At 38.9% G+C, this 57,673-nt stretch overlaps 1 protein-coding gene across 1 annotated transcript; it reads left to right on the top strand.

Annotated features, from left to right (window-relative positions):
- Positions 1 to 13,881: 13,881 nt before the first annotated feature.
- Positions 13,882 to 56,772, top strand: LOC124172690. The gene is made up of 4 exons (XM_046552152.1): positions 13,882 to 14,086; positions 14,189 to 14,271; positions 40,748 to 44,857; positions 55,210 to 56,772. The coding sequence occupies exons 3-4, from the start codon at positions 40,910 to 40,912 to the stop codon at positions 56,674 to 56,676; spliced, it is 5,415 nt and encodes a 1,804-aa protein (XP_046408108.1). The 5' UTR covers positions 13,882 to 14,086; positions 14,189 to 14,271; positions 40,748 to 40,909; the 3' UTR covers positions 56,677 to 56,772.
- The last annotated feature ends 901 nt before the right edge of the window (positions 56,773 to 57,673 follow it).

A 57,673-nucleotide genomic window follows, 5' to 3' on the forward strand; every position in this document is an offset into this window, starting at 1 on the left:
TAATAGAATATCTGCCTCAAAAAACCGCTATCGTCAAAAATGGAAGGAATATTTTTTTATAATCAGTATCTTTTACTCTCATACCGTGTTCTTAAACTCTATAAATTGTCGAAGTCTATCTAATAGAATATCTGCCTCAAAAAACCGCTATCGTCAAAAATGGAAGAAATTTTTTTTAATATTCAGTATATTTTACTTTCATACCGTGTTCTGAAAATCTAAACATTTTCGAAGTCTATCTAACAGAATATCAGCCTCAAAAACCACGCTATCACCAAAAATTGAAGATATTTTAATAAATATTTAGTATCTTTTACTTTCATACCGTGTACTTAAAATCTAAAAATTGTCGAAGTCTATCTAACAGAATATCAGCCTGAAAACCACGCTATCGTCAAAAATGGAGGATTCTTTTTAAATATTTAGTATCTTTCACTTTCATACCGTGTACTAAAAATCTAAACATTTTCGAAGTCTATCTAACAGAATATCAGCCTCAAAAACCACGCTATCGCCAAAAATTGAAGATATTTTAATAAATATTTAGTATCTTTTACTTTCATACCGTGTACTTAAAATCTAAAAATTGTCGAAGTCTATCTAACAGAAAAACAGCCTCAAAACCACACTTTCGTCACAAATGGAAGGAATTTTAATAAATATTTAGTATCTTTTACTTTCATACCGTGTACTAAAAATCAAAAAATATCAAAGTCTATCTAACAGAATATCAGCCTCACAACCACGCCATCGTCAAAAATGGAAGGATTTTTTAAAAATATTCAGTATCTTTTACTTTCAAAACGTGTAATGAAAATCTAAAAACTGTCGAAGTATGTGCAAGAGAATATCAGGCTCAAAACTCCGCTATCGTCAAAAATTGAAGAAATTTTTAAAATATTCAGTATCTTTTACTTTCATACCGTGTACTAAAAATCTAAAAACTGTCGAAGTATATCCAATAGAATATCAGCCTCAAAACACCGCTATCGTCAAAAATGGAAGGATTTTTTTAAAATATACAGTATATTTTACTTTCCTACTATGTACTAAAAATCTAAAAACTGTCGAAGTATATCTAATAGAAAATCAGTCACAAAACACCGCTATCGTCAAAAATGGAAGGATTTTTTTTTAATATTCAGTGTCTTTTACTCTCATACCGTGTTCTTAAACTCTATAAATTGTCGAAGTCTATCTAATAGAATATCTGCCTCAAAAAACCGCTATCGTCAAAAATGGAAGGAATATTTTTTTATAATCAGTATCTTTTACTCTCATACCGTGTTCTTAAAATTTAAACTTTGTCGAAGTTTATCTAATAGAAAATCAGCCACAAAACACCGCTATCGTCAAAAATGGAACGATTTTTTTAAATATTCAGTATCTTATACTTTCATACCGTGTACTAAAAATCTAAATATTTTCGAAGTCTATCTAACAGAATAGCAGCCTCAAAACACCGCTATCGTCAAAAATGGAGGAATTTATTTTAATATTCAGTATCTTTTCCTTTCATACCAGGTACTAAAAATCTAAAAACTGTCAAAGTCTATCTAACAGAACATCAGCCTCAAAACCCCGCTATCGTCAAAGATGGAGGAATTTATTTTAATATTCAGTATCCTTTACTTTCATACCGTGTACTAATAATCTAAACATTTTCGAAGTCTATCTAACAGAATATCAGCCTCAAAACCACGCTGTCGTCAAAAATGGAAGGAATTTTTTAAAATATTCAGTATCTTTTACTTTCATACCGTGTACTAAAAATCTAATCATTTTCGAAGTCTATCTAGCAGAAGAACAGCCTCAAAATAACGCTTTCGTCAAAAATGGAGGATTTTTTTTATATATTCTATATCTTTTACTTTCATACCGTGTACTAAAAATCTAATCATTTTCGAAGTCTATCTAACAGAATATCAGCCTCTAAACCCCGTTATCGTCAAAAATGGAAGGAATTTTTTTTAATATTCAATATTTATTACTTTCATACCGTGTACTAATAATTTAAAAACAGTCGAAGCCTATCTAAAAGAATATCTGCTTCAAAACCCCGCTATCGTCAAAAATGGAAGGATTTTTTTTTAAATATTCAATATCTTTTACTTTCAAAACGTGTACTAAAAATCTAAAAACTGTCGAAGTCTATCTAATTGAATATAAGTCCATAACACAGCTATCGTCAAAAATGGAAGGAATTTTTTTAAATATTCAGTATGTTTTACTTTCATACCGTGTACTAAAAATCTACACATTTTCGTAGTCTATCTAACAGAATATCGGCCGCAGAACCACGCTATCGTCAAAAATGAAACGATTTTTTTTAAATATTCAGTATCTTTTTCTTTCATACCGTGTACTAAAAATCAAAAAATTGTCGAAGTCTATCTAACAGAATATCAGCCTCAAAACCACGCTATCGTCAAAAACTGAAGGATTTTTTTTTAAATATTCAAAATCTTTTACTCTTAAAACGTTTACAAAAAATCTAAAATCTGTCGAAGTCTTTCTCACAGGATATCAGCCTCAAAACACCGCTATCGTCAAAAATGGATGGATTTTTTTAAATATTCAGTACCTTTTACTCTCATACCGTGTTCTTAAAATTTAAACTTTGTCGAAGTTTATCAAATGAATATCAGCCTCAAAACACCGCATCGTCAAAAATGGAGGATTCTTTATAAATATTTAGTATCTTTCACTTTCATACCGTGTACTAAAAATCTAAACATTTTCGAAGTCTATCTAACAGAATATCAGCCTCAAAAAACCGCTATCGTCAAAAATGGAAGGATTTTTTTAAATATTCGGTATCTTTTACTTTAAAAACGTATACTAAAAATCTAAAAACTTCGAAGTCTATCTAACAGGATATCAGCCTCAAAACACCGCTATCGTCAAAAATGGAAGGATTTTTTTTAATATTCAGTATCTTTTACTCTCATACCGTGTTCTTAAAATTTTGAACTTTGTCGAAGTTTATCTAACAGAATATCAGCCTCAAAACACCGCTATCGTCAAAAATGGAAGGATTTTTTTTAAATATTCAGTACCTTTTACTCTCATACCGTGTTCTTAACATTTTAATTTTGTCGAAGTTTATCTAATAGAATATCTGCCTCAAAACACAGCTATTGTCATAAATGGAAGGAATTTTTTTTAAATATACAGTACCTTTTACTCTCATACCGTGTTCTTAAAAATTAAACTTTGTCGAAGTTTATCTAACAGAATATCAGCCTCAAAACACCGCTATCGTCAAAAATGGAAGGATTTTTTTTTATATTCAGTATCTTTTACTCTCATACCGTGTTCTTAACATTTTAATTTTGTCGAACTTTATCTAATAGAATATCTGCCTCAAAACACAGCTATCGTCAAAAATGGAAGGAATTTTTTTTTTATATTCAGTATCTTTTACTCTCATACCGTGTTCTTAAAATTTAAACTTTGTCGAATTTTATCTAATAGATTATCAGCCTCAAAACACCGCTATCGTCAAAAATGGAAGGAATTTGTTTTAATATTCAGTATCTTATACTTTCATAACGTGTACTAAAAATCTAAAAATTGTCGAAGTCTTTCTAACAGAATATCAGCCTCAAAACCCCGCTATCGCTAAAAATGGAAGGAATTTTTTTTAATACTCAGTATCTTTTACTCTCATACCGTGTTCTTAAAATCTAAAAATTGTCGAAGTCTATCTAACAGAATATCAGCCCATAACCCAGCTATCGTCAAAAATGGAAAGAATTTTTTTAAATATTCAGTATCTTTTACTCTCATACCGTGTTCTTAAAATTTAAACTTTGTCGAAGTTTATCTAACAGAATTACAACCTCAAATCCCTGCTGTCCTCAAAAATGGAGGGATGTTTTTTTTAATGTTCAGTATTTTTTATTCTCATACCGTGTTCTTAAAATTTGAACTTTGTCGAAGTTTATCTAACAGAATATCAGCCTCAAATCCCCGCTATCGTCAAAAATGGAGGAATTTTTTAAAAATCCTTAAGCTGCGGGAGATCATGATTTCAGCTTGCAGCCTGAGCGAGAGAGAACCAAGGAATATCTTTCCCTGTGCCGGTTACCAAGACTGTAATATATCTTGGACTCACGCTCACCTGCAATCTTTCATGGGATCAGCATGTGCTTGAAGTATGTAATAAAGGGAATAACGCTCCTTATTTATTGAAACTACAAAAGAAAAATCTCCCTATTTCCACGAGAATTATGCTTGTCACATGTGTTATTTTTCCCATTGTTGATTACTCTATACTAGTCTATAATGACTTACCTAGTGTATTTGAAATGTGTCTGCAACGGTTAATTAACTCCTATGGTAGATTTATTTTTGATTTACGTAGAGATGAATATTTGTCCAAATTCTACACTGATCTGAATTGGTTACCTCTTCACAGCCGAAGGGATTATATCCTGGGATCTTTTCTGTTCTCCTAATTCCAAAAACAGACTCCTGCATACTTGTTCGAATTATTCATCCCCCGCAAAAAATTTACTGGAATTTCTACCCGTCGTGTTTCTGACCTTCAAATTCCCCAAGCCCGCACCAGTATATATTTCAAATCTTTTCATCCAACTGCGTCTAGATTCTGGAACTCTCTTCCGCCGAATATAAAAACGTCACAATCACTTCAGTCGTTTGAAAGAAGGCTGTACTCCTATTTGAAGTCTGGGGCTCAATTCAGTCTCCTCAACTCATTAGAGTTATCATCTAAAAGTTGTGATGTTATCAAAACTATCTACATAAATGTGTATATTTATGTGTGTGTTCTTTACTGTCTAAGTTAAAACTTATATTTTTGTGTTATTAGTATTGAGTATTTTACATTTTTTGCATAAATATCTACTACTTGTTAACCTAAAAATAATCTCCATAAGGCCTTATTTTTGTCAAAATGCCTTTTATTAAGATGTAGAACATTTCCTGTATTTTCCATTTTTTGTTCTCATAGGTTTTACCTAGAGCATAATAAAAATATTTTATACTATTCCTTTTAGCCTGGCTTTAGAGTGTCTCTCAAGAAGTGAAATCCATGGCAACCCTTCTTTCATTCTTACCAACGGATGAGCCTGCATTAAGGCACTTGCCATAGACATATCAACAGAGTGAAGAGGAAAGTAAAACAAGACGAAATGGGCAGTGTGATAGGAAATGCTTGCAGCCCCCTGCCGTGAAGGTTCGCTGGAGAGAGTCAAGCCGTATTAGCGATCCCTACAGTAAGGGAAACTTCACTTAGGCCCTACCCTGGTAGCAATAAAACTTTTTGGGAAACTTTTGTAGGTCGTCGAGCAATGTAGCCCGGTCAAAATAGAGATTGACCCTTGCATAAATTGACAACAAGCTGAATATTTGCATGAACCTCAACGATACCACTCTAATGAAATCCTGAAAAGTCCCCATCGGTCCCGTGTGTGCAAAACATTTTATTCAAGGTCAAAGGTCACAAAAATGAGTTTTTTGCATTTTTTGGCCAAACAATTACTTTTATGATAAAAATTGCTCAGATCAAAATCGTAGATCAAAAAATTATCTACAAAACTGTCATTTTCTTTTTTTTCCCTAAGATTTACCGTTTCTGAGAAAAAGCCATTCGAATGTAGGCTGGAACTGTATTCTCCGCAATATGCATGACTATATTGTTGCGCTCTCCGCGTCACATGCGAGTCACCCGTCCAATATTGTTCGGACTTGAGGTTTATGCAAATTTTCAGCTTGTTGGCAATTTATGGAAGGGTAACCCTATTTTTTGGGCTAATTTGACCGGGCTAAATGGTCAAACGTTTTAAAAACTTTTCCCCTCAATCAGCGTCCAAAACGAGTAAAAACGTTCTCGTAGTATAACGGTTAATATCCATTATTTTTTCCTTTTGCTTCTTCCTTGTCTTCACCTCTATTTTTTAATGATTATTAGTATGTTGGAGTTTAGGTCAAAATGATGCAAAACCTTTATGCCGACGTATGTATTTTTTACTCACACAACGTGCATAAAAAAATAATCGACCTATTACCCTTTTTCTGCAGTAAATATGCCATGCTAGTCTGTGGAAAACATTTTGAGAGGACAACAACACTGAGAGTCAGAAAGATATAAAAACAACTGTAATCCCCTTCAGATAACTCTCTCGATTTTCTGCTTGGTGGGGCCATTAAACTTGTTTTCTCAATCGGGTGGTTCTTAGAATCGGTGGTTTATGAATACTTGTGTTGTGTAGGTAATTGAACGATCTGAGGCCGTTTAATAGTTGAAAGAAAATAAATTCCCCAAGGCCGCACTCTTTGTTGTTCAAAAAAGGTGGGGTGTTTGCGAAGTTAGAAGGATGACAGTGAGGTGATGCACAACAATTTAAACTGATACACAACAAAATAAACAATTGCGCAAGCTCACTCACTCACCTAGCAGATTTGTCAATGGGAATGAATTCCGCGCGGGTCTCAATCACACATCCTCTCAGGTTTACGAAGCTCCCGCTTACGCCAGTGACCCACAAACACCAATGAAATGGACTTTTTCTTTGGCTGCTCATTTCTCAAAATTTGCTTCGAAATTCATTGAAAACCAGCATAACGGCTCACGAGCGAAAGTAACCACTCGATTTTTGCGAGAATTCCGACTTGACAAAACCTTAAATTTTCTCAATTATTTTGGAAAGAAAAAAACGGCACAGTCTCATGGCATAATGTTTGATGATTAACGAACTATGGCTGTATACATATTTGGTTTATCCAGAAAATCATCGGAAGCCGTTGAAAATGAGCAAAAATAATAAAAGTATATACTTATAAATACTTATAAATCAGATTTACGAATGAACGATATATATGAATGAATATAAAGCATATACTTATAAATACTTTTATTAATTTTGCTTATTTTCAACGGCTTCCGATGATTTTCTGGACAAACCAAATATTTATATAGTCATAGTTCGTTACCCAGACGGCACAGACCCCTCCGTATCTAATTCGTATGCAGATAGTATCCATTGACTACCGCTCCGTCGCTTTTTGTCAATGGATACTATCTGCATATGAATTAGATACGGAGGATTCTGTGCCGTCTGGGTAATCATCGAACATTATGCCATGAGACTGCCATTTTTTTTTTTCCAAAATGATTGTGAAAATTTAAGGTTTTGTCAAGTTTTTTTATTTCCGCCTACTGTGCGACGCGAGACGGTTTCCTGGGGAAGGCCTATGCAGGATAAGTGTTGCCGCTAGTTGACGCTAGTTGACGCGGGGGATTATCCGGAGGCCATATTCGTTGGCGGCACCCTTCAGACGGTGTCAATGGTCATCCGGAATCGTAGTTCAACCGGTTCGTTTGTCGTTGTCGTAAGAAGCAAAGGTAACCAGGCGAATCGAAGTTCTCAGGAATTTCAGATGTAAATTAAGCGAAGACTAGATAACCCCTGCGAAAATTTCGCACTTTTATGTACATACATTTCGTACTATTTTAATTTTTCGTTGTCAGTTCCCGTTGATAATAATTCTTGAATACTTTCAACGCGATCTATTTATTTATGTTAAACGTTATTCATACTTTTTACTTTTTATTTTTAATATTTTGCCTGCTTACGATTTTAGAAGCTTAAAGAAGTTCCCGTGGAAATACCCCGTTAAGGCGGTCAAAGGCTCCGCTCCGCGGTGTCAAAAAACGACCGTTTTCGCAGAAGAATCCTGGGGGTCAGGGATCGGAGAGTGAAGAAGGTATAAGAGTCTCAGCTGGTGTCTTTCTGGTAGGTCTTTTTGTATGAGTCCCAGGAAAACAACTCACTTTTTCGAGGTCTGAACGCTTTTAATAGAAGCATGGTCTTCGATCATATCCAAAGAAAACGAAATGAACTTCAATGAAACTTACACTTACCTCGGCTGAAAATCCTCCACTGTTTTCACCATAGACCATTTGAGAACCGGTGTCTTGAAGCAAAACATAAAAGCGGTGAATGCTGAGCGTTAAAACCCATACAGTTCCAATAACCTTACCGCGTCGCGGCTAATCCAACTCCCTACGCGCGGAGACGAACCCTGCCGCGCGATCGAAAAATCAATGTATATTTCCGGCGTCGCAAACTTATTTCAAAGATAACTGCATAAACACCTCAAGAAATCTTCAAAGAATGTTCTCATATAAGTTACTCCGCGTGACTTTGCCGAAAACCCATTTGAAACTCTTCCTAAATGTTAAACTTTGTCGAAAAACAGTATCCGCCATTTTGTAACTGCATGGTAAGAATTTATCGATGATATTCTTTAAGACTACGGAAAATTAAAGAAAAATCACCATGGCAACAGATTATGTGCTTTTTATTCCACAAGAACCCACCTATAACTTCACCATCTATACTATAGCCTTGGAAGGCTTTCAGAGAAAATTGAAGACGGGCGTTTTTTTTTTAAATTTGTTCACGTTTCAGCCTCAGTATCTCAGTAACGGGTGGGGTCTATGTCAAATGAAGTGCATACTAGTGATGGGTCGATCATGAACGATTCGATCAAAAAGATTGAATCACTAGGTGAATCAAATGACTCATGATTCATTTCGTTAAACAAGTCGATCGTCAATCACTCCGACTTCCGGTTTCATATCAATCATCTCGGTTTCCGGTTTGTTTCAAAATTTGGAACGATAGATGCTTGATCTCTTAATTCCTCAGGGCAGAAACAGTTGTGAGAAAATTAAATACTATGTTATAAAGAACTGAATACTTGTGTAATCTTTTTCTTAAATTTTTTCCAGCAGTTATCAGTATTAATGACACCAATACACGTAAAAGGAAAATATTAAGATGACTCCTGTAGGAGAATGTTAAGAAGTAGAAGTTAAAGCTGGTTACATTTTATTGTGCCGTTCATAAAATTATCCTGCAGATCAGATTCATGCATAGTGTGTGGTGTATTCTGTGTTATATTTTGAGATATGTAGTTTGAAAATATTTTATCAGTGTTAAGAAACTGTGGCAGTTTTGCCTTCCCAAATATTTTCATGACACTACTTCCTTCATTTTTGCAATCTAATTTACTCATCTAGGAATTCACAATCAAAATAGTATATGAAATGATAATATGGATAGCAATCAGCGTTATCAATGCTCTTCGCAGATGAGGCGGTATTTATTCGATTATTCTAAGTGATTGATTACATGCATTGATTGAGTCTTTTCGATCATGATTCCTTTTGAGTCTTTTCGATCTTGATTCATTTGAGTCTTTTCGATCATAATGATTGAATCAATTGATTGAATCACTTATGTGACTCGAGTCAAAATGATCGAATCACTAAAATGATCGACTTTGCCCATCACTAGTGCATACCCATACATTTCAATCATTTTTGAGTATACCTGCGGAGTTACAAGTTTATAACTCAAAATAAGCCATTTTGTAATGTAGTCCTGCTTTTTCCGATTTCCGCCCACTGTGCGACGTCAGGGGCGCAGCTAGGAATTAAGGCTTGGGTGGGTTTAGGTGCAACTAATACCGGGGTGTGTGTGGGTATGGAATACCCACCAGGATATACGGTAGGTACGAGATTAATAAATTGCGGAAGTTTAAAGATAAAAGGTTCAAAATGGTGAGTTTTACGGCTTTCTGAGGGATATTTTATTCATCCTTACACTATTGTATCAGTAATATCAATCCAATAAAATAAAATGGATTAAACTTAAAAATTTCTCTGAGCTCTGGGGGGGTTTATCCCCCAAAACTCCCCCCTCGCTGCGCCACTGTGCGACGTCACACGGGGTTTTCCCAGCATTCGTACTTACCCGTCGCGTTTTCGCGCGCTTGAAAATTTTCATTTTTCATTTAATCGCGAAATATAGATATCGTCATTTAAAAATCTAGAAGCGTGAAATGCGTACTCCAGGAGTAATAATCTTTCGATTCAGGCAATAAAAAAATAATAGGAAACCACCCTATTGACTTGTCAGTGCCAAGAAGACGTCGTTCAATGACCATCTTTCGCCGAGGTCTCTCTTCTACTAACTACGCCTATCACAGGGGTCTCTCCCGACTTCTTTAGAACTGCAGCTACTATACGTACTTGGATTTCTTTATTTCTTCGGGTAGCTTCTTATACAGAAGAAAAGTTGGGATGTTTTCAGAGTCTGTTCCACCTTCGCTTGGAGTCGTTTGATTTGGTATCACGGCTTATAAAAATATTGGGGGGGCCATACCAGGGGTCTTTGTCCGAGAATATGGTAGTTTCCTTCATCAAAGAAAACGAAAGGCATTGATTGCGATTCGTTACCCACCATTAGTGTATTCATAATACACAAATTATTTGGTTTTAGAAATATCGGTTTAGACGAATGGCAAGGGTCCATTTTTAACCGCATTTGAAAAAGGCCAGATTGGCGCCCATGCGATTCCACTCCACATGACGTCACAGAGACCTAGTTTCTACACGAGAGGATAGGAGTTATACATTGTCTGAGGTTACCAATGCATGCATGAGGCGCAGAGCTCAGGGAAACATGTCTTAATAATCACCCATTAAAACTGGCTAAGGTCAGAAAGTTTTCTTCGTTTGATAAGGTATTAATAAACCTTTTTTAAGCCAAGCGCTACCTGCTAGCAGGGTACTCAGCTACCCGCTAGCAGCCTGCGTCGTATCAGCGCTAAGCCTCGCCTCGAGGTCACCTCACAGGGCGGCAGCGGGAACCAGAAATACGTCACACGGAGAGATTTCCCGGCATTCATACTTACACGTCGCGTTTTCGCGCGCTTGAAAATTTTCACTTTTCACTTAATCGCGAAAAATAGATATCGTCATTTAAAAATCTAAAAGCGTGAAATACGTACTCCAGGAGTAATAATCTTTCGATTAAGGCAATGAAAAAATAATAGGAAACCACCCTATTTTTATAAATAGTATAATGAGTATAATATAATAATAATAAATAGTATAAATATAAAGGTTTATTTTTAAAGTTTCTTTTAGCATTTTTAGAGACTTAAGATCAACATTAGAACCCTGGAAACTCGATTCTTGATAACTCGACACTCCGGGAAAAATCGAAGAGCCCGGCACACCTTTCCTCCTCCCCTGATAAAAATAAACTCCCCCATGGTGGGTAAAGGAAGGGTAGTAGCCATCATGGTGGGTAGTTACCCTTGCACAACACACGCCCTCCACTCCAAGGAGGGTAAGGGAAGGGTAGAAAAAACCTTCGTCTTCCCTTCCTTGGAACTCCTTCCCTTACCATCCCTCAAACCTTCCTCTACACGCCGTTAAGGGTAAGGGAAGGGTAGGACAATCTTTCGTCTACCCTTCGTTGGAACTCCTTCCCTTACCATCCGTCTACGCTTCCTCTACCCACCATTAAGGGTAAGAGAAGGGTAGAAAAATCCTTTGTCTACCCTTCCTTGGAACTCCTTCCCTTACCATCCGTCTACCCTTCCTCTACCCACCATTAAGGTTAAGAGAAGGGTAGAAAAATCCTTCGTCTACCCTTCCTTGGAACTCCTTCCCTTACCATCCCTCTACCCTTCCTCTACACGCCGTTAAGGGTAAGGGAAGGGTAGGACTATCCTTCGTGTACCCTTCCTTGGAACTCCTTCCCTTACCATCCGTCTACGCTTCCTCTACCCACCATTAACGGTAAGAGAAGCGTAGAAAAATCCTTCGTCTACCCTTCCTTGGAACTCCTTCCCTTACCATTCGTCTACGCTTCCTCAACACGCCGTTAAGGGTAAGGGAAGGGTAGGACTATCCTTCGTGTACCCTTCCTTGGAACTCCTTCCCTTACCATCCGTCTACCCATCCTCTACACGCCGTTAAGGGTAAGGGAAGGGTAGGACTATCCTTCGTCTATCCTTCATTGGAACTCCTTCCCTTACCATTCGCCTTTCCGAGGGTAAACCTCCCCACAATTAGAATTTATTTTTATCAGGATCCCCCCGAATAACGAATGTTTGAGGGGGCTCGGGCCCCCTCAGGCCTCATGAAGTCGGCGCTACTGTTTGGTATACTTTTTTTAAAATAATTACTTGTTATAAATTTAATTTTTGTTTTTTTTGTTCTAGTTGTTGTAACTTTCAAAATGGTTGAATTTGTGTGAAATGGTGTTATCTGTGGAAATAAATAAATGAATACAGAATCGGCAGTACGCTAGGAAATGATGGGAGGCCTTCATTGAGGGCTGACCGCTTTAGCGATCCCTTTAGCGATAAGGGAATGTGCACTTAAGCTCTTCTCGGATAGCAATAAAAATATTGGGAAACTGCCGTAGGTAGTTCAACAATGGGAAAACGTCTTTCGCCCATTCACGTCTGTTTCAGCTATATCATCCATGATATCATTTCATAGTATTCAAGTTACTTAAATTGTATTTCATGTGACTTTACCCACATAGAAATGAAAGCTTGCTGGAGGCACTATTAGCAAGCGTCAGTGGCGCAGCGAGGGGGAGGGGGGTTTGGGGGATAAAACCCCCCTCAGAGCTCAGAGAAATTTTTATTCCATTTTACTTATCTGGATCAGTATTACTATCAGAATAAAGATAGGATTTATCACATATCCCTCAGAAAGCTGTAAAACTCATCATTTTGAACTATTATTCTTCAAAATTTTCTGGAGGAGGGCCCCCGCTACTCCTGCTTACCCTGGTAGTTATGCAATACCCTCACACTCGTAAGTAATAGTTGCGCCTAAAACCCCCCCTAGCCTAATCTCTACCTGCGCCCCTGCCAAGCATGCCATCTTGACAGTGGCGCCGACTCCATTGGGCCTGAGGGGGCCCAAGCCCCCCCAAAAATTCGTTACAGATGCGAGGAAAAAATGTGTAAGGCTTGTCGATTTTCCCCGGAGTGTCCAGATATCGAGATTCGAGTGATCAGGGTTCTAATGTTGATCATATGACTCTTCTAAAATGCTTAAAAACTTAAAATTCACTAATTATAAAATTTACCGGAGCAAGGTCCCCAGTTTGGGCCCCCCCAATATTTTTTGTAAGTCGGCACCCCTGCATCTTGAAAATCCCTGTATATACCCTAGTAGCACAATTTGTGTTCAGAGTATGCTCAAGGCATTTTCAGCACATATGTAAGATGTGTTCAACATAATTTGAGCACATGCTGAGCATATAAAAATGTCTGGCAAGGCATATGCTCAACATATGTTCAACACAAGTTTTCAACATATGCTCAGCATGTTTTCCTCACATGCTCAACATATGTTTTTAACATTATGCTCAGCATATTACCCACTTATGCTCAACATATGTTTTTAACATATGCTCAGCATGGTATCCAATTATGCCCAACATATGTTTTTAACATATGCCCTTCATTCTCCCAAAATATGCTCAGCATACCCTAGTGAAAATATCTACAGGATTTTTTTCCAATAGTAATTTGACAATGGGAAACGTTTGTTCCTATAAGAAATTTTTACGTTCCTACAGGAAAATTTTATTTTCCCATAGGAACCTAAAATTTTCCTATAGGAACAATCATTTTCCACTGTCAAATTACTAAAGGAAAAAGAAATCCTATGGAGATTTTCACTAGGGTGAGGAATTGCATCCATTTCAAACAGCCAATATATATTGGCTGTTTGAAATCTATAATTATGCTAGAATGCATATCATTATTCAACTATGCATATTTAATGTGCTACGCAAAAATTGAGAAAACTGCATGAAATTTAATTTATAAGATAAAAATAATCATTCTAATGATAAAAATGTTTAGTCCACGGGGTTTCCCCCTTTCTCCAGTTTACAAAATAATATTACGAAAACGCACATATTTTCCACACTTCGGTTAATTGTAAAGTATCGTAAATAAAAAAGTGAAACACGCGAAGGGATTCAGAAATAAAAACCAATTGGATGAAAAGGATTCTGTGCTCCGAGACATGGAAATATTATTTGTATGTTATACGAACAGTAGCATTTCTAGCCCCTGGATGCTATGCAATGAAAGTGACCAAAAAAACGCCGCTGTCTGGCGCGAATTCCTGGCAGTTCAGTCGATCATCATGCACATGTGTAAACAAATGTAAACACGTCGCGGTCGGTTCTCGGAAGCAGTTGACTACTTCATCTTTCTGATTGTGAGTTAATCAATTTTGATGTAAGGCTAATTTACATATTTCAATTTGTCAATTAGAGTTATTTCTGACATTTCTTCTTTGCTGTCCATTGCTAAATTGAAGAGAAATGCACCTCTCCAGCCATGCTGTCCGAAACGTGACAAGGATTCCAATGAACTTGTGATAAGCAGTGCTCGAAGCTTTGGGTAAGAATTCTTACAGCACCCTTTGCTATTATTAGTTCCCTAAAGCTTTAAAAAGCCTATGTCCCGCTATTTCCAGGTGGTACATGGTGAGATTTATGAAATGTATTATTTCGCCTCCTGCCTCTGCATTGAAGTGCTTATTGACTGTTTTTGTCTATCTCGTTAAGATTGTTGAAAAGTAGGTCATTATGAATGATACTGCTAAGATAACACTATTTCCCGTAGTAATAAATTCGGGGGCGTGGCTTTCACGTTGATTATGGATGTGAACCGACCTTTTATCCCATGTTCTTCATTCTGCATTCAATACCCTCGTCTCCGGCCTGCTCCAGGCGATGATAATTGGATTTTGGATGAGTTACTTTGTAAGAAGTTATTTGTAGTAAGGATTAAACTTATATTTCGTTATCTGAAACGGTTTAATATTCATTGTTTAGTTGTTCATAGTTCAGTTTTCTTGAAGCTATCATAGTTGGAGATCTCGTTGGCTTGCATAAGTAAAAGTTTTTCCTATGTCAGTTTTTGGCATGTGTGTGTGTATTTTTCATTTAAACAGTGTCGGATAAATGTTTGCATACCACCTGTTAACTGTCAAGCACACGGGATTGACGTTACATGGGTGACGTCAATCATGGCCACGACTTCTTTTGGAAATCCCCGACATTGGGGGAATCCCTCGTTGTTTGCTAATTATATGTTTCGTGAAAAATCCATCACTTTTTCTCTCGTTTGTAGTGTACTGGCTTTTATATTGTTTTATCTGCAAACATTGAATTGCTTATTTACTATCAACCCAATATATTAATGACCTTCCTCAAACCTGTCAAATTCTGTGTGGAATATACTTATAGATGGACGTAAATCCATGCAGTTCTGACTTGTCAATTTGGATCACGAGGAGATTATTACTTTGCATAAGTGGCAGAGCATATCATCCGTAATTAGGACGTATGTTTCTTTTACTTCATGAGGACAACCATTGATATAGCCTAATATCCGAGTATGGCGGTAGCTCGGGTAGGTAGCAGTTCATACGAATGTCTGGATCGAAGGGGATCATGTCTTCTTTGGCGTTACGAAGTTTTCTATGGAAGTAAGGAATACTTTCATTTGTAGTTGTCTTGTAAGTGTTTGTTTATCCTGTCGTAGATGTTCGCTGATAATTACCCTCGGTACGTATTTCGTGCCTGTTTTGTTTGCGATCGAAATTTTGTTTACCGGGAAAGAGGAAGTTTTTAAAACTTCTAATTCGGTGCCAGTTTTTTATTTTTGCGTAGTCTTCTTCAAAATCTCACGCCGTCTTTCCAACTAACTTACCCATAAAGTCTTGAATCATCTGAGGATAGTCGTTTCAGTATGAAATGTGCTATACTATGAAAAATAGGTTTTTTGATATAAATATTTTCGCTGCCCTCATTTTAATGTTTTATTGTTGGCTTATGTGATTATTTTGGTTAAAAAATTACCTGCCAAGTGCATTCCGGAGTTTGTGGCATTTTTTTATCAATTTTAATTAATTGGTGCATCAATGAATATAGCCATCCCAAGAGTGACTGACAAAATTTAAATAAATAATGAAATATTTTCCATTAGGGGTGTCGATATAGTGTATACCGAACATCAATGTGTTTTTGGACCAGAAAATGTAGCCCTTTTAATTGAAACACATTCTATTTGCACCCTGTATCACTAATTTCCGACCAGAATTCACAATTTTAGGCTGAAGTTTCCACTGTAATTTTAGATTTCATATCGGAAAAAAACTTTTTTCTCATAATGTAATGTTCTTTGCTTTCTTTCATCATCCATTAATAAGTGCTATGAGAGTCAACTTAAAAAATGACCAAATATAGCACTTCACAGACTTGTGTAGAATTTAAGGGCCGTATTCTTAGTCGACCCTGTAGGGTCAACCGACCCTGGATACGTCATCAGCCCCTACATAAACCGATCTCGCCCTACATACACCAAATCAAGCCCTACATATGGACGTTTTTGGAACTAAACGGGCCCTACTTGATGTAGGGTGCCCGAACCAACCCTATACCCTACAAAAACATGGCGGCCAACTATCGTCTGCTGATCACTTCGATTAAAGAATCTACGTTACAATGGATATTAAGGGAGACGACCTCACACAAGCCATTTTAAAATGTACAGTAACACAGCAGAAATGTCATAATACTACCACTTTATAACCACCAAGTTAAATAAATTATAAAATCGACTGAACTAATAAGAACAATATAGCGGTATACATCACCTTATTTCTACGAATATATAATAATATTTTTCACGTTTGGCACTCAGTATACTTTTGGGAAACCAATACTTCGTTTACGTATACACATAGAAAACGTATTTTCATGCCACTATTTGCCACATAATAAACTTAACTACGGAAGGTGAAAACGAATGACGAACCTTGATGATGCAACGTAAGTTCCCACGTCAATGCTCATATTTGCTCCGTACTTATTACTGTCTTGTACAGACCGCTTTTGAAATAATTTAAAGACAATTAGGTTCTACTTTTGGCTCGATATGAGAGTATTTGTAGCGATAATTTAAGGTACCGACTCGACCTGGCGGACGACACCTATTGTTTATTTACCTTGAGCCGTTACCCTAACAATACGCCCGAGAATTATCGGACGTCTTTTCTTAGTTTCATAGTTAGTTCCCAACACGCCACCAGAGTGGAAAATTGGTGCTGCGCCATCGTCTACGTCATTTCAGAGAACTTGACGACGGAACTACCCCCCACCACTTATGTAGGGTCGACTGAGAAACGCATGTAGGGGTCTTTTGCAATGTAGGGACGGATATGTAGGGTCGACTAAGAATACGGCCCTAAGTTTTTCCCAGTCTATAATCTGTAGTGTTGTATATCTATTTTATTTATATATATATTCTAGGTATCTCTAGTAACTTGCCTCTTGGCAACTGTTTTGTTTGTGTTGCTAATTACCTGATTGTTATGCCAAGAAGGCTGATGCGTGTGCAATAGTAAATATCCATATATACAGATGGAATTAATATAAATAATGAGCTGCATCCAGATTAATAACTCAGATTCTTGATTTACCACATGTAGGAATAGTTATCGGGTTTCCTGCTGGGTATTTATTTTGGGTGCACGGTTCAAACATTTCAGCAGCATAAAGCCTGATAAGATCTAAGGTTTCCACTGCATTTCTCCGTATGAGTCATGGCTTTTGGGTGTTCCTCCGCGTTGAGTTGGCCATAGGTGACCACAGTTTACCCAGCCATCCTGCTGACATCTTCAGGTCAGAAGTAGAAATGCTTAAATTTGGCCGTCTTACATAGGTACTTAGGGGTTTGGAGGTTGGCTCTGATTGGTTGGAATTCAGGTGGGCTCTGAATGGTCATTGATTTTGAAGACCCTTTTCCATGTCTTGGCTAATGTGTAGCCATCTTCTCTGCTGCTGTTCTCAGGATGCTTAGTTATCTCTATCTCTTTGAGGGCCATTCCATGAAAATAGGTAATTTTTGGAATTAAAAATATGTTGTTATATTACACTTATTATGTCATGATTGTCTTCTTATAAGGCTATATTATGAGTATTTACTAAGAATTTCAGTCTATATATGTATAAATATGTAGGTTACCTAGGTTCAAAGTCATCTCTTTATCAGCTGTTCAAAAATTACCATTTTTATTGGTTGTGTTGCCGCAACAATGCTTGAGTAAATGCTATTTTTCCAGCCTTTATATCAACTCACCAACCTGTCTGTTTGTCTGGTACAAATCTTGTAACTCAAATTTGACTCACTTCCTGTGAAGCAAAAACGATGAAATTTTGCACACTTCTTCATTTCCAATGACAATACATGAAAATATAACTTTTTCTCTCCAACCCCCCTTTAACCACCCCCCAGTCAACCTATAGCCCCCCAAAACATGTTTTTGATCTAAGAAGTTCCAAATGGTCGATTTTCGTGTTTTGCGACCACAGTAAAAGTTATCCACCATAAAATTTCCCATCTTTTGACAATTTAAAAGCATAGGGGTGGCATTTTGAAACATAGGGGGCTTACCATTCACTGAAAATTTAATAAATATAGTGACTTTTTTAATACATCACTTTTGGTTTTTCGGGGTCACTGAGTTTTTTTGCTTTGTGTCATATATAAACGTTGCTCATCCCCTGTAATCTAAATATAAGGCTGGTTTTTAAAAAAAAATTTTTTATAAGAGCTTATTATTTGTCTCGGTAGTTATAATAACAAAATATAGTACCGTATAAGAGTTTCACTAAGTTATATTAATTTTGCAATAATAATGGTAAAACACAGTGTTTAAAAATACATTGTATCTTTGTGCCGTACGTAATATAAAATAGATAAATTTCTTTTCTCGCCAATTTTCTTGACAGACAGCTTCTCAAAACACGATTTTCTAAACAGGTTTTGTGTCAAACTAAATGATGATAATGATGTTAAAAAATAATTGAATTTAAACATACCCTAATGTTCAATTTCACAAAATAATGTGCAATACACATAAAAATGAATTCACTATGTCATATCATTACTAAATGTTTTGTTATACATATCGTAACTAAATGTAATATTTAACTCTAGAACAGAAAATTAAGCCATATTTACATTTAGGCCAGAAAATTCTAGGTCTATGGTAATTGAAACTTAAAATTATACTCCGGGCCCTCAAGGTTGGGGAGTTTGGCAGCGGTTAATAGAAGGGCCAGGTATTACGTTTACGTCAAAAAATCCAAGAAGCCATATCGCTTCTAGGATTAGTTTAGGATAGTAACGGCTTTCACCACCCAGGACTTTCGGCTTATCGAAATCCGCAGTGTGGCCAGGTTCCGACCACATGTGCTCCAAGATTATTACTTCTTCTCTGTGGCCCGCTTATGTTCCCTTATCCTGGTTTTGATAGTTCGTATGGCCTGTCGTAATTAACATTTTCCACAGGAGCTTTGCAGTTGATACACTCCCTCATATAGTAAGTGCGAGATCTTCCTCAAATTTCCACAGGGAAGGATGATGCCTTGGTAGCTTAACACTGTGCGTGCCATGGAAGTAAAACAGTAGATTCCGTTTAATGGGTCCACCGGTTGCTTGGGGCAGCCGCTTAATTGGGGCAGATCTTGAAGAACAGAATCCAATAGAGGAATATCCCAGAGTATTCTCTGCTTAATTGGGACAGCATGCCGCTTTATTGGGCCATGAGTCGGCGACATACTCTATACTGGCGACCAAATTAATTTTTTTTGTTTTCCGAATACTATTTTTTTAGATTTTCCTCCTTTGATTTACTCTTATTTTTCACAAATGCTCCTATTCTTGCCCTATTTTGAAAGCTCTTATTGTTATACTATCCGCAAGAGGATAGGACTTTTCTCTATTGGGACTAAGTGAAAGACATTCATTCAGCGTCGCCCGAGGTTGTGAAAAATATTTCAAACTAAATTGTTATAATTCTTAAAAATGATAATGAATTAACTAAACTCGCTGATTTATAAATCAAATTAATAGTTTGATGAACTTTGGTTGCGTTATAAACATTCTTTAGTCTTCTTTCTTCATTTCAACATTTGTTTATGCCCATATACAGTATCAGGGGCGGATCCAGGATTTTTTTCTGGGAGGGGCACAAGCAAGGCCGTATCCAGGATTTTGTTCTGGGTGGGGCACAAGGATACCTCGTAATACAAAACGAACGCAATGATAATGGGACCGTATTAAAAATCATGCATATTTTTGAGGGTCTGGGGGGGGGCACGTGCCCCCGTACCCCCCCCCTGGATCCGCCTATGTACAGTATAGTTTATCTAATTGGGGCAGATCTTGAAGAACAGAATCCAATCGAGGAATATACCAGAGTATTCTCTGCTTAATTGGGACAGCATGCCGCTTTATTGGGCCATGAGTCGGCGACATACTCTATACTGGCGACCAAATTAATTTTTTTTGTTTTCCGAATACTATTTTTTTAGATTTTCCTCCTTTGATTTACTCTTATTTTTCACAAATGCTCCTATTCTTGCCCTATTTTGAAAGCTCTTGTTGTTATACTATCCATAAGAGGATAGGACTTTTCTTTTTTTGGACTTAGTGAAAGACATTCATTCAGCGTCGCCCGAGGTTGTGAAAAATATTTTAAACCAAATTGTTATAATTCTTAAAAATGATAATGAATTAACTAAACTCGCTGATTTTTAAATCAAATTAATAGTTTGATGAACTTTGGTTGCGTTATAAACATTCTTTAGTCTTCTTTCTTCATTTCAACGTTTGTTTATGCCCATACACAGTATAGTTTATCTAATTGGGGCAGCCGCTTAATTGAAGCAAACTGCTCAAGTCCCGATATGTCCCAATTAACCGGAATCTATTGTATTACGTCCTGTTAATCTTTCCGAAGATTGCCATGGACGTAATATTATGTCTTTCTATGAAATTGGCTTTGTATGCGTGAAGCTGTAATATTTCGCCCGTGGTACTTTTCCAGTTTACTGCTTCATGGTTCTGTTTTTTCAAAAGTCAACTGTTCGATGGAAAAAAGAGTTCACTTTATGTTCGATGGAAAAAAGAGTCTTGGGGACGAAAAGTCCTCTGAGCTACCGGCACCCTTATCTTAGCCCATTTTGTGTGAAAATTCTTCAGAGGAAAGAACCGTTCGTTGAGGTTGCAGTGACCCTTTTTGTCATCCAGGATTTATAATGCCTTGCTTGGAACAATGCTTTTTTATGATTTCCATGCTTTAAATAGTTCAAATTGAGCGTAACAAAAAATTATTATGCATTTCATGGCGGTACATCATAAGTTGTATCATTTTTTATTTTTCAAAAACATTAGGGTTTTCATTGTTAAATTATATATTTAAAAATTAGCAATAAATGTTATTCAACTCATTTATAAAGAAGAGAAAAGTCCATTTTTACTGAAATACACATCGACATAAATATATTTTTGATGCTAATGTTTCAAAAAATGTAAAAATTTAGTCAAAATGGCTGAATTTTTCAGTAGGGCTTTGAAAATAGCAGCCAGCACTCAAAGTGTTAACTGACTAAAGCAACAGACTTAAAATCGGGGGATCCGGGTAGTTTCACAATCAGGGGTAAAGAACACGAACGAGCTTTCAGAAAAGGGGACGACCGATCGATGGTGGCAAAACATCTCTTGGAAACAGATCATCATTGTAACTTTGACTTAGAAATACTCCACACGGAAATAAAAGGGAAAAAATTAGACTCCCTGGAAATCTTAGGAATCCAAAAGTTAAAACAGAGGAACATTCCATTGATGACGAAAATCTTTTTCATTACCCCTCGCCATTACTGGCGATACAATACCAAAAACACAGACACATACAGAATGCAGATCTCCCATGAAATGCCAAAAGTCATTCCCAGCCACCACCCCTTTTTTCTTGACACATCTAAGTTTGGACCCTAGATTCCCAACCGTCACAGTTGACCCCGAAAAAATACGTTACTATATCCAAAGGTTTTTAAAAAATTTTTGTACAAACCCTTTCCACACTACACCCCCACTTTCACACCGCAGAAGAACAGTAGAAGAAGGACACGAGGTCAACTACCCAGGAGGAGAAGATCATCTGTGCGACGACTCCATCCGGACAATCACAACCCGAAAGAAGACAGTGAATGAGTGCGGGGTACCCTCACCCATCCTAGAACCTTTCTTTCCTTCCCCGTCACCCTGCTTGAGTTCGAGACCCTAAAAACGACCCTTCACTCCCCCCATAGCCTTCAATATCCTCACTTCTCGTCGCCCAAACCCCATTCTCCATCTTACTCCCCCCCCTTCAAGCACCAAGATATATAAGGAAAATCTTTAAGACTTTTGTCACACTTGAAAATGTCGTTGTAACGACGAAACGCGTAGTGTAAAATAAATCTACAAGTGGAAATATTGCAATGTGTCATTTCAACAATGGATCCGGGTTCGAATCCCGGACAAGGCAAATGATTTTTTTTTTCTCTATGGAAATTTTGCACAATAATAATTTCATTTATTTTCGTGGCCCAGATTCAACTAGCAAAATAAAGGGAAATTACTACACCTCCTGCGGGCATCCTAAATGTTAATTACTGGTTTTTTATTGTTCTGCCGCATTATTGATGAGAGTTTATTATAACTAGTGGAATATGGACATGGAAAAATCCCAAATAGGTTATTTTTAATATAGAATAAAATAAAATAACTTAAAAAATAAGTCACATACGGGTGTATGCCGCGTGTCGTGATGGAGATTGCCCCGACGTTTCGCGACCGACTGCTGGTCACTTTTTCAAGGGAATAATGTTAGGATTGGGTTTTTGCTGCATTTTTATTATTTGACATTAAAGCCATTTTTAAACCACACGCCCAAGTACGACACCTCCTCGGAAATGCCAAGGATAGGACGCCACTTCAAATTGAAGGAGTATACGAAATCCCCTGCCGATCGTGTGAGAAGAAATACATCGGGGAAACCAGACGAACAGTCAAAACTCGGATAGAAGAACACAAGCGGGCCATTCGACTGGGTTACCCTTCAAAGTCAGCCGTAGCGTAGCACGAAGCCACCGGACATGCGATCGACTTTGAAAAATCAAGAGTCATCGCGAGGGTGAAACATTTTAAAGCCCAACTCATCTGCGAGGCCATAGAAACAAAGAAGAACAAGAACAACTACAATAGAGATACCGGATTAAGAATCAGCAATACTTGGAACCCAGTCACCCGCAACATTTCGTTATCTTCCCCCTCCAGTCCTAACTCCCCACACCCTCCGCCCACCCCTCCCACCTGAAATATAAAAAGGCAGCAAAAACCTTATCCTAACATTACTGCCTTGAAAAAGTGACCATCAGTCGGTCGCGAAACGTCGGGGCTATCTCCATCACGACACGCGGCATACACCCGTATGAGACTTATTTTTAATGATCATGAGCCGCGAAAGCTTCAATCAATAAAATAACTTTGTTTTATTCCACACTTCATTTGAAATAGCATGACCTGGGTTTCAGCATCTAATGCTTGCATTAGATGCTGAAACCCAGGTCAGGCGCAGAAACCCAGGCCAATAATGCGGCAGAACAATATGATAGCATTAGATGCTGAAACCCAGGTCATGCTATTTCAAATAAAGTGTGGAATAAAACAAAGTTATTTTATCTTCTTCTATAATGAAGCAATTCCACAAAGTAGTGCCTGAGACAGTGTCTTATATTTTTTTTTAACTCCACAGCAATAGAGATCAGGTGCTCACCGAGGAATTACGGCTAGGGGGGGTTTAAGAAGCAACTAATACCAGGGGGTATGGAATACAGTGGGTGTGGGTGCCCTTCCCTCGAAAATTTTTAAGGCAAATGGTTCAAAATGATGAGTTTTATGACTTCCTGAGGGAAGTTTAATTAATCCCTACACTATTCTGTAAGTAATATTTATGCAATTATATAAAATAGATTAACCATTTCCCTACTAAAGACATAAATATATATGTGGACATGTCTTGATCCGGGAGACGAAAGTCATATATTTACGTCTAAGATTTTCCTGACCAAGGGAACAAAAGCCGTATATATATGTTTCCTACCTCTCCCCCTTTTATGACGATCGCAAATGTACGATGTCTTTGTTTCGGAACCCAACACTGCAGGGTTTCGGATTTAGCCTCGGAATCCGGGAGCAGGTACCCTGACCCCTCGTCTTTTATTACCCCTCTTAGCAGTAAGGGTCATGCAACAGGGTGGTTTCCTATTATTTTTTTATTGCCTAAATTGAAAGGTTATTACTCCTGGAGTACGAATTTCACACTTTTAGATTTTTAAATAACGATATCTATTTTTCCCGATGAAATGAAAAGTGAAAAATTATTAGCGTGCGAAAATGCGATGGCTGTGTATGAATGCCGGGAAAACGCCCATGTGACATCGTTCTGGTTACCGCTGCCGCCTTGTGAGGTGACCTTGGGGCGAGGCTTGAGCGCTGATACGACGCAGGCTGCTGCAGGTAGCTGAGTACCCTGCCAGCAGGTAGCCCTTGGATTAAATAGGGATTATTAACACCCTATAAAACGAAGGCAACCTTCCGATCTTAGGCAATTTTAATAGGTGATTATTAAGGAATGTTTCCCTGAGCTCTGTGCCTCATGCATGCATTGGTAATCTCAGTCGATGTAAAACTCTTATCTACTCGTATAGAAACTAGGTCCTTGTGACGTCACTTGGAGTGGCATGGCATAGGCGCCAATCTGGCCATCTTCAAATGAGGTTAAAATTGACCATTAACATTCGTCTAAACTGGCATTTCTAAAACCAAATAATTTGTATGTTATGAATACACTAATGGTGAGTAATGAATCGCTCTATATGCCTTTCGTTTTCTTTCATTAAGGAAACCACCCTATTTTTGTGCGTCAAAAGATTAAGAGAAAGAATAATTAAAAAGTGAATAAACTGTAAGTAGTGAAAAGAAAATTAATTCCATCGCTGCATCACAATAAAACATAACAGTGTATAACTGTTCTGTTCATAAATACATCGTCTAGTTTCCGATTGCCACGGGATATTTAGGAAGTGAGATATGCTGTCGCATGTTCTCTGATAAATTCTGTGCATTTTGGTACCTCATTTGTAGAGTTTGGTTGCGTATAAGTTGAGAAAAAGGTATCTATACAGTAGAAATAATATAGAAGATTAAGAGACGTTTCCCTGAGCTCTGTGCCTCATTCATGCATTGGTAATCTCAGACGATGTAAAACTCCTATCTACTCGTATAGAATTTCGGTCCCTGTGACGTCACGTGGATTGGCATCGCATGGGCGCCAATCTGGCCATTTTCAAATGAGGTTAAAATTGACCATTTACATTCGTCTAAACTGGCATTTCTAAAACCAAATAATTTGTATATTATGAATACACTAATGGTGGGTAAGGAATAGCAATCAATGCATTTCGTTTTCTTTGATGAAGGAAACCACGCTATTGTTTATCCAGTCAGTTTTCGAAATAAATATTAGTTTTTCTCTCAAGAAATATGAACTAAGAATATAATTCTTTGTCTTCTGAGCTGCGTTTACAATTTTTAATCGAAATTCTACGATATATATTAACTTTTATCTCTAGTTCTGTATAAACATCAACATGGAAATTTTTGCTGCATTCAATGTGCCTTAGAGCACCTTAGAGCTTTGTTTAAAATTTGACAATGCTCAGAAAAAAATGAGGAATTCAATTCAAAGTCTGCAATTTACGTGCAAGCAACAATTATCCATGTGCTAAATACATATAAGCAGTACATAAGTTGATCGCGAACCAATGCCGCAGGTATGGTCGTAAACCTGGAAAGGAGGGAGCACAACTACTCTCGGAGTCTGAGATAATGCGGAGTCCCAGCGGGGAGGGGTCGAAAAAGGTTCCGCGAGACCATTCTCATCTAATGTCCTCCAAAAATGCTCCGTACCACGAGAAAGAAGAGTCTCTTGGGGCTCATTATAGCAGTCATGCTAAGACGAAAACTCTGCCGTCTCGAAAGGGTTAAAGTTTAAAATATCTCTAAGCTCTAGGGGGGTTTATCCCCCAAAATTTCCCCGCTCTGTACCACTGATAGAGATGTTTTAAGTGTCACTGATAGTATTCAAGAGTCGAGAACGGGAGCACTACGTTCACGTTGCTGTTCAATCGTAGTGTTTATTATAGCTTATATTTTAGCTGTTTATTTGGATCAAGCCGAATCAACCAATATTTTGACCTAAGGACACCCACTGACTCGGATTTTCATGGAACTTGCCATGGTCATACATTATGGTATAATTAGAGATTGTGTGCAATTTTAGCCTCCAATTGTCAATTGTTAATGAAATATGAGCAGTTGAAATTTGGGCGTGACCCCTAAAGTGCCGCAACGTGCATCGCATAGTGATTTTTATTTTCATCCATAACTCCATTCCTGTGAGATGAAGAGGCATGATTTTTTTTTAAAGCTAAGTGGTCCACAATGATCCCACGATTATCATTAAATATTCACTGCATGAAGTCATTCAGCTGGAAAAAAATGAAGTTTACAAAAAAATCTTGCTTGTAACATTTTTCGTTGTCAGCATCCACAGGGAAAGGCCATGCGAACACAGACTCATGGTTTGGTTTAAAGTAATCATTTATGTATGAGCAAAGATCCTGATGAAAAAAAATCGTGAGTCCGACGTTCATTTTAGTAAAAAAAAAACTCATTCATAGTCACGAGAAAAAAAAGGCTCTTTTTCAAGGCGCACATAGAAATAACACAATTTAGTCAATTTAAGGGTCACGCCCAAACTTCAATTGCTCATATGTCATTAACAGTAGACAGTTGGAGGCTAGAAATTGTTCAAAATTTCTAATCATACCAGAATGGAATGACCCTTTTTTCCAGCCTTTATATCAACTCACCAACCTGTCTGTTTGTCTGGTACAAATCTTGTAACTCAAATTTGACTCACTTCCTGTGAAGCAAAAACGCTGAAATTTTGCACACTTCTTCATTTCCGATGACAATACATGAAAATATAACTTTTTCTCTCCAACCCCCCTTTAACCACCCCCCAGTCAACCTATAGCCCCCCAAAACATGTTTTTGATCTAAGAAGTTCCAAATGGTCGATTTTCGTGTTTTGCGACCACAGTAAAAGTTATCCACTTTAGGCATATCCACATAGTAGGCATTTAAAAGCATAGGGGTGGCATTTTGAAACATAGGGGGCTTACCATTCACTGAAAATTTAATAAATATAGTGACTTTTTTAATACGTCACTTTTGGTTTTTCGGGGTCACTTGAGTTTTTTTGCTTTGTGTCATATATAAACGTTGCTCATCCCCTGTAATCTAAATATAAAGGCTGGTTTTTAAAAAAAAATTTTTTATAAGAGCTTATTTATTTCTCTAAGGCTTAGGGAGTGGTCTAGCCCCTCATTCTCCCATTGTTTTGCCACTGCAGCTAATAGATGGTACATACTACACTCTGTTCATTTTATCTCTGCGGGTGAGTCGTGGCTAAAGCAAGAGGAGATGATGGGTGGGAAAGTTTCTCAACATGTGAAGTCATTTTTAAGATCTTCCCTGCAAATGCGAAAATTTTTAGGAAGAAGTGTGCATCACTTATTGATCAATTACGTAGTGGTTTAAAAGGGAGAGTGTGAAATTGGGTCTGTGTTCATTTGTTAGATGTATAATATTAGAATTAATGTATTTGATGAATTGTTTGAAATTGGTTTAAAGTATACCGGGACTAGCCGCGGTGATGACTTTTACGGGAGTCACCCGCAATGCACAAATGGTGCGAAAGATCCACAGAGAAAATATCATTCGCCTTGACCGGGATTCGAACCCGGATCCCCCGATTTCCGGTCGAGTGCTTTAGCCAGTTAAGCTACCGAGGCATCATTCTTCCCTGTGGATATTTTGCAGGTGACTCCCGTAAAAGTCATCACCGCGGCTAGTCCCGGTATACTTAAAACTAGTCTAGAGCGAACACCCCTTGTTTTCTTAGTCCGGGCCTGCTCTCGGGCTGTGGCGCTGTGCGCACGATTTGGACTGCTTGTGGCATCATATGCTCAGCAGTCCAGCAACACCTTGTCCGGTAGTGTCCGAAAACATCCACAGGGAAGAATGTTTGAAATTGGTTTATTGGGACAATGTTAAATTCTTAGTTGTATGAGATTAGAATCAGTGTATATACTCACTTTTTACATTGTTTATTTATGGGATATTATGCTTCGATTAACGTCATTTCGTTTATCGTCACATTTTTCAGGAACGGTAAGTGACGTTAAACGAGGACTCACTGTATACATAATAGTTAATGAGAAAACCAATTTTAGCATATTCCTACCCTGGACGAGTCAACGGGCACCTTAACACTTTCGCTGCGGCGGACGCACCGGTGCGTCCTGCGCAAACTATTATGCTGAGCGGAGGACGCACCCGTGCGTCCTGCTTCGACCCGTTTTCAAATGCCCATAGAATCAGCCGAGAACGTCTTGGGCGCTACAAATTACCTCTCGCTGCTCTATTACATTCCGTACTATTCAGTGTTGGCCGTCGTTTCTAGGAATCACCTTTCATTATTTAGGTAAATACCTTTTCATCTTTTTTCTATTTTTTCGTAATTTTTATGATATTATAATTTTTCTGACCTAAATTGTCTCGGAACCGGAGATAAATGAGTCTCGTATGCATTATAAACTCTTCTAAATATTATTTATGTCCAATAAAGTTTTATATTCAGTTTATCCGAATATGTGGAAATGTGTCGATATATCCGAAGATTGCAAAAATATGTGAACACATTGGTTTGGACAATTGTCATGGCTGCTTCTTTTGTACATAAAAGATATAACGTTTAGCTATAATAAATCCTTTGAAAAAGTAATACGCGTGATTGAGCCAGGTTCGATGCCAGAATTTTCTATACATGTCCCTTTATCGTGCATAACGTGGAAAAAGTTAGCTCTAAGAAATTATCACCATAAGGCATATCGAGGGACATTATGTAGTACCATTCGATAATAATGAATTATAATCCATTGCACTCTTCTTTTATTATTCCATATAGCCTATTGATTATGTAAACATGCCATAATGTTGCCGAATTTTGCTGAAATATAATGAAAAATTTTGTTGAACATTCAATCACTTGTTCCACAAAACCCCGAAACACAATATTATAAACAAGTGTCTCGTTATATTACGGTTCAATCGCAAAGGCTATGTACCTACTTTGTTAAACTGACAGATAGGTATATAATTACCACTCTGCGTATACATTACACACGGAACTGAAATCGACCACCATTTCAAGATAAAATATTTTACACAGGATCCATTAGCATTGACCTTGAGAATGAAATTCAATGCCGGTATGACGGAAATGTCACACCGGGAATTCCAAGACGATCACGATAATGTGTGAAATAAAAGGGTAATATTTCGTCTCATTTCATGCGGATATCGTTTCGTATGGCCTATAAAAACAAAGTCATCGAGGCATTCCTTTCACTCTCATCCCTCCACGCCCTCTGGCCGAAATATCATTGCAAGTACGACGCTGCCACAGGAAAGTACTAGGTGCTCGGGGCCTTCGGAATAGATTGATATGCTCGATTTTCGGAGATATCTATCCTCTGAAGTATCATCGGAGGTGTCAACGGTTACCTGAATATCTTGATTTTTTCCCATTACATTAGATGGCTGAGGAGCCAGTGGCATCAACGTCTGGTTCAGCGGGAACGCGATGAAAAAAGAGATGAATATCCTTAGAGAATTTTGAAGAAAAAGACTAATTAAGAGTTTATGGATATCCTTATGCAGTTTGATGAGGAGATGGACAGCAAGGAAGATAATGCATCCCAGGAAGGAATTCCAGAGGAGTCGTCCAAAGAGAGTCAGGAAGAAAACGCCCATGCTTCTTCATCAAAACTGTTCCGAAAGCACTCAAATAACTTCGATTTATGGTACAAAGATGAACTCCAAGTAACAGATATCCCTTTTACTGGCACCTCAGGACAAAAATTAAATGTTCCCAGCGGGAATCCTTACGACTTACGACTCATTGCCAATGATGTTTTTTGAGTTGCAACAGAAACGAATATCAATGCTGAATATGTGGTTCGAAATAATACTTCTCCAAATTCGAATATCGTCTTGGAATAAGTCTTGAGTCGAAGATAATTGGAAACTTTTTTGACCTTCTATTTCCGATGGGTTTTATTTCTCTTAGTAGATTATAATATTATTGGAAAAAATCTGAAATACATTATCTCCCTGTTTTTTCCATATACATGTCTCGAGATAGCTTTTGAAAATATTCCGCGCTATGCACTAAGATAGAAATGTGGTTTAATGCGAACACTTACCCAGTGATCCATTTTACAATATACGACCCTTGCATGATACATTCTATGCAAGTATGAGTGAATTGTACTACGTGGAAAGGGCTGTGAGTCTAGACGAATCCATGGTTCTATGGAGTTGACGTTATCCACAGTTACTATTAAAACAAGTCATTCCTTACAAACGTCACAAATATGAAATAAAATTTTACATGATCACTGAACCACGCGGTTTGGATTTGGATTGCTTGATATATTGTGGCACCGAGGGTAAAAAAGTGGGGGGAGCATGGAACGCAGAGAAAGTCACTCATAAATTGTTGGCAAATTTAAAAAATAAGGGGCACGCTGTGTACAGGGATAACTTTTACGACAGCGTGAACCTTTTCCATTGTCTGCAAAAGCATGCTGTACAGAGAAAACATACTGTACAGTCATTCTGATAATGAAGAGATGTGAAGATGATTTCCTCCGAGTATGGACACGATTTTGCGGGCAGGCGGGGAAGGGTTTCAACTAAGCCCAGTATGGTGGACGATTACAATAAACATTTTGGAGGCAAAGACAAGACCGATCAATTGTTGTCATATTATCTTTACGAAACAAAAACTCGCCGTTGGTACCTAAAGCTGAGAATATACTTAACTCAGATAATAATGATTCATTCTTTCATTCTATACCAAAGATTTAGTGGGAAACGTGTAAATTTGTTAGAATACCGCGATGAATTAATAAACTATACTATAAACATTGCTAAATGTCCAACCTGAGGTAATGCCTTCAATGAGTTCCCCTAAACATGGTCACTCACCACATAATTTGGAAATGAAAAGAAAAGGAAGAAAGAAGTGCCGAGTATGAGCCAAAAATAGAGTGAGGAAATATGTTAGCACTTACGATCCAGGTTGCCCGTAAAAACACGGTTTTATGCTTTAGGATATTTTCTAACATCTTATATTTATTGCTGACTTAAATAGCACTCTTCATTCTAGTGTTTTTTTCAGGATGATTCTTGAAAGTTATCCCAAAACCATGAGTAAATTATGAGTTTGTAATTATTTTACGAGAAAATTATATTTTCATTAAAAAAATTATCATTTTCGAATACTCCAAATTTTTAAAACATCTATTTATTTGCAAAATCAGTCGAATAATAAGAACGTTAGATGAGAATTAAGGGAGATAAAAATATTTGTGTAGCGGGTTGCACAACGCATGTGACACGGGTTGCATAGCTTTGGCAATGCTGTGAGCGGCAGACGCACTGGTGCGTCCATCGTTTTATTTGTTTAAAACAATCATAGGATTTTTATTATTATTTTTTACGGTATCCATAGAGACATATCTACTTGGTTATGCAGAAAAACCACTGCCGCTCACAGCGATATTTTTCATCAAAATGGCCAGCAGCGAAAGTGTTAATCGTGGCGGTGCCTCAATCCTTTTTCTTTCTCATTCCACTCCCCTCCCCGTAAACGTAGGTGCATTAGTTGCAGCACTGGGTCCCAACTCCGGTGTGTCATATCCTTTAAAGAATCCCCCTTGGGTTCTCAATCTGGTTGCCAAACCTTTTCTTGTATGTCTTTTAAGACCTAAGACACATAAGAGACAATTCAAACTATATGCTTCACGACCCCTTATTATATATATATATTTTTTTTTTTTTTTAATCACGAGATGTGGGTCATTGTGACCCACAATGACCCACATCTCGTGGGTCATTGTGGGTCACAAAAAAATATATATTAAAAAAAAAAATATATATATATATATAAGAGACAATATCGGGAGTGTATTTGGCACGGAATGCAGCAGCTTTGGGAGGTCATTTATCTATACTAGGAAGAGCACTGGACCAAGAACCAATCCCTGAGGAACCCCACAGGAGACATATAAGAGTCCTTCGTGTTGGCTACATGCTAGCAGCCTGCATCACAGCGGCGCACATATCCTTGCCCCAACGGCACTTCACAGGGTGACAGTGGGAACCAGTATGATGTCACATGGTGCTTTTCCCAGCATTCATACCTAGCCGTCGCGTTTTCGAGCGCTTGAAAATTTTCACTTTTCATTTAGGTAATCGCAAAAAATAGATATCGTCATTTAAAAATGTAAAAGTGTGAATTGTGTACTCCAGAAGTAGTAATCTTTTGATTCAGGCAATAAAAAAATAATATGAAACAACCCTATTGTGCAAAAAATCCACAGAAGAAAAATCAATTGACCGGGATTCGTACCTAGATTGCTGAATTTCCCAGCGAGTGCTTTTGCCAGTTAAGCTACCGAGGCGTCATTTTCCTCTGTGGAAAATTATGGGCTTCACGGGACGCTAGCGAAATTAGGCAAATTAGGCTGGGAGCCACTGAAGTCTCGGAGGCTGCGCGCTAGGCTTAGATTGCTTGAACAATAGGGTGGTTTCCAATAATTTTTTTATTGCTTTAATCGAAAGATTATTACTCCTGGAGATCGTATTTCACGCATTTAGATTTTTAAATGACAATATCTATTTTTTGCGATTAAATGAAAAGTGAAAATTTTCAAGCGCGCGAAAACGCGACGCTTAAGTATGAATGCCGGGATATATCTCCGTACGTCGTATTTCTGGTTCCCCCTCCCGCCCGGTGAGGTGACCTTGAGGCGAGGCTTAGCGCTGATACGTCGCAGTATGCTAGCAGATAGCTGAGTACCTTGCTGAATGGTAGCGCTTGGCTTAAAAAAGGTTTATTAATACCTTATCAAACGAAGAAAACTTTCCGAACTTAGCCAGTTTTAATAGGTGATTATTAAGACATGTTTCCCTGAGCTCTGTGCCTCATGCATGCATTGGTAATCTCAGATGATGTATAACTCCTATCCTCTCGTGTAGAAAATAGGTCCCTGTGACGTCATGCGGAGTGGAATCGCATGGGCGCCAATCTGGCCTTTTTCAAATGAGGATAAAATTTGACCCTTGCCATTCGTCTAAACCGGTATTTCAAAAACCAAATAATTTGTGTATTATGAATACACTAATGGTGGGTAACGAATCGCAATCAATGCCTTTCGTTTTCTTTGATGAAGGAAACTACCCTATTGAGAATGGATATCTGTAAGTGCGACACAGAGAACATAATATTGGAGCCACACTGTATTTCCAGGTCCGACAGAAGCAATAAATTAAGAGAGATGTTTTGAGCACTCATTTATATTTTGGCCCTAAAATTTTTGCCACTAAGGCATTTGTACTTATTCCAAGTCCTATAATTGTTTTATGTCAGAAAGGGCAATATGCCGAGTGGATGTGGTAAAATTGATTTTTTGAGGCGTAACTTGGTGAAAGTGATTCATAATTAAATTAAAAAGAAGAACTTTGTGCTTTCACGTTAATATTTAATCACAAATTTACGACCATGGTTTCAACGTTAGACGTTATCATCAGGTGAACTCTACAGAGGTCCATTATATCCTTTTATACCAGGACCAAGGAGGATCATTATGAACCTAAAGGACCTAGATTAGACGCTTTGGAACAGATGGATATTTTGCAGCACGTATGTTCCAATGACAACATTCTAAACGACTTTTTGTATAACTTTTAAGTTTTAAAAATAACACAAAGATGGCAATATTCCACAGGTTTATTTTCCATACAACGTGTTTCATATACATACAGTATCATCAGTATCATTAATATTGTACTTGATAATGACCTAGCGGTCGAAACGTGTTGTACGGAAAATAAACCTCCCAGCTAGCACATTATAAGTCATTGAGATAAGGTGAAAGGAAGAAATAAGGAAGTCGCTTCTCAAGTAAGCTTGTTATGGGTTTCTTACGGCCAGGGCGAAAAACATCCAGAGTAATGGCAAAATGGATGCCAAACTTTCAGCACTTCCGTAGATGCTGTTATTATCCCATTGTTTCAGAGTGTTATTTAAGGCCTTTATGTATTAAAACAATGTTTTTATTATTGGCGCTTCTATATTATGAGGAGAAATAACATCATACCGCCATAATTTGAAAATCATTCACATTTATGAACTGATAGCGAAACGAAGGTCGTAAGAAAAACACAATTTCACAAGAATACCGACGTAGAATAATATAAAAATGCCGGAAGGAACATCTAATATACGTATTGTAGTCATCGGGTTATCAAGCCATAATTTAAAATTCATAAATGTTTAAATGTATGGACCTTGAATAATTTCAGTTTTTCATGCACATGCCAAACAAGTTTTTTTTTACATAATTGGATATTTAATTGGTAACTACGCCTCATAGTCTTAACATCTACCGCGGTGTAGTGGTTAGCGTACAAGACTTCGGGTACATAGGTTGTACGTTCGACTCCATCCCGATGTTATTTTTTTTCTTTCCGCCGCATGGATAGAGTACTTGTATTATGCTTTATATCTTCACTAGCCGGTCGCTTGCAGTTATTAATTTTTTTCTATTTACGGGAAAATCTGTTATCAGTTGTTAAGCCCTTATAAAAACTCGCTTAATTTCACCAATAGCCTTTAAATTCATGTCGAGATGGGCCGCGTAGCATGTGTAGTACGCTGTTCAGCCGCCTTTGGCGCTCCAACAGAAGTGACTTACGCGACCTGAGGATATTTGACGGCATTCCTTAGTCCCTAACATCTTACCCTTGCCTTATATAAGTCCCTTAGCTTACGATAAGCTGCTTATCAATTTTTTCCGTAAGAAAACCATAAGAAACGGTTAACTCTCTTACTTTGTGCTATCTGGGATGTCATTTCGAGCACCCAGGGCTTTGCACCATGTTAGATATGAACATCCAAAGCTTTTTTATGCCTGAAAATATTTCTTTTCTGCAAAGAGTTCACTTTATCGGTATTAGAGGAAAAAATAGCTCGCGACGTGTTCCTGTTTGTTGTACGTCTCTACGTGGAGTCGCGGATTACTGCGACAAATGCAGAAGAGGCTCCTACGCGAGATTTATTTTTTTCCAAAAATCTCTATGAGTTTAGAAAATCCGATTGTGGAGTTAGTGGTATGACATTGAGCAAGTATCGGAACCATTTATGGTACCTTTACCCAGAAGCTGAATCCCTGGGATTTTTCGATGAAAATGTACCAGTGGAGATGAAAAAGAGAATGGTAGAAGCCTTAGAGTTGGATATCACGGATAATGCGGAAGAGTTAACGAAACGATTTTCTGTTTCTCCAAATGATATTATCTACTTCATTGGCAAGGGACTCAAGGATTTTATTTCTAGACACTGGAAAAATATTTTAAAAAGATTTAATATTCCTGTGACATTTCTATCAGAGGATCCGGTTGCTTGGAAAAGTGACGAGGTATATAAGCAAGGATTAAAGCTAGTAAAACATTAGCTAGTAGTCATGATACTGCTGAAAGAGGAGTTGAATTGATGGAAGAGTTAAATTAAATCCAGAAACAATTTTTGCAGAAGGTTGTGACTGAATATAGGCAAAAATTTCCAGGCCGCCAAAGAGCAACTTTATCAAAAGAATTTTGAGAACCCATGTGTGCAGTAAAAAAGGACACTACATCAAGGGTAAATGGTCACCCGTAAACGAAAGTAATATACAGTGAGTCCTCGTTTAACATCACTTACCTTTCCTGAAAAATGTGACGATAAACGAAATGACGTTAATCGAAGCATAATATCCCATAAGAAACAATGTAAAAAGTTAATATCGGCTCCTAGACCTCACAATTCCTACGCGAAAAAAATGTTAGCATATCATATATGGGGCATTTTTTACGGTGGGAATGCCAAACTATTGCATGAATACGAGTTCCTGTCTTCATCGACGACAATAGCAGCAGTGACGTAAATCCTTCTCCATTTTTGTATCTTCCAGCATTTGCTTTTCGGCTTCGCTATGGTGGTCGCCCGGATGAGCGTCGCCTGGGCATCATCCAAGGTTCTTAGAGTACAGTGAAAATAGTGACGAAAAAATTCCGAGTTCTACACGGAAAAATGCCTTGAAATCACTTTTTAGGTTCCTGAAAACCATTATGTCAAGTAAAACATTGCGCACCTACGCAGGAATTCATTTTGCAGAAATATTTGCTAAAACCGTAATCGCAATTACCAATAAACAACACTGTTTTACACTTTGTATAGACTGACTATATTACCGCCCACAAAACGAACAACCTGCAACGCCCGCCGCTTCGCCTTTTTTTTCGTGCGAAATTTGAAAGACTTGATGTTATCGCGAAGCGTAGGTGTGATAAACGAATGACGGTCTCAAAATTTTCGTGACGTTATCGCGAAATGACGTTAAATGGGGTGACGTAGAATGAGGACTCACTGTATCCGTGATTTTGAATGGAAAAATATTATCCTATGATATTGGGTGATTGTGGAAGTTGATTTTCTAATAAAAAATTTTAATGTATTATAATAGTTATTCAAAGAAAAAACTAGGGATGGACGAATCTGGTTCATGTCTTTGTCTGATGATTTTTTTTTCGGATCCGGATTCGGATTGGATCCTTGATATTTTCGGAGCCGGATCTTTCTGATCGGATATTTTCGGATCCAAATGCATTTTTGAAATTCCTGATGCTGAGATTCCCCCGATGATTGTTCAATCTCTTAGGAAGAGTCGCACTATGTGCCAGTCGTATTTTGCCTTTTTTATTCTCCACGGCTGAAATTCTCCTACGTAACCTCTGCGAGAGCTTTCAAACAAAACTGTTCATGAGTAGGACGAGAATCGCATGCGACGGCGCATTCGAAGAGGGAATCGGAATTCTTTCCACCTTTATGGGGCGTTGCATTCACTGAGGCTATTATTTAAAATTTTTGGATCCAGATCCGATGTCTTCCGCGACTTTGGATCCGATGTATCCGATGAAGGGCAATATCTGCGGGTATTTGGATCCGAGGTATCCGATCCGACCATCCTTAGAAAAAATTAACAAATATCTGCTCATGTCACAAATTAAAATATGCATACCTTCTTTCATAGTTTTTATTTCAGTAAATACGGAAGCTAAATTCTAATATCTAAATATGTAAACCTATTAAAAAAATCTAGTTTTCAAGGTTGTTACAAAACATCAATGGATATTCCAGGAACTTAACGGCTGGAATGAAAGATATCAAATATGCCCTATATGTAGTTGCCAATTCACATTCAGACAATTTCAGTGGACTGCAATGAAATATGGGAACTCATTATTAAGAACCTACTGAATAAACTTAAGAAAGATGCTAATTACGTGTAAAAGGTTTTGAAAATATGATAATTAGAGCCAGGGAAGCAAATCAATACGATATTTTACGAAAAGCACCACCTATCAAAATATTGGAGACAACGTTACTTTCACGTTCTTAACTAAGCGAAGGAAAAAAGCGAATTATTTTCAACAGTTTTAAACAGATACAACAATTTTTTTACCCCCAGGTTCGCCAAATCGTAAGTGGGAAGGCACGTAAGTCGCAATTGGGGAGCTTTGGAAAGGAATTGAATTTTATATTTTAACAACAAAAACCTAGGAGTTCATGAAATTTATACGAAAAGATACTTGCCAACGTTTCGTTTTCGCCATTTTACAATAAATACAAAAGCTGGTCAAGTGTCGGATATTATTTCTAAAATCCAAAAAAATGTCCAATAAAACATTTTAGCTATTAGATTTACAATCAAAAAACAAATTTAGGAAATTAATGTGACACACCTGCTACGTAGTTGTTTCGCTTGTTAGTTTCCATGGGCTCGGATGCGAAATTTCTCAAAATGAGAAAAAAAAAGGAGAATTCATTTCTAGCATTGAATTTCAAAAGTAAGCCACAAATATTTTTTTGGAAAACACACTGCAAATAACAGTAGTTGACCGCGTGGAGAGGATAGGAAAGGGTCGACCTGAGCGGCCGCAGAAGGGGCTGGGCTCGCGCTAAGGCGGATCACAAGGGGTGACCGCGTCCGTGGGTCTATTGTGTCCGCCACGGTCACTTTTTTCGACCTGTGCCGCACTCTTGGTTGCCATTCGTTGGTTAGGGTAAGAACATTCAGGACGCACTGGTGTGGCATTCGTGGTTGAGGAAAAAAAATCCTCGTCGCACAGGTGCGGAATTCGGCGGGTTAAATATAAGATTCTCGTTCTATATATATATAGACTCTCATTCTACATCGTACGCCTCTACGGGGAGGAGATGCACCGCAGTATTCGTCGACTCGAGCAACTACGGAAGGATAGAGCCAAACATCTTAGCCACCTCGCATTTCTGGCCTCATTTTATGGGGCAGTTCCTGCCACAGTGCAAAAATTTTTAAATTGCAAAAGCAGGCCATAAGGACTCTCTTCAACCTATCTTGTAGAGAGTCCTGTAGACCTTATTTTAGTAAGGCCAGTATAATGCCCCTACCCTCCTTGTATATTTTTGAACTCATTCTGTTTGTTAAAAATAACATGAATTTATATGAGTTAAACTGCAACATTCACCAGCATCATACCAGGTCAAACCTAGATATCCACATCAAAACTAGATCTACCACACTAAATACTTAGGGTCCATACCACAAAGGAGCCAAACTCCACAATTCACTCCATCATAATATTTAAAAAATCTGCAATTTGTTTAAATTCAAAACTGAGCTAAAAAAATTTTTAATACAAAAACCTTTGTATTCCACTGATGAATTTTATGCTGTATGTAAAGAAAAACTTAAATGAGTTATGTTGTATGTAAGGAAAAACTTAAATGTAAATTAATGTATTAAATATTGTCCTGATGTATCTTTAATTGTCATTTGCGTACATACTGTGTTCCATTGCCATCGTTTGTTTGTGTTTTTATCCTTTATGTAATGTAACTTGACGAAACGATGCAATTTTATTGCTTTCAGCGAATAAATTATTATTATTATTATTATTTCTTTTGAGATGCAGGGACGAGAAGATCGTACCCAGATTTGCAGTCGTTAAACTCCCGGTCCGATCAATCACTATAAATCACCCCAATTCAGAAAGGACCAATCAGGGCCCACTTGAACGGCCCTCATGTGTATAAATACCGGAGAAAAAACTTGGCTCAACATTAACCCCTGATGACGATGACGGACTTAGTCATGGAAACGTTGGGAACTACAACCCGATACGACACCCGGTGGGAAACCCGAGAAATATTCCTGCACTGCTACTAAGCCCGTTTTGGCAATGAAAAGTGATGAATATAACATTCAAGGTTATATTGACGAAGTTTAATGTTTATCTAGAGAATTTTATGCTCTTACGATGTGTGAGAATGATCGACAAATATTGAGTGTATGCAACCCACGTTCCACCCAAATTGTCTGACTGGGGTGGCGCGCGCTCACTCTCGGTGCGATATCTCAGTAACCAAAGGGCAGAAATGAAAGATATTTGATGTGGTGCAATGCAAATGTCTAACCAGTCGTTGTAGAAGACAAAAATGTGATAGAATAATCCGTGAGTGACGTCATCTTCAGTTATGTCCGAAATACACCCAAAAATACCAAAATTTCATGATGAAGTAGTGTGTGTTGGCCATGTGTGTTTGTGTGTGTGTGTGTGTGTGTGTATCTTTCTGTTGGTGAGTGGTGAGCTGCCCCAGTGCCATCTATTGGTTACTCTTGTGGGCCATAGCAAAGGGAGTTTTCTTTGTATAAACCCCCGCCGAAATAATGGTAAACCTAAGCATTTTGATAGCGCAATTGGTGGAAGAACACCCGGCCAGCAACCGGAGGTTTCGGGTTTGCGAGATTCTGGGTTCGAGCCCCAGTCAGGCCGCATTTTTACCACCTTATTTGCTGGCTTTTTCCATCGACCACAGCACTGTGGTCGTCGTCCTTTTTCCATTATATGCTCTTATCCCTTTTTTTCCTTACCTATGAATTTATGTGTATAATAATAATGGTATAAATTCACATTTCCAGTTTTGCAAGTACAGTAAAACCTCTATGTAGTGAACCTCTTTACATCGTTGACCTCCATACTTCATACCACCCCTACGGTCCCATCAGATTTACATGTAAATTTATAGGCAAACCTCTTTGTAGCGAACCTCTTTATATCGTAAAACCTCCACTCATCATAGCAAGGAGACACCCTCGAGATGGCCTATGTCCGCAAATCGTACCGAAATAACTAGAGATCATTAATGCAGCAGCGAATACGTACATGTAATGACATTTTCAGCGATAAATGTTTCACGCTTATTTTTTTTCTTATACACCTTTAATATGTTGTAATTTTCACGTTAACCATTAGTTGTGGCCATTTTGTTCCAAATGAGAGCATACCTAACAGTAAATAAGAAAAAAGGTATCCAACTAAGCTATCCTAATCATTTTAAGTTACTGTTGAATTAAGAGAGCTCACATTGCTCGCTTTCTGTAATTATTAAATAATAAATATATGTTCACTAATGCATGCATGTTTGTTTAAACACATAAATATAATGGTTTAAAAGACAAGTAATGCCTTTCATTTCCAAAGGATATGAAAAAATGGTGCCTATCACTAAAACCTCTCTATAGTGAACCTCCATACATCAAATAACCCAAATTTTGGTCCCCTCCATTACAATGTAAAGATGTTTTGCTGTATATTACATTCTTTTAAGCGGATTTTTTTTTCTTTTTTTTTTTAGGTTCTCCTTCCATTCATCAATTTTGTGGTCGGCAAAGTACATGGATGATTATTGCGGCTTGAATTATTCATCATGGCAGTCACCAAGACAGATCTGCAAAGCTAACGCCCCGTCACATCTGCCTTGCTTTATAAATCTCAAGCTGCACATCACTTCAACACCATGTACATGTTGCGTTCCTTATTGGGCCACAAGACGAAGCAGAAGAAAGTCAAAACCGAAGAAGGTAGCCAAGAAATTGTGTCCAAAAGCACACCCCAAGTTTTTGAGCCATCTTACATTGTTGGCGAAGGCGAAAATACTGCACTGTGTGCCGGCAGCTCATCTTCTGTGAATTCAGAAGATTCCTCTTCCAGATCCTTATATAATTCAGAGCAACATTTTCTCCATGTTTCCGAGCCAATGTATGAAAATGGTGAGGAGGTTCTTGTGAATCGGTTAGGAGGCAATGCTCCCACCAGCATCTTTGGTATTGCTTCCGTGGGGAAAACCAGAACATCATCCCGGAATATGAAACAGTTTTCTGAGAACGACGGCACAAATGCAGTTGGCGGTAAGAGCCTGGCTACCTGTAATGTGGTAACTGTAGGGGATGGTTCCCTGACTACGGAGAAGGCCACTTCACAAGATGTTAACGCTATGTCCACCCACTCAGTCCAGGTTTCCGAGCTTGTGGACCACTGCTCAAAGGTGAAAAATGAAAATGGGGAAAAGGCTCTTCTGAAAATCAGGGGACAGGAGACTTCAGAAAAGACGGTTACACTAGATGCTAAAACATTGTTCATGCAATCTGACCACGTTTCCGAGCCACGAGCCACGCCACCCAAGGATTTGTATCATGTTTCTGAGCCAAGTGGCATAAGTAGACATGACGATGAGGTTCAACCACTCACCGACGCCTTTGTTACCAAAACATCCATGGAAGATCTTTCCCTTAAAGCAGAAATTCCATCAGGGTGCGTACACAACATTTCCGAGTGCTTTTCTTCCTGCAAGGAGGCCAAATATGCTTCTGCCAACATCTTTGGCAAAGCTTCCGTGGCTGAAACCGGAACATCATCCGAGAAGCTGGAACAGTTTTCCGAGAACGACGGTATAAATGGAGATGGCGGAAAGAGCCTGGCTACCTGTAACATGGTAACTGTAGAGGATGGTTCCCAGAAACCAGGGACACACTCGGTGAAGTTATACCACAAGTCTGGCAAGCATGCGGAACGTAGTAATACTCAGGTGACATCCGGCTGTTCAGATGGCAAAATAGTTGAGGAAGCTTTCAATAATGTGTATGGTGTAATAGTGAGGCCGGCAGATCAAGTTTTAGCACCTAATCACGAAAAGCCTGAAGAGACAAATCCCACTGATAACTTAGGCACCGTTTTGTCTGCAGAAGTTTCCGCCAGAAGCCCTGTCATTTCCTCAGGGACTTTAGACCAGGTTCCTGAAGCTTATCATGAAAGTGCCTCTCCCACCAGGACTACCACTATCTCTATCATTTACAGTCCAAAGGAAATAGATAAATCTGTGTACAAACTTGGGAAATCCCCTGTGTTATTGGGCAATGTGAGTGAGCCTGGTTTTGGTGGTGAAGATTGTCGGAATTTAGCCGTCGATAACTTCGAAGGGGTAGTGTCTGGAAATGCATCTTCTCACGCATGTGAAATATTTTCTAGTCCATTGAATCAAGCCTCCTGTTTTAATTATGACAACAAAGATGAAACACAAACAGCTGTTAAAAGTAGTGGCCACAAAATTTCCTGCACTCCCACGGACGAGAAGCCTGTAATATTTCTCGAAAAAGTGAACCACATATCGGACCTTGCCATCCAAAATGAAGAGGCAGCCCCTAGAAACACCTTTGATGTCATTGTTTCCGGGGAGAATTCTGTAATGAAGCTTGATACAATATCCTCTGAGCCGTTTGACCTTGTAGCTGAGCCTACACTTGGAAAGAAAGAGTGTGTACAGCTTCTTGCTGATGTCCGTGATGTGGTAATTTCTGCAGAGACACCTACCCAAGAACTTGCAATATCTACAGGATCACTGGACCGTGTAACCCAACCTGGTGTTGAAGAAGGGCAGAGCTCTACCAGGGGTAACTTTGATGGGGCACCACCTGGAGGTACTTCAATCAAAAAACCACTAGTGCAATCATATTCAACTGAGCACAATTTTGATCCCAATTGTGGAAGTGAAGGAGATCACAAGGCTATTGCTGATAGCATGGATAGTAAAATCTCTGTGACAATTCGAACTGAGAATCCTGATATGCCTCTTAGACTAGTTACCCATGTTTCTGAGCCTGAATGTGAAAATGAAGGGAAGAAAACTTGTACAGATATTGTGAATCTCACACTCTCACGGAATGTTTGCAACCCATCAGTATCATGTGAGCCATCGGTTTGTACAGCTGAACCTCCTCCTGAAGATGGAGGTAAGACCTCCGCAGACATCATGGATGGCACAATCCCTGGTGAGACTGTCATGAATATACTAGGAATAATGGGGCTAGTGGAATCGAACCAGGTTTTGAAGCTATTCAGTGAAGATGGAGAGAAAGATGTTCCAGACAGACAAGCCAACATCCAGGAACCAGGAATACCATTTGAGGAATCGGATCAAGTTTCTGAGCCATGCAGTGAAGATGGAGAGGAAGGTGTGCTTGACGAACAGGTCAGCACCCAGAAACCTGTACTGCAGTCGGGGGAATTGGGCCAAGTTTCTGAGCCATGCGGGGAAAGTAGAGAGAAAGGTGAAGTAGACATTCAGGCTAACGTCCGGACACCTGGAATACCATCTGAGGAATTGAAACAAGTTTCTGAGTGCAATGAAGATGAGAAAGGTGTGGAAGACAGCCAGGACAACTCCCAGAAACCTGTACCGCAGTCTGGGGAATTAAGCCAAGTTTCTGAGCCATGTGGGGGAAATAGAGAGAAAGGTGAAGTAGACATTCAGGCTAACGTCCGGACACCTGGAATACCATCTGAGGAATCGAAACAAGTTTCTGAGTGTAATGAAGATGAGAAAGGGGTGGAAGACAGCCAGGACAACTCCCAGAAACCTGTACCGCAGTCTGGGGAATTAAGCCAAGTTTCTGAGCCATGTGGGGGAAATAGAGAGAAAGGTGAAGTAGACATTCAGGCTAACGTCCGGACACCTGGAATACCATCTGAGGAATTGAAACAAGTTTCTGAGTGTTATGAAGATGAGAAGGGTATGGAAGACAGCCAGGCCAACTCCCAGAAACCTGTACCGCAGTCTGGTGGATTGAGCCAAGTTTCCGAGCCATGCAGTGGAGATGAAGAGGATGATGAGCAATTGATTCTCTCTGAAAGTTCGTCGGGAGAGGAGGATTCATCAGTTAGCAGCTTGGGAAACTTGCTCTTCAAGGCCGTCAGAAACTTGCGCGTGAAAGACTGTCTGGACCTTCTTGGTGACGTGGAGGATGTGGATGCTAGAGGTGAAAACGGCGACACTCTCCTTGAATTGGCCGTAGAACTGGGGAAGTTGGACTGGGCTCAAAAACTGTTGGGAATGGGATCGAATCCCAACCTTGTACATGCCGAAGGCCACACGGCATTGCTGCTCGCAAAGGACATGTGCGTGGTGTATCCTGAAAATTTGAAACGGAAAGTGATCCTCCGGCTGGTCAAGCTCGCATCGAAGTTGACGAAAAAGGAGTGCGATGCGTCGTGTGTGGAACAGTTCACGGGAATGAGAGCGGTGAGGAGCAAGAATGAGGGCTGTAAGGTACTTAATGGTGCCAGCAGTAAAGAATGCGAAGCGACTTCTGTCTCAGGTGGAAATCATCAAGCTTGTGTCCAAGATAGGAAGACTGGACCTGCTGCAGAAGGAAGGCTCACGGCACAAGTCCAAAATAGGTTATCAGTCTCCGACGTGGGTGCCGGTCCTGAAAAAAGTGTCCGGGATTCTCCCCGTAAAGCAGTCCCTGGTGATGTTATGGCAGGACGCCACCGGAAGGGGAGCAGCACAGCGTGCAAACCACGTGGCATTGACGGAAGTGATGCAGTAGTTCAACCGCAACGGAAGAAGAGAAGCAGAGGGACTTCGCACTCTGGGAGCAGCCATGCATTTTCACCTGATCTAAATGAGGTAAGGACAAAGTACAGGTTGCTCAGAATTCTTTCACACAAGGAATTTTATTTTTGTGAGAAACATCCTTGAAACCTCAGGGAATTGGAAGAATAGGGTGGTTTCCTATTATTTTTTTTATTGCCTAAATCGAAAGATTATTACTCCTGTAGTACGCATTTCAAGCTCTTAGATTTTTGAATGACGATATCTATTTTTTGTGATTAAATGAAAAGTGAAAATTTTCAAGCGCACGAAAACGCGACAGCTAAGCATGAACGCTTGGAAAAGCCTGTGTGACGTTGTTCTGGTTCCCTCTGCCGCCGTGTGAGGTGACGTTAGGGCGAGGCTTTGAGTGCCGCTACGATGCAGGCTGCTAGCAGGTAGCAGAGTACCCTGCTAGCAGGTAGCGCTTGGCTTAAATAAGGATTATTTATACCTTATCAAACGAAGGAAACTTTCCGACCATAGGCAGTTTTAATAGGTGATATTGAGACATGCTTCCCTGAGCTCTGTGCCTCATGCATGCATTGGTAGCCTCAGACAATGTAAAACTCCTATCTACTCGTGTAGAAACTAGGTCCCTGTGACGTCACGTGGAGTGGAATCGCATGGGCACCAATCTGGCTTTTTTCAAATGAGGATAAAATTGACCATTGCAATTCGTCTAAACTGGGATTTCTAAAGCCAAATAATTTGTAAATTATGAATACAGTAATGGTGGGTAACGAATCGCAATCAATGCCTTTTGTTTTCTTTGATGAAGCAAACTATCCTATTGGAAGAATTAATACCCTATTTACCCTTAGAAGCTGCGCACCAGGGTGTTGCTTATTTTTTATTTTTTCTTGGATTTTTGATTTCTACCTCTTAAAATATGCTATGTGGTGCAGTATGGATATCCTAAAAATTTCAGCTCAATTGTCTAACATTTAGAGGTCGCTCAAAGAGCATAATTGCAATAACATTAAATTTTCCCAATTTTTTTTTAAGTAGCATCATTTTCATGGGTAATGCACAATTTTACAGCCATTTAGTGCCGAAATTCGCTCCAATTTTACTTCCGCTCAACAGTTTTCCAGGAATGCAAGCTACCCATTCTGCACCCCATTAATAATAATAATAATAGGTTTATTTGTCCAGCAGACACATACACAGTATTACAAATAAATGGTAGGTGTATAGGACACGTCACAAAGTAAAGCATATAATAACATCAAATTGTCACACACTTGGATAAATATTCATTTACACTATAGTAGCACTCATCAACCAGATAATGAAATAACTTTTTCTTAAACTGTTGAACACTTTGTTCATTTTTTAAACTTTTTGGTAGGTAATTAAACACTTTAGTACACATAGATACTGGCCTTTTGGTCACCATAGACAGGTTTGTGGAAGTGACATGTATGTCTTTGCATCTTCTTGTGTTGTGGCAGTGATATCTGTCATTTAATATAAAGTCATTCTTGTTCCTAATTACATATAGCGCTGCATGATAAATATACACACAGGGCACAGTCAATACACCCAGGTACTTAAAAAGGGGTCGACAGTGTGCACGATAATGCACTCTACACATATTTCTTATTATTTTTTTTTGGATTAAAAATACCTGGTTTAATGAGGATGATGATCCCCATAGAACAATGCCGTATGAAATTACAGAATAGAACAGGCCATAATATACCATTTTTAATGCATCTATGCTAACATCATTTGCATATTTTAGAGGTAGAAATCAATAATCTGAGAAAAAATAAAAAAATAAGCAACACCCTTCTGTGCATCTTTTTTCCGGTAATGCCTGTGAAAAAATGTGTGCGCACGGCTTGCACGAATCCACCAAATCTTAATGTAAGCGCCGCGTTCCATATCCCCTCAAATTCTTATTGTTTCTTTCTCCAGAGTTAAGCATGGAAACTAGGAAACATTCGCAAGAATTACATTTCTAACATTATTTAACCTTATTAATCATGGTAACATAAATTTAAAGATTTAGCAACTAATCACAAGTAAATCTCAGACTATGTAAAACTCCTATCTACTATCGGCGTCAAACTGATGTGCCGCTGTACTTTGCAAATTTATGTCTGGACTTCAGTGCATGCCATAATAATGAATAATACCTCATTTTAAATGAAATTTTTTCTCAATACTGATTTATTTTTTGTTTACTGATAAATTCAAAAATCAAGACAAGCAAGTGCAATAAATGCCTCTGCATGCCATAAAATAAGCCGTTTTGTCAACTTCATGAACTTTGTAACTCAACCTAGGGGCAACTACTACGTCTACAACATTCATCTTCCACAATAAGTTGCAAACATTAATGCAGATTAATAAAATGGCTTTTGCGTATTTTTAGAACGCATATTTTGTTGTAAAATAACGAAAATGTTTGAACTCTTATCTAGTCCTAAATTTTAACCCCGAAAGAAAAAATAAAACTGATAGAAACACTTCTTACTTTATTTGCAATTTTTCTATGATCCATAATCTATAAAAATATTAATATTTGTGAATGCTAATCACTTTTATCAAGTCCATGTTGCCAAACGGGGCTGAGTGGGGATAGTACTGGTTACCAGGAAGCAAAGTTTCTAGCGCAAGACGTGGCAACGCAGCATTCGTTCATTAAGCGTATTTTTTTAATGTCCATATATAATCTACACTACATAAAAATCATGTATTTTCGGATCATAGAAAATGTTTAAATAAATTAAGAAGTGTTTCTATCAGTTTTATTTTTTCTTTCGGGGTTAAAATTTAGGACTAGATAGAGTTTAAACATTTTCGTTATTTTACAACAAAATATGCGTTCTAAAAATACGCAAAAGCCATTTTATTAATCTACATTAATGTTTGCAACTTATTGTGGAAGATGAATGTTGTAGACGTAGTAGTTTTCCCTGGGTTGAGTTACAAAGTTCATGAAGTTGACAAAACGGCTAATTTTATAGCGCGCAGAATCATTTATTGCACTTGCGTGTCTTGATTTTTGAATTTTTCAGTAAACAAAAAATAAATCAGTATTGAAAATAAAATTTCATTTAAAATGAGGTATTATTAATTATTATGGCATGCACTGAAGTCCAGACGTAAATTTGCAAAGTATAGCGGCACATCAGTTTGACGCAGACAGTAATCGTATAGCATCTGGGCCCCTGTGATTTAGTATAACGAATGACGAGCTCCTATATTCGACCACACCCAAAAAGCATTAGGAAGTTTCTTTTCCCTCTCGAGACGGCACAAAAAAGACGGTGTGTGGTGTACTCGAGGTCGAGGCTTACACGAATGAATACGGTAATAATAATTCAGTAAAACCTCTACCTATTGAACCTCTTTACATCATAAACCTCCATACTTCGTACCAACCCTACGATCCCGTCAGATTTACATGTAAATTTATAGGCAAACCTCTATGTAGTGAACCTCTTTATATCGTAAAACCTCCACTTATAATACCAAGGAGGCACCCCCAAGACGGCCTAACTACCTCCGCAAATCATACCGAGACAACTAGAGACCATTAATGCAGCCTCGATTATGTACAGTGAGTCCTCGTTCTACGTCACCCCGTTTAACGTCATTTCGCGATAACCTCACGAAAATTTTGAGATCGTCATTCGTTTATCACACCTTCGCTTCGCGATAACGTCAAGGCTTTTAAATTTCGTGCGAGAAAAAAATGTGTAGCGGCGGGCGTTGCAGGTTGTTCGTTTTGTGGGCGGTAATATAGTCAGTCTATACAAAGTGTAAAACGGTGTGTTTATTGATAATTGCGATTACGGTTTTAGCAAAAATTTCTGCAAAATGAATTCTTAGGTAGGTGCGCAAGATTTTACTTGACATAATGGTTTTCAGGAACCTAAAGAGTGATTTCGAAGCATTTTTCCGTGTAGAACTCGGGAGTTTTTGTCGTCACTTTTTTCACTGTGTTCACAATAATTTTGGTTCCTGTAACTGCGACGATGTTTCAGCGATGATGATGCCCAGGCGACGCTCGCCCGGGCGACCACTGTAGCGAAGCCGAAAAGCAAATACGGGAAGATTCAAAAATGGAGAAGGATTAATGTCAGTGCTGCTATTGTTGTCGATGAAGACAGGAACTCGAATTTATGCCATAGTTTGGCATTCCCATCGTAAAAAATGTCCCAGATAGGATACGCTAAAATTTTTTCCCGTAGGAATTGTGAGGTCTAGGAGCCTATATTCACTTTTTACATTGTTTCTTATGGGATATTATGTTTCGATTAATGTCATTTCGTTTATCGTCACATTTTTCAGGAACGGTAAGTGACGTTAAACGAGGACTCACTGTACATGGAATGACATTTTCAGAGATAGATGTTTCACTCTAATTTTTTTATTCACCTTTAATATGCTGTTATTTTCATGTTAATCATTAGTTGTGGCCATTTTGTTCCATGTGAGAGCATACCAAACAGTAACTTAGAAAAAGGTATCCTAATCATTTTAAATGACTGTTTAATTAAGAGAGATCACATCGTTTTCCCCTTGAATCGTGGTAAAAATTTTGTGATAGCGCTCACTTTCTGTTATTTATGGATCTATTTTTCTCTAAGTGCTCACATACCGTATTTCTCCGAATATAGTCCCCCTCTGAATATAGTCCCCCCCCCCTAATTTTGAGGCTTCAGTTTCGGGAAAAGTAAAAAAAAATGCATTTGAATATAGTCCCCCCCTTAGCTTTTACCACAGGCATTTTTGAAGAAAAAAAGGGGGGACTATATTCAGACATATACGGTACCACATACTAATAGTTTATTTTGTCTAAAAGGTCTTACAACTGAAGATATAAGACACATTGTGATAAGATACAATGGATTAGTAAATGATTGTATGTTCACAAGGTAATAAGAATATTGATGACTAGTTGGAACAATCAAACAGATATTCTTACACATTCTCATTCAACTCTTCATATACTTCATATTTTGCTCTTAGTAAATTGACTATACAGGCGGTCCTGGTCTTTCGTGCAATTCACCCTCTCTTACTCTCCAAATTGATACCTTTTACTTGATGTGACTACGCTAAATTCGGACTTGCGAACGTTTGTCTATAAGTAATTTATTGAAATTCCCGTGGTGTTTACTGCTCATCCCAGCATTCAGTTGTTTCTTAGGGCAGTGTATGCGGATAATGTGAATGTATATGATCGAGAGATATGAATGAGATGTTTCCCTGAGCTCTGTGCCTCGTACATGCAATGGCAATCTCAGACGATGTAAAACTCCTATCTACTCGTATAGAAACTAGGTCCCTGTGACGTCACGTGGAGTGGCATCGCATGAGCGCCAATCTGGCCGTTTTCAAATACAGGTAAAATTGGCCATTGCAATTCGTCTGAACTGGGATTTCTAAAACCAAATACATAATTTGTATATTATGAATGCACTAATGGTGGGTAACGAATCACAACCAATGCCTATTGTTTTCTTTGGTGAAGGAAACTACCCTATTAAAATAAACAGCTTATGGATATGTAGTAAAATAGCTTTGTATTGTTTTCTTTTGTAGATGCTAAATTTTATTAAAATGTCCGCTGCATTTTTCCTCAGTAGCCCAGGAAGAAGGATAGCACTACATAAGTGGGTTCAATATGACATGGAAATCTACCTTAATCATAAGAATACTTTAAGAATGATAAGTTATGAGTTGAAGGATGAGGAAAAAATTTCCCGTATCACATTTACAGAATACAGGCTATCCTCAACTTTCGTACAACACATAGTGTGCGGAAGACTTCTTAACCCTTTCGAGACGGCGGAGTTTTCGTCTTAGCATGACTGCTATACTGAGCCCCAAGAGACTCTTCTTTCTCGTGGTACGGAGCATTTTTGGAGGACATTCATTAAGAAGGGTCTCGCGGAACCTTTTTCGATCCCTCCACGCAGGGACTTAGCATTATCTCGGACTCCGAGAGTAGTTGTGCTCCCTCCTTTCCGGGTTTACGACCATACCTGCGGCATTGGTTCGCGGTCAACTGATGTATTGCTTATATGTATTTAGCAAATGGATAATTGTTCCTTGTACGACTTTGAATTGAATTCCTCATTTTTATCAGAGCATTGTCAAATTTTAAACGAAGGCCATTATTAACGCATTTAACGCAGCAACAATTTCCATGTTGATGTTTATACATAACTCGAGATATAAGTTAATATTTGTCGTAGAATTTCGTTTAAAAATTGTAAACGCTGCTCAAAAGACAAGTACATAATTCAATTCTTAGTGTATATTTATTGAGAAATGAACAAATATTTATTTCGATAATTGACTGCATAAACAATTGAATGACCGCTGTCCCGTACCGCTGAGAGCGGTTCTAAAAGACGAAGCGTCCGGGTACCTGCTCCCGGATTCCGAGGGTTAATCCTAAACCCCGAAGCGTTGGGTCCCGAGACAAAGACGTCGTACACCCACGACCGTCCTAAAAGGGGGAGAGCTATAAAACGTATACATACGGCTTTCGATATCCTGGCCGGGTAAATCTCACGTATATATACGCCCGTCGTCTCCCGGGTCGGGAAACGTCCACACGTATATATACGTATACGTGTACAGTAGGGAAAAGGTTAAGCAGTCATGCCACCTCCCAGCTCATGTCAAATGACTGCTTATATTGTCACAGGACCTATGACGGCTCTTTCGAATCTCCCACCGTGATGCCTCTAGGTAGGGTTCTCCTTTTCGTTCAAAAAATTGCGTAACTCCTAACTGTGCATGATCAAAAAACATTTACAGTGCAACCTTGATATAACGACACCCCACGGTGCACTAATAAACACTCGCTATAGCGAATTGTCGCTTTACCGGAGGTGGAGCAAATAATAGCCAATATACCTGTTGCGAACAGATATACAGGAACAGGAGTGGTGCGGCGACAGATAAACATCTATCCGATAAACGTAAGCATAAATCCAGACGAAAGGCGATGTTTTTTTGCATCACTAAATTTCCTTACTCAAATAACGACTAACTATTCAAACAATTTATAAGCGCCGCACTGAATAAAAATCATGCAAAGCATTGTTTCGTCAATCATTATATTTATCGAACGACAGTTTACCACATAAATTTGAGACTGAGCACTCCATTAACTTCATTTCTAACAGATCGCTAGCAATTACAGAGGTAAAGGAGTCTTGATGAAAGTCTTCCGGCGGTGAAACCCTCGCTATGGCGAGAGCCAACACCGAAAGGGTCTCGTAAAAACGAATTTTTTAACACGCTTATTATAGGGTCAATTGACGGTGCATCGGCTATCTCTCGTAATAGCGGGGGTGTCGCTATAGCCCGTACTCGCTTTAACGAGGTTCCACTGTATGAAGGTGAGGTTCATATACTGAAACAAAATTAATTCTTTAAATACCTTCTGAATCTGCCTGAAATTAACATGTGACGGAATTACGCCAGGTCAACATCCTAAGCGTAATTATCTCAAGCGACTTCAAAACTCTGTGAATCGAAAATATAATTTGAAAACTTTTAATAAGGCTCTGAATAATTATTTCAAATACTGATTTCATAAAATTCAATCACATAGCTCTTGATTCATCAAGATAAAATATTTTCGGCCTAAATTTTAATTTGAGAGAAAAAGTGGACATTTTCATTAATTTTTTACCATAACTTAAGTTAAAACTTACTAACTAATACTAAATTGGTAGATTCTCTAAGTTCAGGTTAGACAGGTAAGAAATAGAATAAAGTTAAGCCACAGGCATTCAGTTCCCTGTGCCAAGACAAGTAAACATTTTAATATTCATCAAAAAACATAACAAAATGATTTACAAGAGATAAAAGGCCACCTTTAGGCCAAAAGTCATAGAGGTTCAACTCGATTTCTTAAACATCATAATATATGCACCGCAACGTCATAAGCTTGTCTTCAGCAGAGCTTTTGATCACACATTCTTCGTCGATTGTAACGGAAAAGTTGTTCACAGTTTAATAAACAGGGTGGTTTCCTATTATTTTTTTATTGCCTAAATCGAAAGATTATGACTCCTGGAATATTTCACGCTTTTAGATTTTTAAATGACGATATCTATTTTTCGCGATTAAATGAAAAGTGAAAATTTTCAAGCGCGCGAAAACGCGTCGCGTAAGTAGGAATGATGGGAAAAAAGTCCGTGTGACGCATTTCTGGTTCCCCCTCCCGCCTTGTGAGGTGACCTTGATCGAGGCTCTGAGCGCTGATAGGACGCAGGATGCTAGAGGGTAGCTGAGTACCATGCTATCTGGTAGCGCTTGGCTTAAAAAAGGTTTATTAATACCTTATCAAATGAAGGAAACTTTCCCACCATAGGCAGTTTTAATAGGTGATTATTAAGAGATGTTTCCGTGAGCTCTGTGCCTCTTGCATGCATTGGTAACCTCAGACGATGTAAAACTCCTATCCTCTCGTGTAGAAACTAGGTTCCTGTGACGTCACGTGGAGTGGCATCGCATGGGCGCCAATCTGGCCTTTTTCAAATGAGGATAAAATTTGGCCCTTGCCATTCGTCTAAACCGGTATTTCTAAAACCAAATACCGTATGAGCAGGCAGGGGAGTTTCTCCCTTAGTGACGTATTTTTAAAATGCTCCTGTTTGCACTTATTGTAAGCATCGCGCCGTCACGTTGGGACCCCAGAGGTGAACATGGAAGATCGCGCGGGGTTTTTCGCTCCGGAGCGCGGGATAAATTTACTGCCACGAGAGGGCATCCTGCGGCATTTATACTGCATATAGTAATCGCTTATCAAACGTAGAGAAACGCGTAGTTTTGAAGGACATACCTGGTTTTTAGTCAACATCTGTCTTGCCATTACGCTGAGCACATGATTTGACAGAAATCATCTTCAGACGCTAATATGAGGATTTTTGCAACTGAAAATTATATTGGTGTCAAAACCTGTGGTTTAAAAAATTCGAATGAGTGTGTTCATTGTTGGATTAAATGGTGGATAGAAGAAATCGGAAATGCTTCTAAGTGAAGAGCATTGAAGGAGTGGTCAAGGGGAAGTAGTGTGCTCCCTCCCCTCCGTATTTCAAGCTACGAGGCCATGAGCGAAGGAGCAAGGAAAGAACACGTCCAATCTTGCATGTGACGTCGTTGCCTTCAATGCGAAGGGGCGAAGGCGAAGCAATGTGATATACGCAGTTTGCATTGCCTGAAGTTTCCAGTCCGTCTCGTCTTGTTTGAATGCGCTTATGCTACGCTTGTTTCTTCCGAAATTGTGTTGTTTGGACTATGTTGATTATTAGTAGCCTTATTTTAACTATAAATCTTTGCGTCAATCAATTAGAGCTTAAAAAATTTAAATTCTGTCAGATATATGTCGCGTTAGGTCTCATTCTTTTTAGAACCACGTGTGTGTCATACAATTGCTGAAAGATATCGAGATATCTTTGAGCTCAGTAGGTGACTCACCTAGTATTTGGCCTCCAGAAACTAGGAGAATTGAACCTGGTAGACCGAAAAAGGTCAGATGGTGAGATGGGGTAGGGATGAAACACGTTTCCCTGTAACTTGATGTTTTCCTATTTTCCTGTGGGATCTCGGAAAGGAAAAAAAAAAGGCAGAGGCATTGGCTGATGGAGGGCCGAGTGTGGCTCCATTAAATCTACGACGTGGTTATTACCCTTTGGTGCTGAGATTGCCCCGATGGTTGTCCAATCTCTTGGGAAGGTTCATGCTATGTGCCTGTCGTGTTTTGCCTTAAAATTTTCCGCGGCTGCAATTCTATTGCAATACTCCTGCGAGAGCATTTAAACAAAATTCTTCGTGAATAGGACAAGCATCGTAGAGCAACGGCGTATGCGAAGAGAGGATCGGAACTCTTTCTACTCCCTCTTATGCCGCTATTACCGCCGCAGTTATCAAAATTTCCTCTTTCAATATTAATTAAAAGAGGAAAGTTCAATAACTGTCGAAATTCTAGGCATACGTCTGCAACACCACACCATAGGACAAAAAAATGCCGCAAACTTTTTTTTCTTTATAGCTTCGATGCTCAAACTAGGGGTGCGCCTCATACACACGCTTATACGGTAAGCTATGGCGAATGATTGCTTAAGAAGTCAAGAAAAATGTTTTTTTTTGGAGAAATATGATAGTATGACGTAATTGTATGGTAAGTAGTTTTAAAAACATGAAATTAATGAAATAATAGGTTTTCCATTGAACATGAACTCCAAATTTACACCTGCTCTGAAAGTGTTAACTTATATTATGATCTCCCACCAAATCTTGCCAAATATCATACAAGATTGCATTGCACTTGTGTGTAGGATGTGCCCCATGTATGAACACTGTTGCAATTTAAATTGATGTATACTTTTGTTTCTCAGGAAAACCTCCTGGAGGATGGAGAGGCATCCCATCGCGTCGTAGCAGAGTCGTCTTGGTCACACGAGATGAAGTGTTTTCGTTCGAGCATGGAAGAGAGGCTGGACCGCCTGTCGTCGATGCTAACGGAGATGAGCCAGCGGGTCGAATCCCTCTCAACGGAGACAGCTTCGCTGAAAGAGGACACGGAGACGTTGATGGACGATGCCTCGATCCGCGGTACGGCCATATGTGAACTGAGGGGTGAAGTGTCCACAATCAGGGGTGAGCTCATGTCGGAGCTGAAGGAGATGAAAATAGAGTCAATGGCCATGGCGATAGGCTGTGGACGACAGGTGCGGGGGCTGAAGCAATCTTTGGACAAAGCACTCGAGGGGATGGTCCGCAGAAACGATCACCGGGGTGTGTCAGAGTGTGGTGTAACGTCACCATCAGAAGAGGATCTAGCCTCAAGGCCAGAGGTAGACATTAAGGTGGTGGAAACCAAACTGGACCCAGTACCCATCCCAAAGGTCGGAGCGGGAGTCAAGGTGGTTGAAAGCAAAGCGGTCCCAGTACCCGTCCGTGTGGTACACAACCCACCAATGGTAGGAGTGGGAGTCAAGGCGGTTGAAAGCAAACCCGTCCCAATACCCGTCCGTGTGGTACACAACCCACCAATGGTAGGAGTGGGAGTCAAGGCGGTTGAAAGCAAAGCGGTCCCGGTACCTGCCCCTGTGGTACACAACCCACCAATAGTAGGAGTGGGAGACAAGGTGGTTGAAAGCAAGCCGGTCCCGGCACCCACCCCTGTGGTACACCACCCATGCACGAATGCATTGTTAGCCATGACACGATGCTTTGGCTCGAAGGATGACGTAGAGTGGCTCAGGGAGTACTACCACGACATGCTCTCTCTTGGACCTCTTATCGCGCCCATGCTAACCTTCATCAAAGCAAATAAGGCAAATAACGTCATGATCATTGTGGATTTTACGATTAGTGACATTGGAGTTAGGTGGCCTAGGCTTTCGGACTTGGATGGCAGGAAAAAGACGCCCTCTAGGCCTAAGATTCGTTCACACTGTTCAAGCCGCACTGTGTATGTTGCGGCCAAGGTTCATAATGAGTACACTGAAGACTACGTGGTAGGGTGCTTAACGGTTGGCCTCGCAAGGCTGGCCGTCTATCTAGCGTTCATGAATAAGAGCAAGCCTTACGTTAATGGGAGCACGGAGATGATGAAATATGCGGCGATCGTGAAGGAGGCGGAGGACTTGCTGAAGAGAGTGGGACCGCTTAATATGGACTGGTACCTCAGAAACGCAATAGGTTGGATGTCGAAAGAAGCCCAGGAGGTGGCCTTGATATCAGCTGTGCCCGGTATCATAGCTCATTACGGTCTTGAAGGTGGAGTGGAAATACTCAGCAAGCAACTGCCGTCGCTTCTGCAGTTTTATCAGGAGTATGTGGTGTCAAAGTTTAAGTGATAGTATCATAACGCCAAGATTAAACTTTTGGTGAGTTTCCAGGGTTCTTGCTCAACCACGAAAACCTTAACACATTCAGTGCGGGCCCAACTTTCATTAAGGTCATCAAAGTCAGCCGTTAAAATAACAGGGTTCCCACTCAACCGTGAAAACCTTAAAACCGTGAATAAGCCGTGAATTTCGTCTACCATGAAAAAACCTGGAAATAGCCGTGAACTTCATGATAAAACCTTAAAAATCACTCGAACTTATAGGAAAAGAACCACAAATGACGGATCAAAAGAAAAAAAAGATGTTTAAATCATGTTTCACGGCCAAGCCACATAGAGACACATTTATCTCCACACGTATATTCGAAGTGCAATTATTATTGGTGCCTTGTGCCATGACGACACGTTGATCTTGAGCCTGTGATTGGAAGACCGGCAAAGAAAGTGTTCATTAACCCTGGCGAAAAATCGGACACTTCTTTACTTCCCTACCTCACTGCTGCCCCCATTTTGCCACTCACAACCTTAAGCTTCGCCTAAATTTTGATATCGATAGGTGACGTCATGAGAAATAGCACTTTCATTGCTACGTTTGAATTCACGGTGTCATCAATATTTCTGCCTAAAATGGCTTATCAACAGACCGTGAATCTGACGATATTCAGACCGTGAAAACCTGGAAAAAACCGTGAATTTTATAAATTACTTAGAGTGGGAACCCTGAAATAAGAAAGAAAATAGATGGACGTTTCCGCACCATAACTTCCGTTCAAATACTGCTTTTTACAAACGGTGCACACGGGTCGAAAGAGGGAAGCTTGCTGAAAGCCATGAACATGATCGGAAGACTCGGAAGTGGATATTAGTATCGTACAGAGGCGGAGAAAGAGCTCCCGGCAGAGCACGCCAATTGATGTGCGCGGTATCTCGGCTTGGACGGGACCACTTCAGTTGACGTGCTCTGCGCTGAATGCGTTAAAACTGTGAATTCCGTCTACCACGAAAAA

The sequence above is a fragment of the Ischnura elegans genome (genome assembly GCF_921293095.1).
Source record: "Ischnura elegans chromosome 13 unlocalized genomic scaffold, ioIscEleg1.1 SUPER_13_unloc_2, whole genome shotgun sequence".
NCBI lineage: Eukaryota > Metazoa > Arthropoda > Insecta > Odonata > Coenagrionidae > Ischnura > Ischnura elegans.

What these genes read in the sequence shown, in the direction of transcription:
- LOC124172690 (XM_046552152.1), top strand. Translation starts at nt 40,910, where the DNA reads ATGTACATGTTGCGTTCCTTATTGGGCCACAAGACGAAGCAGAAGAAA. An exon ending in TTTCACCTGATCTAAATGAG is followed by an intron (nt 44,858 to 55,209) that starts GTAAGGACAAAG and finishes TTTGTTTCTCAG; the next exon opens with GAAAACCTCCTGGAGGATGG.